The following is a 70,255-nucleotide window of genomic DNA, read 5'->3' on the forward strand; positions in this document are numbered from 1 at the left end:
CCTTCCAACTGGAGAGTCCCAGCTCATGTGGTCAGCTCTCAAGACCCACTTTATCAATCAGCTCCTCCTCTGCTAGGAGTGCCATCCATGCACTGCCCAGGGTGAGGGAAAACCCTTGCCAGGGGGCAATCGGTCTTCATGCTGTCAACATTAAAGGCTTTCTTTTGGGTTGCCGAGGAATTCTACCATCCCCGAAGCAGCAGAGCAGACACCAGTATGCCCAGCGCGGGGCTCAATCTCTCTGCTCCTCTGTGTTCCAGGACTCCAGGGGAGGGGTCTAATCTCTGCACCTACATCCAGAATGGATTTTTTTTCTCCACCTCCTGCCGTACGTCGCTTTATTTCATTTGCAAGAAAAGGATCTGGTTTAGCTGGAACTAAGTGGCGGCAGAAGGCCAGAAGAGGGGAGGCCTGCAACTTTCCCCAGTGCCGCTGGGATCCCAGTGGTTGCTGTAAGTTATGGCACAGGCAGTCCTGGGTCAGTTGCCGGATCGTTATGGTAAATAAATGTATATTCTTTGGAATCTGTCAGAGTGTGTTGCCTGCATCTCTCAACATTGTCTGGAGGAGACACATCAGTTTCCTAATAATAGTATTTAGCTTTGATATATTACCTTTTGGGGGCCTCAAAGGACTTGAGATCTCATTAATTCTTTGACTCTTTCGTTGTCATCACTAAGACTCCTGGGAATGCTTAGCAGTCATGGGATAAGAGGAGGGTCCTCTTAGGGATTAAAAATTGGCTAACAACAGGAAGCAGAGAGCAGGGATAAATGGCAGGGAATGCGCAGGGAGGTACCACAAGGATTGGTATTGGGCCGGCCTTCCTTAGATGTTGCCTGGCACTGGGATTGAGAGGTTTGCTGTTTTTGGATATGGAGGTTCCCTTTAGCCACTGTGGCTAGTAGCCACTGATGGACCTCCTCCACGAATCTCTGTAATCGTACACGCGCGCGTGTGTGTGTGTGTGGTGCCCTCAAGTCATAGCTGACTTATGGTCATCCCTGGTGCAGTTTTCATTATAAGAGACTATCAGAGGTAAGTTGCCTTTGCCTGCCCTTGCAGCCCTGGTCCTCGTTGGAGGTCTCCCATCCAATTACTAACCAAGGCCGACCCTGCTTAGCTTCTGGGATCTGCAGGCTCACCTGGGCTATCCAGATCAGGACATATTCCTACATATAGTGAAATAAATTAAATTAATCGAAGAAATGCCACGTAGCCATAAAGGGGATGTCAGAGTCTCAAATTGTTCTGAGAGATGAGAACATGAAAAAATATAAAAACAGTGTTGCTGGATGAGACCAAAAGATCGATGTCACCGCCATGGTCCACAAGGTGCCAGGTTTGTGTGGTATTCTCATGGCTGCTGCATCTGCCGATACAGCACAACAGGGATTCCACGTGGCCGATTTCCCCACAGGATCCCTGCCCCAGTCCACCAGCAGTGGCTGCGCTCGCAAACACACACACACAGAGACAAGGAATTTTTCAGGGTTTTATTAAACCTGGCAATTGAATATTTTTCTAACCATCTGTAAAGAGTCCAGTAGCACCTTTAAGACTAACCAACTTTACTATAGCATAAGGTGCTACTGGACTCTTTTCTGTTTTGCTACTACCGACTAACACGGCCAACTCCTCTAGATCTCTAACAATCTGTGTATCAGGTTGTCTTAGTTGCCAGTTTGCATTAAAAAAAAATAATCTCCAGTCTTGCATGAAAATGGCTAGAGACTTACTTTTCTGTTGGCCCATGTGCCTTGGCATCACTTCCAGGGGAAATCAGGAAGTGGCAAGACAGCACAGCGATGCTGTGATCCCGCTGTGTCCCCACCCCAGCTCTTGCCGGTCAACCCTAGAAGGGGGATGGGGAATGGCTGCTGGGGGGGCAGGGGAAATAGCTGTGATGTGGAGGGGACTGAGAATCCAGGCATCCCTAACCAGGGCCAGAACGTCTGGCACCTGCGGTGGCATGTGCGGTGGCATCACGGACTGCGTGATGACATCATCGCAGACGTCATCACGCGCCGCAGGGGGGCTGGGCAGCTCGCGGAGCGCTGAGCACAGAAACTGCAAGCTGCTGCTCGGAGCGGCGCGCGGAGGCTGCTCCGTGCGCCGCCCCAGCAACAGCTCACGGCTTCTGCGCCCGGCTGGGGCAGAGGAGTGTGCAGCGGAGCTGGCGTGGCTGGCTGCAGCTGCTACTGCAGCCAGCCAGCCAGCTCCGTGCCTCCACTGCCGCTGCCACGCACCCCAGGTGGGCGCACAAGCCACGAGCCGCTGCTGGGGCGGCACCCGGAGGCTGCGCCTGGCTGGGGTGTGTGGCGGCGGCGGCAGCGGCAGCACGGAGCTGGCTGGCTGGCTGCAGCAGTAGCTGCAGCCCAGTCATGCCAGCTTCGCTGTGCGTGCCTCTGGCCCCGACACCCCCTCCGGCGCCCCTCCAATGCCCGCGCTCCCGAGGCCACCGCCTACCTGGCCTCCATGGGCGCACCGGCCCTGTCCCTACCCTCAGGGCAGCCATCTAGGCTTTGCTGGAATCTTCCCAAAAACTTTGCAGCAAAGCAGATTTGGGAAGGATTGAAGAAAAACCCAGGAGGTGCTTCAATGCGCTGCATTGCTGTGGCAAAGCAGGGGGAGCCAGGCAATAGCATCAAACCCGGCGCAATTAAACAGTGTGGGAAAAGCCGTGACCCAGAATGAGTATGAATGTGAGAGCAAATCGGAAAAAATGATTTATTCTGGCAAAGAAGGCCGTAGTAATTCCGGCACGTCTATCCTTTCAGGCCAAGAGAGGCAGCAATCTTTCCTACAGCTCAAATTCACAGATGTAGGCCATCCGTGTATTGCAGAACGCATCATTCCACTGCTGAAAATCTGAAAGGCAACAGTGAGATGAGGTCAGAAATATTCCTGCCTTCCCATGCATTTCATTTTCAAGAAGTCTTCCTTTTTTTTAAAAAAAAAATGTTGCCTCTCTGAGGCAAAATGTAACCAAAACCTGCCCTCCAGGCACCTCTGCTATCACACGGGATAGATATGCTCTTTTGGGTTATGTCACACTTCAGTTTGCTCTGCGTGAATACATTTGCACATTCGATATCAGTTCCTCCTCAACTGTTAAAAATATCCCAGGCTGTTTACAACTGCCAAATTCCCAGTTTCCCCACCTCCTACATCCAATCATTGAAATGCAGATCTTGACACTTTCTCATACCTTAAAGAAATGCAAATTAGCAAGTCCGAGAGCCAAGCTACAAGTGAGGAATTACACTTGCCTGGCAGGTGAACAGACTCACCTGTATTCCTCCCTGTTTACTTGCTCTCCACTTGATCTGTTCACGTGCCGGGCAAGTGTAATTCCTCACTTGTAGCTTGGTTCTGTGGAGCCTGAAGTACTTTCTGTACAGTGTCCATCTCTGAGAGTTCTTGCTGTGAAAACAGAGCTGAATTGGAGCTCTGCCCTCCCAACTCGGTGGTTATTTTCACTTCCAATTCAATTCAATCCTTCTATCTGGGATGGTCGTCCTCTTCCACCGAGCGTGCAGCTTCGGGAGGGACACACATGGAGCGGTGAGGGAGGAAGGGGACACCCGCCTAGCCAGTCAGATCAGCCGAATCAACCCTGGCGATCAACGGGGTGACAGATGTCACAGCCAGATTGTCCTCAATTCAATTTATTCAATTTCTAGTCTGTCCTCCCTGCAAACGGGCTCAGGGCAGGTTACCAAGTATAAATACAATTAAAACCACATAAAATACAATTTAAATTTCCAGTTTGTAACTTGCAAATGCAATCACCCAAAGGGAGCTCCTGTGAAAATGGTGTGAGCGTCTGCTGAGCAAGACACAGCCTGCACGTGAACTGAGGACCACACATAAAATCCAGCATTTGAGCGACTCCAGGTAATTTGCAACGTGTATTTCCACTCCTAGTTGTCCTGCCAGCTCTTGCCAGGTTGTGGCTCAGTGGGGGTTCGTAAAGGCTCTTTTCATATGCTCTTGTGCACCTTTGTGCAGATGGAGGATAATGCCCAGTTTCTTTTCTATTAGAACTTATCTTTCGCATTGCACCTCCTTGCCTGAGTTCCAAAGCTGGGCAGATTTAGGGTCAAGCTACAAGTGATGAATGACGAATGGCAAGTGAACAGACTCACGTGTATTCCTCCCTGTTCACTTGCACTCCACTTGCGCTCCACTTGATCGTGATTAATTGGAGCGCAAATGAACAGGGTGGAATACACATAAGTCTGTTCACTTGCCGTTCGAGTGTCATTCATCACTTGTAGCTTGGCTCTTACTTGGAACTAGACACTTCTGGGAAAGACTGATACAATTAATACATTTCTGGACAGTATCAGCTATCCTTTGATAACGGTATTTGTAAAGTAGCAAGCATGAGTCAAAATGCCTTGCAAGAGCATCTCTATGCACTTCTGATTAGTAGCCCAGATTCTCTGAGTTGCTCCTCACCTTGATGGATTGATAGGTAGGCACAGAAACCACTTGCATCAACAGATTTGGGCGCTCCACCTTCCCATGCTTTGAACATGGATGTAGACGAATCTGCCCATCTCCATCGACCTTTCTGTTGAGAAAGAGAAGGGGGCAGGACCTTGGTTGGAGAAGAAAATGACGCCTTGCCAAAATTTGCTCATTTCAGTAACAAGGAAAGCAGATGGAGAAGAGTAAAGAACATAGAACCTTCAATATTTTCTGCAAATATTTCAGCTTCCGGGGATGGTGGGGAAGCATATCATATCTTTGGAGAACTTCTCTGTCAAAAAAAGAGTATATAATCTTTGGAAGGACCTGATTATCAGCATGTTAATGCCGATCCAAACTTTAAGTTCTATTGTTCCCCATTAATTCAAAGGCAGAAAAAACTCCAAAGTGTGTGTGTGTGCATGCACAAATAGCAAAAGACTGAGATCCAGGATCTGTGGGACTTGCTACCATTCCTCAGGGCATATAAAACGGAGATGTTCCGTCAGATCTTTGATTGAGATCCAGAGAATTGTCCCCTGCCTTCCCGCCACGTCCTGTGCTCCACTGGTGGCTGCCCTGGGCTTGTGCCACGGCTGTGTCCATGGGGTTTTTTTAGATAATTATTGTAGCCTGTATTGTTCCTAGCACCAGTTTTTTTGTATTGTATTTAGCTTTTAAATATTTGTGTTTTAGATATTTGTATTTGGTTTTAATATATAATGTTTTCCTTTGTTGTTACCCGCCCTGGGCCCATTCACGGGGAGAGCAGGGTATAAATTTGATAAAATAAATAAGTAAAATAAAAGTCCCCCCCCCCCGTGTGGATACAAAACTCTGCACAAAGGGTGCAGCATCACAGGCCAGGGAGGGGTAGATATATCATCCCCTTGTGAATCTCTAATGGCTGGGAGTGAGGTTACCCCCTGCCTGTTCATTGTGCTGTCCTCATGGCTGTCTAGGAGGCTTGGCTGGAGAGCCAACCCTGACTTGGGCCACTGCCAGGGGAAAGAGGGCACTCACCTTCAGTCGGTCTCGCAGTCCGATCCAGAATGACTCCACGTTGGGGTAACTATTGAGGATGTGTCTGGACAGCAGTTCTCCCTCATGATTTGAAAGAATGGATGCCAGGTGGCCGTGTTGGCCGTACTTCTGACACTCCATCTAAATCAGGCCAAAAAAATGCTTTTAACCATCCTGAATAGGAGCCAGAATAAAAGTAAAGGAGACACTGTGGTGAATCCTCCCCCATCTCTGTAAAATTGACCTCCACAGGGGTGCAACACATCTCTCCCCTAATGAGAACCCACAGGTTGCCCAACCCAGCAGACCAGAAGCCCAGCCCTGAGCCCAGATCCTCAGCGCGTAAAGGATAAGCCAGTCAAGCAGCCTTCTTGAGAAAGGCAGACCATGAATGCTGTGAAAGGAGATAAGAAGTGGAATGAGTGGACACCAATGAGCACGGGAGCCCTAGGGAAGAGATCCCTTTGCAACTGGTACTCAACTTCCAGACTCCAAGGTGTTGTCGTTACCTCGGCCGTTGTCCATTCTTGCTCATCAGAAAAAACTCCATAGCAGCGACTCAGGACCCTTAACCATCCGTTGGGGCAATTCAAAGCATCAGTGCCTGCCCAGGGAGTGGGAAAGATCGTCCTGTTACTGATTATTCATGCACAGATGAAGGGAGAGTAGAGGAGCAATAAAGTCAAGGAAGGGAAAGGTGGAGGAAGCAACCTGGAGTGGCAATGGGGATGTTGAGTTTGGGCGGCCAAATTGGACCCCCAAATTCACTTTTGAACCGTCTTCAGACAATTCTGTCATTTATCACCAAATTTCATGGCCTGCCAAGTACCAATAGGGTACCTTGTTCCCATACTACTGGAGGATTCAATAGTTAGAGGGTGGGTATAGGATTTTGATTTGGCCTACATACACACACATCTGTTTTGAGCTATTTACTGCTTAATTTGGGGGAGCAAATTTGGCACGGATTTGCCTAACTGATTCTAAGTCAGATGGGCCCAGGTGGCTACGGTGGGTGGATCCAACTCTCCTCCAAGTTGCCTTCTCTAGCCTAAGGAGTCTTAAGTGGTTGTTCCTCTAACAGAAGAGCCATTTACATTGTAGGACGGCTTCAAATTTGAGCCAAAAGGAAAGGTGGAGTATAAATATATTTATTGCTGCCCAGTGGAGTGGTAGGATGGGGATACAATCCACCCGAGTATCTGCAGAATTTGGAGTAAGAGTTCTAGCCTTCCTTGCCACTCTCCACATAATTATAGTTCATTCTTACTGATAATATCCAAGTACTGAAGACATGGCCTTTTCGGTTTTGGCTCCATAGCAGTGGAACTATCTCCCTACAGCAGTTTTCTGAACAGGACCGTTTCCAGACGGCTTACCTTCTGCCGCTCCATGCCGCAACGCCGCGGCTCGTGCTGTGGTGAACTCAAAATATCGCGTTTTCTCGTGCGAGTTTTGCACAATGTTGCGCAAAACTCGCTCGAGAAAACGCGCTATTTCGCGTTTTCTCCGGCACGAGCCACGACGTTGCGGCACGGAGCGGCAGAAGGTAAGCCGTCTGGAAACGGCCCAGCAAGCTTATTGAATGTTGGGAACAAGGAAATGATTTTATCAAAAAAAAATTCTCCGGGTGCTGTGTTGTTTTATTGATTGTTTTCCAGACCTATTTCTGCTGTCTGAATATATTCTTGTGGGCCCAACTAAATGCTTCTAGAACATTATATTGTTTATAGTGTTTTTAATCATTTTTTTCCTTTAAAAAATGCCAGTCTCTGGTTTTAGGCTGTATGGTTTTCCTTGGTACATTGTATTTTAATTATTTTAAATATCTTTGCCTCAGGAAAGAAAGGTACGAATGCAGAACTGAAAGACTTCAAAGGAATAAATATCCATTAATAGGTATCCCACTGGGTTTGCCCTTTGCTCTCCCGTGCTGGGTAAACTCCCATCCAAGGTCCCAGTCCCCCACTCTTGAGAATCAAAGAGTGGAAGGGGGAAAGGCCAGATAATGGCCTCATTACTGATGTTTAGGAATTTCTCCTTGTCTCTATGGTCTATACAGACCATAAAGGTGTCCAGTGGGGTGCCGCAGGGCTCGGTTTTGGGCCTGGTACTTTTCAATATTTTTATCAATGATCTGGATGAAGGGGTAAACGGGCTACTCTTTAAATTTGTTGATGATACCAAATTGGGAGGAGTGGCGAACACCGAAGAAGAGAGAATTAAAATTCAACAAGACCTGAATACTCTGTAGAAGAGGGTGGTTGTGAACAGGGTGCAATTCAACATAGCTAAGTGCACAGTATTACATTTGGGCCACAAAAATGGGAAGCACAAATACTGGATGGAGGATACACTTCTGGGAAGTAGTGTATGCAAAAGAGTAAGGGTGGACTGTAAACTAAATATGAGCAGTCAGTGTGATGTGGTGGCAAAAAAGGCTAATTCAATCTTGGGTTGTATCAAAGGGATCATAGCAGCGAAATCACAGGAGGTCATAGCCCCTCTCTATACTGCCTTGGTCAGGCTGCACCTGGAGTACTGTGTGCAGTTCTGGAGGCCTCACTTCAAAAAGGATGTGGACAAAATCGAGAAGGTGCAGAAGAGAGCGACGAGAATGATCAGGGGTCTGGAGACTGAGCCCTACAAGGAAAGGCTGAGGGTCTTGGGAATGTTTAGTTTGGAGAAGAGGAGATTGAGGGGGGACATGATTGCTCTCTTTAAGTATTTGAAAGGCTGTCATTTGGAGGAGGGCAAGGAGCTGTTCCAGTTGGCAGCAGAGGGTAAGACCCAAAGCAATGGGCTTAAATTACATGCAGAAAGGTACCGGCTTGATATTAGGAAGAACTTTTTCACGGTCAGAGTAGTTCAAAGGTGGGATCAGCTGCCTAGGGAGGTGGTGAGCTCCCCTTCCCTGGCCATTTTCAGGAAGAGGCTGGATGAATATTTGTCGGGGATGCTTTAGGCTCATCCTGCATTGGGCAGGGGGTTGGACGAGAAGGTCTGTATGGCCCCTTCCCACTCTGGGGTTCTGTGATTCTATACCATAGAGATTAGTGGAAATTCCTACAGCATCCTCCCAAAGTGATGTCACATCCTCTGTCATGTCTGCATGCCATTCATCCATGCCATTCATGTATTCTCTGCTCTCTGTATTGATCTGACCACTGTATTGATATCCTGTGTGCTTTCATGTCATGCTCATATACTGTAACCGTTATACTCATGCCATCCGTGGCCTGCCTAAAAACGAAAGTACTAATGCTGAAAGAAATTAGCCAGCCGTTATCTCTAAAAGAATGCTTGTTGACCTTGCAGCTGTACTGTAACTCTTCACAGGGGAAAGAGGGAGTTTGATTCCTTGTAATCTTCTGCCTTTCTCTGTCCAGACAAAGCTATTGTGTTCTCATGAGATTTTTTAGGATTTTCACGCCTAGTTGCTAACTGCTCAAGGGGAGGGGGGAATCATGCTCCTTATATCAAAGTGCCTATGCTTGTATCCCCATTCCTGCCAACTTACCCATCTATGGATGTACCCATGAACTTAATTGATCTCTAAATAAAAACCTTTTCATCCAATGCACTGGAGTGCTTGCTGTGAGGGGTCTGGGGATCTATCTGCCATGGACTGCCGTCCCTAGAACTGACATTCTCCCTAAACTCCACCCTCCTCAGGCACCACCCCTGAAATCTCCCAGAATTTGCCCAGGTAGTGCTGGCAAACGTATCTCCCACTCAACGTGTATTGGCCCACCCACCCCCCACCCCATAGAAAGCAGCTCTGCAACCGGTGGCAGTTGTTGTTCGGGGGTAGTTAAGGTGAAGCCAACGGAATTGCTTTTGGGTAGGGCCTGCTTATAGAGGGCTGTGTTGTTTTGGTGGCGCTTCCCTGACGTTACGCCAGTACTCCTCTGTTCTGAAAATGGATGAAATATTGTGTGTGGGTCTCCATGAGGCTCAGGTCCAATGTGGGCCTAGTGGAAAAGAGGGAGTCTACATGAGTCCAAAGATTTGAGGTCAGATATTGCTTGACAAGCCTGGAACCCCAGGGGCTGACCTTTCAGGAGCCCAGCAGCGAGGGACTCACCTTGCAAAAGGAAGTGATTGGCCAAGAGACCAAATAGGGGGAGGTAGGTGCATGCCCCCATCTGCATCTGAGAAAAAGAGAGAACAGAAGAACAAGGAAGGGTTGGCTGAAACACGGAACAGTTTCCCCATTCCGTATCCAAACCTCTCCATGCTGTTTGAGGTGGTACCTGTTTGCTTGGTTTTAAACAGGGAAGGAGACCACAAATTCCCTTTCTCAACACAATGTAGTTGTGACTCTGGGCAAACTTCTACAGAGAATTGTTAAAGGCTTTATGCACAATCTTTTACACATGAAGGTTCTCTCCACAGGCAAAGATGCTCCTTATCTAGGGGACAAAAAAGGACCAAGAAGGAAGAAGAAAGAGATTAATTTATAATTCACATGTGACTTTCCCGAACTGGCTGGTGGCCCACAGTTACCCAGTTTGTTTCCAGCACCCTGGGAACACGGGGAAGTGTTGTTCGTGTCAAGTGGACACTTGGAATGGCTGTAGAGTTTTCTGATTTCCTGGTGACCCCAACCCAAAGGAATAGGGAGGGTTTACACGTCTGTTCCTTCATTCTTGGTGGACTCAGCAGTGGGATAAGCACACACCAAGATCAGTGAAAAATATAAATTGGCAGTCTTTGAAATTTGCTGCATAGACGCACAGGCAGATCAATAGATTTACTTTTATTTTCAAACTGTAGAGGAGAGTGAGTTTAGGGTAGCTAATTAGAGGTGGGCATGGACCACTAAACGGGCTTAAATTTGACATGGTCCAGCCTGGTTCGTGGTTTGTGAACACGTAGTTTGTGGGATTCACGTTTTTCATGAACATTAGTCCGTTTGGGCTCATCTGTCGGTCCGTGGTCCATGAGTCCAGACATCCTGTCGCTGATCTATCAGTTCCCTAGGCAATGGAATGGACATCCACAGACCTTCTGCAGCTCTTGTAACACACCAATTGTAGCCCTCAAAACCTTGATAGGCAGCTCTGCCTGCCAACCAGAGAGCTCCCATTCTTCTCTATGTGAGCAAGGAGCAAGAATTAATTCCCTAGGTAATGGAGGGGAGGGACGTTCTGCAGCCCTGAGAACACACCAATCCTAGCCCTTAAAAATCCAATAGGCATCTCTGGCTGCCAACCAGAGAGCTCCCATTCTTCTCTATGCGAGTAAAGAGCAAGAATTAATTCCCTACGCAATATCTGGGAAGGTGTCTGTGTGGTGTTTGATTTTGCTTTGTGTGTGTTTCATTTTGCTTCATTGCAACTTTTTGGTGCTGCAAGCCAATGCAAGTCAATTGGCATTTGCAACTCCTAGAATCGACTGGAAATTTCCTGGGGGTGGCTGCTTTGGGGGTCTGTAACTTGGACCTCCGAAATGCAATCTTGCGCAAACTTGGAGGGTGGCTGGAGGAGAGCCTGCTGAAGTCTCGCCGCGAGGTTGGTATCTCTGAGTACACAGGGGGTGGTCCTAGGGTCCCTGAAAGTGACAGACTACGGACCGATGAACTGGTCCATTAATGGGGCAGGTCCGTGAAAAGTTCGTGGTCTGTGGTCCATGAAATGCAACGGACCACGTGCCGATGGTCTGTGGGGTTTTTCTGGTCTGTGCCCACCTCTATAGCTAATATAGACCCAGCGGAGCAGCTGAGATTCCTGAAACAGCCAGCGTTAATCAAGAAGTGCAAGAAAAGCAGATAGATCCTAATTTCTGTATCTGGACGAGTTAATGTCCCTCTTGATGAATTTCTGTATTCAGGCAGAAGTTAGCACAACCGCACAAAGTAAGCAGAAGCGAAGTGCCTAGGCCAGCAAGGAGAGTGTGAGAGAGAGTTGAGGTTTAGGGTGATTGTGAAATAACCTCTGTTATTTGTCCTAAGTACAGTTGTGTTTTTAATGTTCCAGATTTTGTTCACCAAAAATAATTTGATTGTAAGTAATGTATGCATTTACCATCTTTCTTCCCAGCAGGGACCCAAAGCAGCTCACATCATGCCTCCATTTTATCCTCAAATGGGTTAGGCTGAGAGTGTATGACTAGCCCAAGATCACCCCGCAAATTTCCGTGGCAGAGTGGGGATTTGAACCTGCGTCCCCCAGATCTTTGCCTGACACTATAACCGGATCACATAAACCTCTTTCTAATCATAATGAACTTACCAATATGTTGACAATAAAGTCCAGTTTCTGACACACCATTTATCTATCTGTTCTTCCTTCTCTTATGATATTGTAATTGTTATCTTAAAGTCTGGGGAACTATAACCGTAGGTAACATTTTCCAGACTTTAATCAACCAGTCTTCTATAGTAGGATATAATTGCTTCCATTTGTTCCAATTTGCCACCATCTCCCAATCATCCAAGTCAACTATGTAAAAAAACCTCAGTTGTATAAAGACATGTACCCCTGTTCCCAGAGAAATTTCCAAAATCTTATACAACTCTAGAAAACATGCTCCAAAGCTGTCCTCAACATGCCACCTCTCTGGTGCATATCATCATCATCATCATCATCATCATCATCATCATCATCATCATCATCATCATCATCATCATATAACAACAACATTTGATTTATATACTGCCCTTCAGGACAACTTAACGCCCACTCAGAGCAGTTTACAAAGTATGCCATTATTATCCCCACAACAAACAGTGAGAGAGCTCTGAGAGAGCTGTGACTCACCCAAGATCACCCAGCCGGCTCTAAGGGGAGGAGTGGGGACTCAAACCCGGCTCTCCAGATTAGAGTCCCGCGCTCTTAGCCACTACACCAAACTGGCTGTTTATGGATCTTTATTTATTTATGTTATTTATAGTCCACCTTTCTCACTCAGACTCAAGGTGCATTACACAGTGTGGGTCAGTATAGTCAGTTGCAAAGACAGTTCAACACACATGTAATAGACATGCAAATTAGCAAAGATTTAAAACCAGCAGAAATCCAGTACCGAGTTGAAGAAATGCTGAAACAGCATAAAGTAATTCTAAGATCGACATAGTAAACAACATAGGAGGATCTAATAATTAAAATCATACTTACCCCAAGTCTATAGTCACTCCTTATCCCTTTACTGATGCATCTCTTGGAGACAACCTTATATTACAGCCTTCCTATCTGAGTAAAAAAGCCCTCTTGCATAATTCGGTTTTGCATAGTTTGTGAAAAGCCAGGTGAGCCATTCCATAAGGTGGGGGGCCACCACAGAGAAGGCCCTTGTACAGGCATTTGTTGATTTTGCCCATGTGCAAGGTGGCACTGAAGCTCGCCAGAATAAAGTACCCACAGCAATGAAACTTCACAGGAGAGGAACCCGTTTCCCTTTAACTGCTTTGGGGGGGGGGGGGGAATAGCATATCTCAAATAATTTGCTGAGCAAAAGAAGCCAAACTGTGAAAGTTACATACATCTGCTTGTTTTTCCTTAGCTTGTTTGATGTGGCAGTAACTTTCCTTCCACGTACACAGGACGCTTTCCCTTTTTCAAGCTTTTATAGACTCCTGGGTGGGGAGTAGTCAGTGAAAATGCGATGCAGCCATCAAATACCCGATTACTCGTCACAAAAGCATACCTAGTTCTTTCTCCTTTGAGACCTACGATGGGTGAACAATGAATGATTCAACCTTTAGCAAGGAGCTGGGTTGTGGTGGGACGGGAAAGAAGAATATTCTGTTACGTCACTGTCAGAAGAGGTGGTGACAGCCATTGCTTAAATGCCAGAAAAGGACATATAGGGCCAAGCTAGAAGTGACGAATTACACTTGAATGGCAAGTGAACAGACTCACATGTATTCCTCACTTTTCACTTGCACTCCGCTTGCGCTCCACTATCGAGTGGAGCACAAGTGAACAAGGAGGAATACATGTGAGTCTGTTCACTTGCCATTCAAGTGTAATTCGTCACTTTTAGCTTGGCCCCCAGATCCATCAGTGGATAAATCACTCCAGTGATCACGAAAAATGGGACCTGCATATTATCAAGGATAATATAATTCTGTTATCGAGATGTTGGCAGGAAACCGCAGGAGAAGACTTTCCCTTTCATGTCCTTGTGGGCTTCCAGGGATAGTTCCTGAAGAAAGAGTGGACCTATGGGTCTGACCAGCCGTTCTATTATTATTTTCCTATGTTATTACTACTTCGTGAAGAGAATGTAGATGAGCAGACCTTGAAACCTCAAAGTACGGAGGGGACAGAAGAGACTTTCACAGGCCGAAGAATGACTGAAGAGTCTGCCACACACACATACTCCCACATACAAATAATTCAGTCAGCAATCCTAAATTCCCCTGTAGAAACCTCCAGCTAAAATGTAAATCCACACCTGTCCAATCCTTCATTACTGTGCAGCCAATGAATTTTTCCTAATTGGTACCCTATTCCTAATTCAACCCAGTGTCTGCCCAGTGGGCTGCCCAGAATAGCTCAAACTTCTGCTTAATCTGCTTCAAGATTCATCACACCCCTATTTCCCCCCCCCCCCAATATATTTTCAAAATATGCCTCGTTCAGATTTCTTCCTGTATTTTTGATTTCTGCGTTACCTGGTCTTGTTTCTGAAATGGAGCTGATGTATTTAGAATTCTCCTTATATAAATGCATCCGCGTCTCCTCTCCCCTTGGGCAACTGATGAAATTCTACAGAACAAACATTCCACCTTCTCCCTCGCTCCTCCTGCGCTTCACAGGGCTTGCTTTTTATTTCCTCACCGTTTGTGCACTGGTCTGTGCCCTTTATGCAGTTCCAACATGTTCCCTCAGAGCCCAGAAAGAACACAGGATGCTCGATAGAATCTTAGCCCTCTCCAAATACATGAAGAACACGTGTCGGGAGATGCAATGTTAGCTGGGAAAGGTAGCTTAAAAAGACAGAGCTGGTAGCAGGACAAAGGCTTTGTTATACACTGGAGCTGTTTGAAGGGGCTCCAGGTCCAAGCTCGGCTCTGGAAGGCAGCTCCAGCCCATTTCCATTCCTCGCTGCCTCCCTGGTTACAATCCCACACAGTTTTAGGTGAAATTGACAGAGCCTTCTGGGAGGCGAAGATAAAATTAACAAACCCTCTGAGGAGTGATCTCCGCCAGCTCTTTTTAAACTACGCTTTCAGGTGAACATTGTGTCTCCCTACACTTGACGAACATGTGCCGACTCGAGGCATCTCATGTACAGAGAGATACTATGACATTCCGAATGCAGGGAATAACAAACCTAAAGAATACACCCTTAAACTATATATTGGCTTTTTTTTTTGGTGGTAGTACTTACTGGTACTCTGAGGGGGGGTCTCTCCCAAGTCCTGCAGGAGAGATTGATAGAAATCAGTGCAACTTTATATATGAGTATTGGTACCTTTTTTTTTTACAGGAAAAGCACAATATTATGCATTTTTACCATTATGTCATATTGATGGCTTTCATTTTGGTTTATTGCTTCTTCAGTCCTGAACAACAGTAAATCACTACCCCTTTTGTGCTCATTTGGAAATTTTATGTCTTTGGGGAAGCTCTCCACGTTCCAGATGGCATAAGCATGCTGAAGATCTTTTGATTAGGCCACCGACTTGGCTGACTCACCAAAGAAATCTGCATGAAGTAGATAATTTGGTCTGAGAGTCATTGGTGAATTTGAGCATGTTCCTTTTTGCCAATCTGAAGTTCCAGCATCACCAGTCACTGTCTTTCTCACTCATTTTTTGCATGCTTAAGGTATCTTATGAAAACTATGCAGAATTAACCAGCAAGGCCATGTATAACTACTTCTCAGTAATATACAAAAGGGTTGCTGCAATAAATTTTTATTGTACTAGAATCAGTTTAAAAAAAGATTTAAAGAATTTAAGATGAGAATAAAGATCAGAGATTTGCATATATATTTCATTAGGGCAATTTCTTGGGATTGGATTTATTTTGATGAGATGCATTGGCACAAATGAAATTTTAACTAGAAGAAATGGAGAATAAGGATTTTGCATGACCCTGCTTATTGTAAGTGTATGTGTTGTGTGGGTGCTATGCTGTGCTGCTGTACAGCTATGCAAGTCTTCTTGAAAAATCTAAATACCAGTGGTAGTTCCGACTAAAATGTGAGCTTCCGTGGATGGTGTATGGCTAGATATCCAGTCCACACTTTTCAGTGGCAGCTGGCTGACGGGGATGGAAAAGAGTGGGAAACCTGGGGGGCCTGGGCAGCGCGGTGACACAATGATGTCCCTCCTTGTGCTCCGAGAAGTGACATGATCATGTTTACGGGTGAAGCCCTGCTATTTAGGCAAAACCCATAGATTTTTGCCGTGAAATAAAGTGGTTACAGCGGGCCCAGCAATGTGACAACATCACACCCCCATAATTTTCCCCAGCCCACTGCTGTTGCCAGGAGGGACCTAGCAACCCTTAAACACATAGATCACTATGGCTTAGGGTTGCCAGGCAACCCGCAGGAGGGCTGGGTGGGACATTGGTGACATTGCAGTAAAACCACAAAGTTTCCAGTGATTCCCAGAGCTACCCTTTGTCACTTCTGGGCTTTACCTGTAAGTGATGTCTGCAACATTGCTGGTTTTTTCCTCCTCTTGCCACCACTCCAAGCAGCAGCAGGCAACAGAGCTCGCCAGCAGGAGGACAGCAGGGTTTGAGTCCAGTGGCGCCTTAGAGACCAACAAGATTTTCAGAGGGTAAGCTTTTGAGAAACTTCCAGAAGGGAGCTCTGACTCTCGAAAGCTCACACTCCGAAAATCGAGTTGGTCTCCTTTGTTAATGTACATTGTTCAACTTGCCACAAGAAGTTAATGGCCTAATCAAAAATATGCCATGCAGTTTTGTGACCCCCTGGAACATGGAGAAATTTCCTCATGAAATAAAACAACTGAACAGTGAGCATAAGAACGGGATATGATCACGATATCGCAATCTATTGATTTTAATTTATTGAACTCATTCAGATATTTATCTCCATTAACCTCCCGTGGAGACACAAAGTGACTCACAATATCATTTTCTCCATTGTTTACTACTCTGTAAGGTCGATATGGTTGAGAGAGTGGGTCTGGACCAAGCAAACTTCCATGGCAGAGCTGAGATTCGCACTTGGGTCTCTGAGATCCTAGCCTGTATTTTTACATTCTCTTTGGTGCTCCTGTCTGGTGAAGTGGCTTGCTTGATGAGTTCGGGAAGGCCCCTATCCTTCTAGTGCTTCACAAAATTGGCAACGTGGAATTGTTCAGGAGGGCCTGTTTACCAAGAGAATTGGCTGTAGGAAAAAGGAAACTATTGAGTACAACAGAATTCTTCAAAAGGAGTGTGGGTTTTTTGTAAAAAGAATAAGATTATCGTTTTAATGTAAAAAATAGCCCCTCTGCCTTTTTATTATACTGCTTTGATTTCATTATTCTCTGATTTGTAATCCAATTTAATTGCACTGTTTTTGTTTGTATTATGCTAATTTTTACATCTTTTTTTTCTAATTCTGTAACCTGTCCTTGAGTCTCCATGAAAAACAAGAACTATAACCCAACATTATTTCCTGAACCTCATGCAAGTTCCAGGAGCCAGTAAGAGCCAGAAAAGTAGTTCAACGAAAGAGTTACTCCAACCAGTTCAGGCCAGGTTTGGGATTAACCCCTTTCGCAGGCATTTCAGCAGCATAAAGGAATGACAACATCCTCACCAGGACAAAACTAGTTTCAGGTGGGTAACCATATTGGTCTGTAATAGAAGAGCACGATTCGGCTGCAGCAGCACCTTAGAGACCAGCTAGATCTCCAGAGTGTGAGCTTTTGAGAGTCAGAGCTCCCTTCATCAGGAAACTAGTACCCAGCGAGAGAATGTTAGGACAGCAAAAAAGCCATTGTAATTGCACTCCTTTTGAGGAAGTAAAAACTATACTTCCTACCTCTTCTTAACATACCTTTGCATATCCAGGGAAGCATATTACTGTTGTTGTTGTTATTATTGTTGTTGTTAATAATAATGATGATGATAACAATAACCATCATCAACATCATCAACATCATCAACATCATCAACATCAACATCAACATCAACATCAACATCAACATCAACATCATCAACAACAACAACAACAACAACAACAACAACAACAACAATAACAATAACAATAACAATAACAATAACAATAACAATAACAATAACAATAACAATAACAATAACAATAACAATAACAGTAGTAGTAGTAGTAGTAGTAGTAGTAGTAGTAGTAGTAGTAGTAGTCTGCCCTCCCTGTGGATGGGCTCAGGGCGAATTACAACATACTGATAAAAACACACTGAAAAAATGGTACATTAAATAATGATAAAAGCCAGATTTAACAGCATAAAAACAAACTCTGCACTATGTTTCGACTCTGCCCTATGTCCCCGGTTCACTTCACCCTTCTCTGCCAACCACAAGGGAAGAGAGGGGCGGGGACATGAGTTGCTGCGAGATTGGCCACTGTTCCGGCATGGGGCAGATGACTCAATATAGCCCCCCACTAATAGGAGACAGGAAGGGAGGCCAATTGGTGGGTCTGAGTACTGGCCTCAACCAAATGCTTGGCGGAACATCTCTGTCTTACAGGCCAGCCGGAAGGACACAAGGTCTTAGCAGGCCCGAGTAGCCTCCGACAGAGAGTTCCACCAGGTTGGGGCCAGGACTGAAAACGCCCTGGCCCTGGTTGAGAATCACAAGTAATTTTGCATCCCGTCACAATACAACATCAGGGGTCTAAATGCCTGCCAGGGTACCCTTAACTCAGATGAGATCATGAAGCTGTATTCTTCTGCCTGCTTCTTAGAACACGCAGGTGGGGACATCGGGGTGGGGGCAGTCAAGGCTGACAACAGACACAGGTGGGGTATGTATAGTTAACTTGGTCTTCTTGGGCCCCTTCCAGGTATCCCTCCTCAGAATTCCAGACCCAGGCAGCAGACTTACTTTCGGAGCAAGGAGGCTTCTCACACTGTTCAAACTATTGTAATGCCAGTTTGGTGGAGTGGTTGAGAGCGCGGGACTCTAATATGGAGAATCTAATCTGTCGTGAGGATAATAATGACACACTTTGAAAACCACTTTGAATGGGTGTTCAGTCGACCTGAAGGGCGGTATGTAAATCAAATGTTTGTTGTTGTTGTTGTTGTTAGAAACATCCCTCTTGCCACTGGTAGACCTCTCAGCACACAGCCTGTGAGACAGTTGACCGCTCCATCCTTATTCTTCAGTTGGAAAATGGACTTTGCATTAAGGAAACAGCTGTTTAGCGGTTTGGGTCTTTTCTGTCTTACAAAACACAAAGAATTTCCACCAGAATCAACAGGCTGGAATTTATCCAGTGGCGTGCTGATTGGGAGGGAAGGTTCTTTGGAGAGACTGGATCCCCTTTTGGCGGCTGGAGTAGACTTGGTGTTTGCAAAGCAGGTTAAGAGCTGGTGGCAGGGGGCGGGGGGGGGCGGAGGGGTATTAATAAACCTGGCCTTGCTGTCTGAAAAGCAAGTTGGTGCAGGGCCAAGAGTTTTGCTGTTTTGCAGATGTTTTCCTTTTTCAGTCTCAGTTGATCTTGCCCAACTGATCCGTGTTTTTGAAATCTCACAGTGGATTTAGTGTAATAAGTTCTACACGGGCAGCTCTTGAAGACAACCTGGAAATTGCAACTGGTTCAAAATACAGCAGTCCAGTTATTGTCAAGGGATCACTGATGGACACACATTTCAACTCTTTGAAAACAGCTACATTGGGTGCCTTTTTGTCTCTGTGTTCTGTTTAAGGGCCTGCTTCTCACCTTGAAAGCCCTTCTTGGCCTAGGGGCCACGTGGCTAAAGGACAGTATTTTCCCATGTGTCCTTGTTTACCAGGTTCAGCCCTTGGGTTGCCACCTGCTAGTTGATCAGTGTAACCTGCCTGGCCTCAACTAGAGCAGTAGTTCCTACTCAGTGGAAGAGGCTTTGTGAGAAGCTGTGGGGGGGCACCATTTGTGGAAACTTTTAGGAGGCAGTGTAAGGCTGTTTTATTCACTCTGGCTTTGGACGGCAGACATAGTTTTAGGGAGCTTACTTGGGGTTTTAATGTACTTTGTATGTTTTAAAATATGGGGTTACAAGCCACCTTGTTCCACAAAGGAAAACATTTTACTAAATAAAATAAATATTAAGTAACTCTTCCGTTCTATTGGCTAACTGAAGGATCTAACCCTCGTTTTGAAAATGCTCCATTAGCTTGAATACTTTATTGGATTATTGGATTATAATTGGATTATAATTGTATTTTGACTGTATATAAGCAAGTTTATGTTTCTTATACTTTATTTTGTAAGCCTCCTTCAGCCCCTTTGGAGAAAAAGCTGCAAATAAATGTTTTAAATAAATAAGGTTTTCAAAGAAATTTCTTGCCTCACCTCTTAATTTATCTTCTATCCAGCTTTTTTGTTATACTAATGAAAAAGTGCAAAGATCCAATTTGCTGTTTTAATCAATGGCTTGTCCCACATCAAAACTTGACCCTGAGTCTCTCTAAATGAGACCTCTTACATGGGAACGCTCAAGTGTTAGGGGACACAATGCGAGCCGGGAAGTGTAGTTTAAAAAGGCAGAGCCAAAATCTGTCAATTTCACCTCTCTACAGAGCAGAAAAAGATTGCTGCTCAGAGGGTTTGTTAATTTCCTCTTCGCCTCCCTGAAGGCTTTGTCAATTTCGCCTCCCCTTCAGGGAGGTGAAGAGGAAGTTAACAAACCCTCTGAGGCTCCATGCAGGGCTGCCTTATACAAAATCAGACTGTTGGCCCATCAGAGTCAGTATTATCTACTCAGACTGGCAGTGCCTCTCCGAGGTTTTAGGTGGAGAGTTCTTTCAACACCTGCCACCTGATTGTTTTAACTGGAAATGTCAGGTTTGTACCGAGAAACCGTGTTATCCTATTTATTTGTTAATAAGGAAGCTGACATTCGGAGCCTAGCCCTCCGGAAGGAGGAACCACTTAATGACCTCAGAGGTTTCTCTTTGTGCACGTTGAGTTAAGGTGCCCGCAGTATGAGATTTGTAATGTTGATGGAGGCTTTTATCACCTGAGAATTTCATTTTGATGGGACGATTTTGCACACACAACATTTGGAAAGCAGACAGTAACTTTCATTTTTGTTTTACATTCTCATCTCATCACCTGCAGCCTTCAAGAGTCTGTATTTCAGCCAAAATAAGACATCAGGAAGCAGGAAGCCAGCTTGGTGCAGTGGTTGAGAGCGGCAGGAGTCTAATCTGGAGAGCCAGGTTCGATTCCCCGCTCCTCCACCTGAAGCCAGCTGGGGGACCTCGGGTCAGTCACTTAAGAGCAGCAGCACTCTAATCTGGAGAGCCGGGTTTGATTCCCCTCTCCTCCACCTGAAGCCAGCTGGAGGACCTCTGGTCAGTCACAGCTCTCTTAGAGCACTCTCAGCCTTGCCCACCTCACAGGGTGTTTTGTTGTGGGGATAATAATGACATACTTTGTAAACTGCTCTGAGTGGGTGTTAAGTCATCCTGAAGGGCAGTATAGAAATTGAATGTGGTGGTGGTGGTGGTGGTGATGGTGATGATGAAGAAGAAGAAGCCAGACTTTTGGTCTATCAGGTCATTATTCTGACTAGAAACCTTTCATATCACCTCCAACATCATCTTTTTAAAACCGGAGAGGGTGGTGGAGATTAAACCTGGGACCATGCAGAAAAGATGCTCTGCCATGGAGCCCTTGCCTTTCCACCTCTGATGATTGTATCAGGTTGATAGCTGTGTTGGTCTGCAGTTGAACAGCAGGATTCGGGCTCAGTGGTGCCTTATTTATTTATTTATTTAATTCGATTTATACTCTGCCCTCCCCGCAAATGGGCTCAGGGTGACTTAAAACAGAAAATGTACAATTAAAACATCATAAAAATATAAAACCAATTTGACAGCTAAAATCTTAGAGACCAACAAGATTTTCAGAGCATAAGATTTCGAGAGTCAGCGCTCCCTTTGTCAGATTCAAGGCATTAAAGGCTCAAGGGATCTCCATTCCTACCTGAATCTGATGAAGGGAGTTTTGGCCCTTGAAAGCTTATACCCCCCAAATCTTGTTGGCCTTTAAGGAACTGCTGCTGGTGATGATAACAGTCTGCTTATATACCACTCTTCTAGACAAATGAGTGCCTACTCAGAGCGGTGGACATAATATTATTATTATCCCCACACTCACCGACGGCCACCAGCGGAGCTCATGGCACTAGTGAGTGCCGAACCAGCAGAGTGCTGATTTGCAGCCCATCCACTTAACCACTATGCTACAGCAGCTGTTGTGCTACTAGACTCCATCCTTGCATCTCTATAATGCTTGAATACCCAAGACAAAACTCAGAAATACTCGTAAACAAATACGATGTTTATTCAGGAAAAGAGAACGAAGCGTCAGGCACAGTTTGCATCATAACCCACGATGATCAAGCGTCCTTGCTACAGCTTGGCTTTGCAGAGGGATGGCATTTTTATTTTACAATCTGCATCATTCCACAACTTAAACTCTGAAAGAAAGCAGCAAAACGGTGTCAGATGTTCTGGTCCTCCCATGCTTTTATATCTTAACTGGAAACAAAGCCCATTGCGCAAATAAATACAACAGGCTCTAGAAAGCTGGGGCTGGGGGGGGGGGCTGGCGGTGGGGGGTGGTGGTGGGAAGGGCTGGCTGGCAGGCAAAGGGGGTCTGGGAAAGGGTAGCAGGCAGGCAGGGGGTCTGGGAAGGGTGGGCTGGCAGGCAGGGGGGTCTGGGAAGGGCTGGCTGGCAGGCAGGGTGGTCTAGGGAGGGCTGGCAGGTGGAGGAGCAAGGGAGGGTTGGGCAGGGCTGAGAACCAGGAGGGGTCTGGGGAGGGATGGCAGGTGGGGAGCAAGGGGAGGTTGGGGAGGGCTGAGAGGCAGGAGGGGTCTGGGGAGGATTGGCAGGTAGGGGAGGCAAGGGGGTCTGGGGAAGGCTGAGGGCCAAGCTACAAGTGATGAATCACACTTGAACAGCAAGTGGATTGAGTGGAGAGCAAGTGGAGGGCAAGTGAACAGGGAGGGATACACTTGCTGTTCCAGTGTCATTCGTCACTTGTAGTTTGGCCCTGAGAGGTAGAAGGAGTCTGGGGAGGGCAAAATTGCGCAAAACTCCCGGATAACAGCGTGTTCCCGGCGCGATTTCGCACGAGAAGATGCTGTCTTCCGGGTCTTTTGCACTATGTTCCGCAGGCAGGTAAGACATGTGGAAACGGCCGAGCTCTCGGCAAAAGATCTAACGTGAATCAAAACATCTTGACAGGTGCAGCACTTGCGCACCCACATGCTCTCCAGGTGGGCACTTCAATTCATGCACTCAAGGACTGAGTTTCTTCTCACCATCTTTTTTCGATACGTGAACACAGAATTCTCCCCCTCCAAAATTGTTGGGTTCACCATCACTCCAGGCTTGATAGAAGAAAGGAGACCAATCAGACCATGCCCAATTCCGGGTCTATTAAAAATGAGAGGAGGGGAGAGAGAGGGTTAGGTGATGGAGTAAGCCCTTCCCCAGACTTGATCATCCCACCAACCTGGAGAGCAAGAGGAGAACAATTCCTGCAGGTAACACTTATTTGTTGAACAATGGTGTTCCGTGTGCTGGAGCTTAATCTGCAAAAGCAACTGAGGAAAGTCGAGGGGAGGGGAGGGGAGGGGAGGTATCATAGAAGTGGAATAATTGTAGATATTTCCCCATTTGAAGTACAGGCCAACTGACGGTTGTTTCTCTGCTACCTTCTTGTAAGCCTTCACTGACTTGGTAGTTCCCACGGAAAACACGGATTTGCCTGATGTTACGCTTGTACAAAGAGTGAGATATAAGTACATACAGCTTAGTGGTTAAGACTGGGGAAACTGGAGCTGGAATCCACACTCTGAGCCAAGCTACAAGTGACGCCTGACACAGGTTGGACACTTGTCAGCTTCCCTCAAGTTTTGATGGGAAATGTAGGCATCCTGGTCTTGCAGCTCGGCTCTCTGACTGCTGTTCATTGGACTTTTCAACTGTCACTTGTCCAACATTCCGCCAAGCTGCCTACATTTCCCATCAAAACTTGAGGGAAGCTGGCAAGTACCCAACCTGTGTCAGGCGTCACTTGTAGCTTGGCTCTCAGTCACAATAGTCACTGCACCAATCACTCTTTCTTTCTCTCTTCGCTTAGGCTACCAAACAAGGTTGTTGTGATGATATAATGGAGGGGGAGGGAAATCATGTACCCCACTCAAACAGGGCTACATCAGTGCTTAGTTCTCATGGTCCCTTTTTACATGCCCAGGGTAAGGCTGATTGCAACGTTGGGGTCAGGGAGCAATTTTCTCCAGGCCAGTTCAGCTAGGGATCTTGATGGCGTTTTGACATCTTCTGGGCATGGAGCGGGGGTCACTGGGTGTGTGTGATGGGGGGGAGGTAGTTGTGAATTTCCTGCATTGTGCAGGGGGGTTGGACTAGATGACCCTAGAGATCCCTATGATCCTATCTCTGTTCTGAAGCTGAACCAGAATAGAACCATTTTGAAGACTCAGTTCTAACAAAACATGGTGTAGAACTGGAGTGGGCCTTGGAAGGGCAACTCCACCAGACATCTCTGTTCCAGGTGCACCACTTCCAGCTTACCACGAATCAGATTTTGAGGCCTTTGTGTTTCCTGGGGTATGCAGAAGCCTCACCGGGTTCTGACTTTTCCTGTCTTCACTTGGCGGTCTTCAAGAAGCAGAGGCTGCACAGTCATCTGTCAGAAATACTCTAGGTTTGAACTTCCTGCAACAGACAGGGGCTCGGAGTAGATGTCCAACCCGTTCCCTTCAAATTCTATGATTCGTGATTATTTTATCGTAACCTTTGCAATGTTCCCCCATGGGTCACTAACGACTCAGCGCTTGCACAGGGGACTACCTTTACCTTTTCTTAGGAAACAGGAATAGAACTTCTCTAGCCATATTCCTAATACTTAACGGTAAGCTTTGTTCGTGAACACAAGCCTTATATTCTCTGCAACTTCTCAGCTACTCAAGATAACAAGTCTTTTACTGCCCTCTTGAAAATTTACAAGGATGATTTCATTGGTTAAAATGTTTCTGTGCTTGAGCCTCATTTCATTTTCTCTTCAACTCAGTTTCTGTCTCAGAGCCAAGCTACAAGTGACGCCTGACACAGGTTGGACACTTGTCAGCTTCCCTCAAGTTTTGATGGGAAATGGAGGCATCCTGGTCTTGCAGCTTGGCTCTCCATTACAGCTGCAAGACCAGGATGCCTACATTTCCCATCAAAACTTGAGGGAAGCTGACAAGTGTCCAACCTGTGTAAGGCATCACTTGTAGCTTGGCTCTCATTCTTCAGTCAAACAACTGGAAAACTGGGGGAAAGGAAAGTGGGCAAAACCAGAACAAAGACCCTGGTATTACCACCTGGGTTTTGCACCTAATAGCTAAGGAGCTTGTGTGTTGTGTCTGCACCACCAATTCCACCTGAGGGTTGAGTGCAATTTGTTGATCCAACGTCTCTCGGGGCACAGCAGCTTTTTGAAACCTGAGCATTGCCTGGAGATGTCTGGCTTTACCCCACATGAACACACGCAAGTATCTTATACTGAACCAGACAATTGCTCCATCAAAGTCAGTATTGTGTACTCAAACTGGTCACAGTTCTCCAGAGTTTCGGGGTTTCTTTCATATGACCTACCACCTGATACTTTTAGCTGGAGATGCTGGAGATTAAACCTGAGACTTTCTACCTGCCAAGAAGAAATTCTGCCTCTGAACCATCTAAAAGGATCCGAGACACCATCCTATATAATTCATACAATGCGGATTTGGACTTTTTGGGTAACAAAGTTAAGATACTGAAGGACGTTCCATTTTTAGTTCGGAAAAGACGTTTTAAGTATCAAAAGCTCGCAGCTCTTCTGAGGGAACGTGGAATAAAGTACAAATGGTTATTTCCGGAAGGAATCTGGTTTAGTTACAAAGATCAAACCTATAAGATACTATCAGAAGATCAACTAAGGGATTTTGAGGATAAAAATTCGGAATTTCAGTGTACCAAGCAAGAAGAAAGGGAGAAGTCTGAGGAGCGGGGGGAGGAAACGAGCACTGCGGCGGCAGTTGCTCAGAGAGAATTGCATCCGGGACCCAGGAGGGGGAGGAAAACTCAATTTGAATTCGATTGTAATTTGTATCCTGTATGATCAACCACTCCATCATTACTCTATTAAGCTATTTCTTTACTATGGCAGTATGAAGGGAAAGCATTGAAGTGTAGTGTTTAGTGTTTAGTGTTTAGTGTTTGTAGGTTACCCTCCCCTTTTTTTCCACCCTCCCTTTTTCTTTCTTCTCCCCTCTTTTCTTTCCCTTGTGTTACTGTAATCTTTTGTAGTTACTGTTATTGTATGTTAGGTATTGAAAAATAAAAAAATTTCAAAAAAAAAAGAAATTCTGCCTCTGAACCACAGTCACTTCCCACTGGATGTGAGACGGCAGGAGTGATCTCGGACACCATAACATGACCATTTACAAAAATTCCATTTTCCTATGCCAAAAAACCGTGCAATTTTAGTGCCGTTTTGTAGGATGCAGGGCTTTTTTTCAGTGGGAACACAGTGGAACGGAGTTCCGGCACCTCTTAAAAATGTTCACATGGCCGGTGGCCCCGCCCCCTGATCTCCAGACAGCGGGGAGTTTAGATGGCCCTCCGCGCCGCCATGCGGGGCCACCGGCCATGTGAACATTTTCGCCGAGGGCAATTTAAACTTTAAAAAACTCCGCCCTTGTTCCAGCTGACCCAAAGTAATGTCATTGTGCGGTCTTAAGTTCCACCGCTGAGTTCCACCACCTCTTTTTCCCAGAAAAAAGCCCTAGTAGGATGTATTAAAACGTACTGAAATAAGACTTGCCAAAGAATATACTGAGCTTCCTGCCTTTCCGTCGCCCAACTCCCCCCTTGTCGACAGCAACATTTCCAGGGCCTTCCCAACCATGTCTCATCACCAGATCTTTCAGTTACATCACCTTCTTCTGGATTGCAACTGGGCTCTGTCACCAGGAAAGATAAGCGTCTGCGACTGAGTACTCACTTTTCGGGGATCATTTAGCCCAATCCACAGTCTTTCCACAGTAGGGAAATTATTTTTTAAGTAGTTAGACACTGCGGCATGCTCTGGTTCTGAAAGCATGGATGCAAGATGGCCACCATGACCGAGAACCTGACACTCAACCTGAATGAGAGAAAGAACAAGGAATTCTGTGCAGCAACAAAACATGCAAACTTTAACAAGGAAAGTCCTGCAAGTTGCTCCTGTGCTGGACTGTACTTGTATCTAGACATGTAGACTTTGGCTGATTCCGCACACGTTGGATAATGCACTTTCAATGCAATGTATTGTCAAAGGCTTTCACGGCCGGAGAACGATGGTTGTTGTGGGTTTTCCGGGCTGTATTGCTGTGGTGTGACACTGTGACACTGAGAGATCTCTGTCTTTTGGTGCTACACCTCTGAAGATGCCAGCCACAGCTGCTGGCGAAACGTCAGGAACTACAATGCCAAGACCACGGCAATACAGCCCGGAAAACCCACAACAACCATCACTTTCAATGCACTTTATCAATCGTTTGAGGTGGATTTTTTGTTCCGCACATGAAAAAATCCATTCCAAATGATCTATAAAGAGGATTGGAAGTGCATTATCCAACGTGTGCAGAATCACTCTTTCTGGCTTCCGAGTAGCTGCATCAATTCCACTGTGATGGTGCCAAGGGGTGCCTGAACTCCTCTGGGCTTGGATTGCCTCGCAGTCACCAAGTGCAAAAATGCCACTCTTTGATCATTGATTGGATCAACTGATTGGATCAGCTCCGTTCACTGGAGCTGGGTGGAGTGGCCACACAGTCACCCTTATGCTTGTCATTTCGGGATATAGATAAAAATAAGCATGCGTGTTGCCTCTTACAGCCAGTGGCATTGCTCCAACACAGAGAATTCTTTTCTCTGCAACCAAATTTAAATCTATCATGAATGTCTTCCAAAATGAATTAGTTTCAATACATTCGACCTTTGGCTGTTCCCATTCATGGTTTCTGAGTATAGCCGCTGGCATAGTTTTCCTGCATGCACACTTTTGCAAAGGGGTTTTAATTGCCCGTTAAACCAGGAATGGATCCAAAAGAACAGGGGACGGTGTCTTCTCTGCCAGTAGCATGAGGCTGTGGACTTTCGCATGAGTAGACCTCTTTCGGGCTATCAACCCTAGGGTTTGCCACTTGTTCATTCAAGGGGTCATTTCACAGAAAAAGAGCTGGAGGAACTCAGCATAACTCATTAGCATATGCCACGCCACTTGACATCACTGGAAATATGTCATTAGCATAACTGATTTGCGCATGCCACACCCCCTGACATCACCTATCCTGGCTGTTTTGGACCCAATCCTGGCCATTCAGGTCCAAAATTGCTCCCAAAATGGCAAAAGGGGGCTGAAAATGGCCAAAAAGGGGCCCCAAATGGTCAGGATCAGGCCGCTGCTGAGTGGGAGAGTGATCCACCACCCGTCAGAGGCCTGATCTGGGCCATTTCGGCCTCAGTCCAGGCTAGGGTTGCCAGGCCCCCTCGATCTCCCAGCGGGAGACTGGGGCCTGGCTCTTACCTTGGAGGAGCTTGTGTGTGCGCGCTCTCCTGCAAGCATGATGACATCACTTCTGGGAGTGACATCATCAATCAGCCCCCGTTTGGGCGCTGATCGGGCCTGTTGTGGGCCCCTGCAGAGCGCAGGAACGCTCCCACGCCCCACAGGGGCCCACAACGGGCCCAATCCGTGTCAAAACGGGCCCAATCCGCACCCATTTTGGCACAGATCGGGTCCGTTTTGACGTGAATTGGGCCCATTTTGGATCCCTGTGGAGCGTGGGAGCATTCCTGCGCTCCTCAGGGGCCCACAGCGGGCCCAATCCGTGCCAAAACGGACCCGATCCATGCCAAAACGGGTGCGGAATCGGACCGTTTTGGCGCAGATTGGGCCCGTTATGGGCCCCTGCGGAGCGCAGGAACGCTCCTGAGTTTTACAGGGGCCCCAATCCTTTGCACTGCAGTGCCAGCCCAAAACGATTGAATCAAATGGTCCATTCAAATACACTGAAGAACTGGGGGGGGGGGGGGCGCAGCACCACAGGGGGGCGCACATGGAATGCGCCAGGTAAGCGGGGGCGGGGGTGGGAGGGTGGGGGCTAGGAGCTCCCCCGCCCCCACCGGGGGTCTGGCAGCCCTATTCCAGGCCAAGACGGGCCCCAAATGGCGGAGAGTCAGGTGGGCGGGGCCACCTGACATGTGACCTCTTTGGGGAACTACCAGAACTGCATTCCTGTGCATTCCCCCTCGAAATGAGCCCTGGTTCATTCTGTTCCCAGGGACAGCACTCTGGGAGCTGTCATTTTAGATCTCGGGGGTTCAGAGTGCAGTCCTAAACTAGTCTACTGCAAAATGCCCCATTTGATTCAATAAGGCTTACTCCCAGGAAAGAGGATTGCAGCTCATTCTACTTTCAGGGACTGTAAATTTTTCGACCCAGTCCTCCTTTTATTTGCACACTTGCAGTTCTTCAGTGTATTTGAATGGACCATTTGATTCAATCGTTTTGGGCCGGCCGGCACTGCAGTGCAAAGGATCGTGGGGGTTGTAGTAGATCCCCATATGACAAGGAAGAGGTCAAGAAAAAGCGTGGGAACGATTCTAATATGGTTTCTGCAAGTAGAATGAGGGCGCAATCCTTATTCCTGGGACTAAGCTCATTGAATAAGATGGCACTTGAGTAGACCTGCTTAGGGGTGCACTGGGCAGCTAAAACAACCCTAGAAAAAGAAACACTCATTCCAAATTTGGGGGGACGGGGGCGAGACTACAGTCCTAATCTCCTCTACTCAGGAGTAAGTTCCAGTTTATTCAGTGAGTCTTACTCCTGCTGGAGTAAGGATCGCAGCTCGTTATACTTTCAGGCCCTGTATTTGACACATTCTCCTGCTTTGTGTTATCTGTTCCTCATGAGGCCTTTTAGCCCACGGACTGCAGAATCAACTGTGTGTTATGCCTCAAGGAAGAGCTGTTCCAGATTCAGAGAGCCCAAACTGCATCAGAAAACCAACAGCTGCAACAGAAGGTCCCTTTTTTGTGCATTTAACTATTTATCAGCATCCGTATATCTAGTTCTCATCTTGACCAAATCTGTGGATACCTAAATCCAGACACTGAAGGCATGAGCAGGTAAGACAGATCTTTCTACAAACCTGAAAAAGTCCCAAATTTGCAGAAAAATCTGCAATCTAAAAAAAAAAAAACATTGGGGGTTTTAAAAACCCCAAATAACAGCAACCGTGCCTGTAGCTTTAAGAAATGAATGCTCTCTTGGTGGTCATTGTGTCGGTTGCTAGGAAACCACACCAATATTGCAAGCCTTCAAACCTTTGTTTCTGTCAGTAAAAGGCAAGGAGAGAGGGCAGGGCCCTTTAGGGGTGTTTTGGCCTTTGAAAGAGGATTCATCAGGGTCAAGTCCACCAGCAGCCACTGGGTGACTTGTTACCACATGAAAGGCATGAAAGGTGTAGTGGTTAGAGTTTCAAACTAGAATCTGGGAGACCCAGGTTCAACTCACCCTCTGCTGTGGAAGCTCACTGGGTGACTTTGGGCCACTTGCGCATTCTCAGCCTAACTCACCTCACAGGGTAAAACAGATGCGACAAGGAGGACGTAAGGCGCTTTAGGTCCCCAGAAAGATGACATAAATAAATAATAAATGTAGTTGAAGGAGGGGGGAATATACTGTAGATCGGCGTGTGAGTGGGAAGGAGAGGAGAAAGAACAGAAAGGGGGAGATATAGGGGCTGCCAGGAGGAGGGAAAGAGAAAATAGTGTGGGGAGGGGGCTACGGCGACAGTGACAAGTTCCTTGCTATTCCTTGCAAGTTCCCCCTATGTAACTGTGCCCAGCTATTGGGCCATAGTTTCCCCAGGTAGACGCTACCATGGGTAGAGAAGGAGGGAAAGCTGAAGACAGGTGGGCAGAGCAAAGTAGTTGGCTGGTGGGTGAATCAATGGATCCTTTTTGAAAGGATGCTTCCATCGAGCTGCAACACAACGAGAGTTGCCCAAAGTAGCTGGCCAGGCGTCCAACATGGAATCCAGCTCCTGACTTAAGAAAGGGTGAGCCATTCAAGCGACTGCTGGTAGTCGTGGGTAGAGGACTGCTTAAGACCAGCTTTCCTCAGTGCCAAGCCCCAAGCGGCCTCTCTTACCTCTGAATCCATCCACGTCCGCTCAGTGGCAACCACTCCATAGCAGAACTGCTGAAAGGCCAGCCATGAAGGAGGGCAGTTGACAGCATTAGTGCCTGTCCAGGAAGGAGGGAATGGCAGACAGAGACAGAGGAACAAGGGGAAAGAGCCTCTGTTAGTGGGAACAGATTTTCAGAACCCCACCCAGAGATTTGCATTTCATATTCATGGTTCTGCTGGGTAGCCATGTTAGTCTTCAGTTGAAGAGCAAGACTTTAGTCCAGGGGCACCTTACAGACCAACAAGATTTCCTGGGTATACGTTTTTGGGAGCCAAAGTCCCTTCGTCAGATATGTTAGTGTCTGATGAAGGGAGATTTGACTCTTGAAATTTTATTATTGTGGAAATCTTGTTGATCTTTATTGTGGAAATCTTGTTGATCTTTAAGATGCTACTGGTCTCAGATCTTGCTCTATGGTTGTCCTGGGAGCTATGAAACCCTGACCTTGAACAGACACGGTGATCTTAGCGTTTATATTGAAATCTCCAAAGATAATTATTGTTGGGAGTCCTTGACCCCAGGTCCAGGGAACCTGCTGGCAAGGTAGGTAGAAGGAAACCAATAGGATGCCTAACCTTATCCCTGGGATCCAACACAAGGTACATACAATCAAGGCTGGCGTCTACCTGCAGTGAGTATCTGGGGGTGGAGAGTGCCCTCAAGTCATAGCTGACTTATGGCAACACCTGGTGGGGTTTTCAGGGCGAGAGGCTAACAGAGGTGGCTTGCCATTGCCTGTCTCTGCAACCCTGGTCTTCGTTGGAGGTCTCCCATCCAATTACTAACCAAGGCCGACCCTGCTTAGCTTCTAAGATCTTACGAGAACAGGCTCACCTGGGCTATCCGGGTCAGGGTGCAGTGGGTATCTACTGATGGAGGAAAACGTACAAAGAATTGCTACCGACCCACCTACTCACTTCCTCTATGAAAGTACAAATTCAAATATCTTAATACATAATTAACAATTCAATACCATAGAAATGCATAACAATGAATTTGCTTTATCAACTCCCTCTTGATACAGCATAACAGTGGAAGCCAACATAATTCCAGTAACACCCGCAAGACCGACAAGAATGGAACGACCTGGTCAGGAAAGCTTCCACTCGCCTAGCATGATGCACAACTGTACAAAACTGAATTACTCATGAAGGCTTTTTTACTCAATAGGGCTGTGCTATAATGAAGTAGTTCAGAGAGATGTTTTGGTAAGGGACAGGGACTGCAGGCTATACTACTGGGTACTGTCTGTGGATGTTGAAATGATCTTACTGGGTAGTTTCCATGTGATTTAATAACTCATGTCAAATGATTTTCGTTTTCCCCCCACAGTTTTATCTCTGTGTTCCTGAATTTGAATTGGATGCTTCTTTTCGAATTTCTGCCACACATACGCCATCTCTCCCCCCCCCAAAAAACACTCCTTCCACCATATGAGCTTCTTGCCCCTCCCACTTCCTCAGACTTAGACAGTCCAATACATAGGATAAGTCGGCCACCAGCCCACACCATGGGACACCACCACTCAACTCCCATATGAAACCAAGGACGACAGCCAGGTCCTAGGGACAACTAGAGTCTTACACTGGGGCATCCGTCCGTCACTCACCTGGGAAAATGACGTAGACAGCCAGAAGGCTAAAAAGATGTTGGTAGGTTAATGCCGCCATCTGCACCTGTGAAAAAAGAGCAGAAGAATATAAACGGTCAGCTGCGGCACAGGAAAATTTCCCATTCTGCATACAAAGGCATCGGCGCATCCGAGAGGGCCACCAGATCGCTTTTCTTTAAGCCGGAAAGCAGCCGGCACAATCTCTGAACAACACACTGGTAGTAATGGCATAGAGCGAATAAGGTAATCCTATGACAGTTGAACCCCATAGGTATAATCTGGTTGTTTATATGTTACTTGATTTCTACATACATCACTGTATGCAATGGGGTGCATGAAGCAATGCTTAAGTATTAATGACAAATTCAAACTTCTTCTTAGGTTGGCTCTTAGAAGAAGAACAGTGTGAAGCCACCGGTGGGCGAGATGATGGGATCACCGAGCTTCCTGTGCCAAGCGGCAAGAAAGCAGTGGTGTGACTCCTGAGAGATAACATTGCCGTGAGCCTGGGTTGCCCTGAGACCTCTCAGGGGATTAGCAGAATCAAAGAGTCCCACTGTGAAGGTCACTCACCAGTCTGGCCTGTCCGTCTGCCTCCGGCTCGTTGTAACCGACAGCCGCTTCTGTCTCTCAAATGAACAATGGTCGTCCTTCTGGAGTATTTATATGCCCCAGCATTTATACACTAGAGCATTAAACCAAACATTATCACTCAACCTAAAAGCACAGCATGTGAAGACAACCACGACTGAACAGCTACCAGGAAGCAGAAAGCATGAGGGATGCCCGTTGCGTTGTTTCCGATGGTCTTATCTTCATGATTTTGTCGTAATAACTAGCTTAGATTGCCATGAAGAAAAATTAGAAAAAAAATATATAAATGCACAGTTATTACTAAAAATATAAACACCTCATGTATGAAGGTGGTGATGGAGAGTGCCCCAAAGTCATAGCTAACATATGGCAACCCCTGTTGGGGTTTTCATGGCAAGAGACTAAGAGAGGTGGTTGGCCATTGCCTGCCTCTGCAACCCCTGGTGTTTGTTGGAGGTCTCCCATCCAATTACTAACCAAGGCTGACCCTGCTTAGCTTCTGAGATCTGATGAGACCAGGCTCACCTGGGCTATCCAGGCCAGGGCACATATGCATGTTTTTATTTATGTCATTTATAGTCCACCTTTCTCACTGAAGGTGGATTACACAGTGTGAGATTCATATAGTCAAAATCAAGGACGTTTCAATAAAAAATGCCATAGAGACTATAAATATGAATTTGCAAAGACACAACGTCAGCAGAAATCCAATACAGAGTTGAAATGCTGAAACAGAGCATAAACAATTCTACGATTGACAATAAATGACATAGATCCACCCAGTAGGATCATATTTAAAGCAACAGATAGCACTCTTTGAATCCAGAGAGAAACAAAATAGAATTGTGTTGCACCTTAAAGACCGAATGAGCAGTGCGTTCATTTTCAAGGAACAGTTTTGGTTTTGCAGAGGATGGGGGGGGGGTGCGTGAGAGTTTGTCATCAAGTCACAGCTGACTTGTGGCAACCCCTCATGGGGTTTTTAAGGCAAGAGACATTTAGAGGTGGTTCGCCGCTGCCATTCTCTGTACAGGAGGATTTGAGTCCAGTGACACCTTAGAGGCCAACAAGATTTTCAGAATATGAGCTTTCAAGAGATACTGAAGAAGGGAGCTCTGACTCTCCAAAGCTCATACCTTGAAAATCTTGTTGGTCTTTAAGGTGCCACCAGACTCAAATCTGACCCTGGTCTCGGTGGTCTCCCATCCAAGCACAAACCAGGGCTGACCCTGTTTAGCTCCTGAGAGCTGATGAGCTCCGGCTAGCCCGGGCCGTCTATGGTCTAGACTTCACTTAATCAGACACATTGAATTGATTCTTGGTCATAGCAGCGGTGGGGGCGGGGGAGTGAGCAGTGTGTTTAAAAGGCCATAAAAGGGGTAAGTCTCACTCAAAACAGACTTTTTTCCTGTTAGATTAGGGCCATTTTCACACCACTAACCTGCTCTTACTTTCCCCTCTCCCCCTCCCCTCTCCCCCTGTTTCCAATGTATGTCTCTGGGCAGCTGATCATATAAATAAATAAACAGTGAACAAATCCATCAGCCAGCCAGCAGTTGGAAATAAACGCTGCATTTTTTGGAAGTCTTATAATTTGGTGTTCATGGTATCAGAGCTATTCCATGCCTGCTTGCTTTTGCTCAGCCTTGTGGGAGATGTAGTTCCCCCTGCACAGCACTTAATTACCTGTCTCAACCCACCCAAGATCCTGGGTAGATTCATCTTGCCTACTGCGCAAACGCAAAAGCCCCCCTGGCAAAGCAAGGGAATGAAACTCCATCGCCACAGCTGCAGAATTCTTTGTTAGCCTGTCAAGGTGGGTGGCAGATGGGCAAACAGGTCATAAGTTCACATCATGAGTGCTAGTAGCTGCTGAACATGCTATGCTCAAATTTGGTTGGTTGTCAAAGACACAATGATAGTCCGGGCAAATATTTTGGTATGACATCGCCATGCAGTTCTTACGTTTTTAATGCAAGATGAAGACAATGTAGGTATGAAGAACCTGCCATAGAGAGCACGTAGGTTGGAGTTTTACATGTACAAGGGGGCCTATTGAATATTATTTTTTCCCCTCACCCCCATGCAATGCATCTGAAGAGAGTATGGCTGTTTCCACACATCCTTAAAGAGATGGACCACTCACCGAACACTGGTGGCTCTCCCCCTTGACTCCAGACATCTCCGTTTTCAAAAATGGTTGCAGGCTGTTTGGCTTCTGTTTTCTCTGCGCCTTTTCTGGGAACGCACTTTCCACGGTCCCAGAAAAGGCACCGAAAAAACAGAAGCCAAATAGCCCATAACCGTTTTGCAAATGGAGACGCCGCCAGCATTCCACGAGTGGGCCATTCCTATAAGGGCATGTGGAAATGGCCTAAACCAACACTTAAACTTCCTGATATATCCCAATCCAACTTTAACTGGAAACCTCCAACTTGAGAAGAGATCCCAAAGCTTCCTGAGCAAACTCTTCGGCGCACAGTAGCCCTTGAAAGGAGCGTGTTCTTCCTAATCTTTATGGCATTTCTTTGATGCCCATTTTCTTCCTTTGGGCACTATCGTTATTGCGAATGCCCTTCTCCGATGTCTGGAACTAAACACAGGAGAGACAGATAGAAATCTTAAGTATCCCTCCATAAAATGGATGCACAGCATTGGGAATGTAAGGAACAATGCCCCTGGTTAATCAGCATATACTCCCTTCCTCATTCGTACCATTGACATATTTATCCGAATCACTTCCTTGCTCATTGAAGTTATTTTAGGTGGGTAACCATGTTGGTCTGCAGTAGAACAGCTGGATTTGATTCCAGTGGCGCTTTAGAGACCAACAAGATTTTCAGAGTATTTCTAGAGTTGGATCTCCCCTCTTCAGACACTGAAGATGGTGTCTGAAGTGGAGAATTATTCTTCTGGGTTGTTTGGAGTGGTGGGGGTGTCATGAAGGCTCTTGTGCCTGGAAAGATCAAGAGCTGTTAGTTGTCGAAGCCTGGCCACGTTTCGTAGAATCACTAGAAACAAAGCCCATTGTGCAAATAAATACAACGGGCTCTAGAAACCTGGGGCTGGGGAGGGCTGGGGGGGGGGATCTGGGAAGGGCTGGCAGGTGGAGGGGCAAGTGGGGTCGGGAGAGCTGAGAGGCGGGATGAGTCTGGGGAGGATTGCCAGGTGGAGGGGCAAGGGGGTCTGGGGAGGGCTGGCAGGTGGAGGGGCAAGGGGGGTCTGGGGAGGGCTGAGAGGCAGGGGGGTCTGAGGAGAGCTGGCAGGTAGGGTGGCAAGGGGGGTCTGGGGAGAGTTGAGAGACTGGAGGGGTCTGGGGAGGATTGGCAGGTGGAGGGGCAAGGGGGGGTCCGGGGAGGGCTGAGAGGCAGGGGGGATCTGAGGAGTGGCAAGGGGGGTCTGGGGAGGGCTGAGGGGCAGGAGGGGTCTGGGGAGGATTGGCAGGTGGAGGGGAAACTGAAGTTCCTCTCCCCCACCCCTTTTCCTTCTGTTCCTTCCCCTCGCTGCCTGAAGAGACAGAGAGGCTGAGAGGCAGGGGGGATCTGAAGAGACAGAGAGGCTGAGAGGCAGGGGGGATCTGAGGAGTGGCAAGGGGGGTCTGGGGAGGATTGGCAGGTGGAGGGGAAAGGGGGGTCTGGGGAGGATTGGCAGGTGGAAGGGAAAGGGGGGTCCAGGGAGGGCTGAGAGGCAGGGGGGTCTGGGGAGGATTGGCAGGTGGAGGGAAAAGGGGGGTCCGGGGAGGGCTGAGACGCAGGGAGGCAATGCACCTGTAGCCCTGTGAGCCCCACTGGAGCCGGGGTGCACCGCACCCTGGCTCTACCGAGAGTGGCGCGGTGCGGCTCCAGCAGGGCTCCAAGGGTGGCAGGCGCTTTGCCTCTGACCCACCCCCACCCCACCCCACCCCGGTTCCACTGGAGCTTACAGGCACGTTGCTCTTCCTGCGCCGCCCTCCTTCTCCAGCTGGGCTACGTAGCCTGTCGGCAGAGGGCTTGCAGGCTCACCTGGCCATCTGCCACCAGCAGTGCCCTCTGGAGGCAGCATTCCACAGTGCACTTCCATCCTGGTGTGCCCGCGCAAGTGCACCAAGAGAAATGTGCGTCGTTGGAAACCTGCTAAGACAATTATGTTATAGGATAGGGTTGGAAGGGACCTCTACAGTAATTTAGTCCAACCCCCTGCACTATGCAGGAAATTCACAAGGACCTTCTCACTCCCCCAGTGACCCCTGCTCCATGCCCAGAAGATGGCAAAACACCATCAGGATCCCTAGCCAAACTGGCTTGGAAAAAATTGCTTCCTGATCCCAAAGTGGTGATCGGCATTGCCCTGGGCATGTAAGAAGGGGCCACGAGAAGTAAGCCCTGATGTAACTGTTCCTGCCCTCCCCCTCAAGATCTGCCCAGGTTCACAGAATCAGCATTGCTGTCAGATGGCCATCCGGCCTCTGCTTCAAAACCTCCAAAGAAGGAGAGCCCACCACCTCCCGAGGAAGCCGGTTCCACTCAGAGCCTTGCTACAAGTGACATTTTACACGTGAAGGATAAAGGATTATTTTCGCAAGTCTTTCTGGGAACTGAAGTTCCTCTCCCCCACCCCTTTTCCTTCTGTTCCTTCCCCTCGCTGCCTGAAGAGACAGAGAGAACCTACGGCAACATCAGCTTTTGCAAATCGTCTTGCTGGGGGGCGGGTGGGGGGGGGAATGCTCCGGAGAAAGCTGAGAAAGTTGCAGCTGCCTGCCCCAAAGATCATTGAGAGCAGGCTTGTGACTGGAGGAACGATCTGCAAAAGTTGTTGTTGCCGCAGGCTTTCTCTGTCTCTTCAGGCAGCGAGGGGAAGGAACAGAAGGAAAAGGGGTGGGGGAGAGGAACTTCAGTTCCCAGAAAGACTTGCGAAAATGATCCTTTATCCTTCACGTGTAAAATGTCACTTGTAGCAAGGCTCTGAGGGACTGCTCTGACTGTCATGCATTTCTTCCTAATGTTTTGCCTTTTACTGTGTACAGTAAGGGGAAGGAGAGATCTCTGGCAGAGCTATTTGCCCCTCAAAAATGGACTTTTGAATGGCAGAGTGGAGAAGCAAATGTCCAGAGCATGCTTCATTGACACAGAGTTCCAGTCCTTGGACGCAGATGATTTCTGCTTGCCATAGGAACATAATGGCCTAATCAAAAACATCCCATGTTTTTTGGGATGGTGAGGGGAGGGGGGTGTAGAGCATGGAAAATTTTCCTTTGCAGATTAGATTGACACCTTAAAACAGGAAGTAGCTCCTGCTCCCCTGGTATGTCATGAGTTCCAGCCACCCCCCTCTGCTTCTAAGATCCTGGCCTAACATTCTTCCCCTCCCACTGGCTCCCTTTCCACTTCTGCGGGGCTGGATCTTCCTTCATCCCTGGTAGGTTTCAGAGGAAACCATTCTGTGTATACCTTTGTCTCATGCCTCATGCATCATACACACCCACTCTCAATTGCTCCGTGTAGCCTGAAGACTCAAGGAACCAAAGTAGCCCTTTCTTCACACAAGCCACAGAAAGAGACAGAGGAGGTGTCTGAAACAGGGACAACGACAGGGGTAAGGGCAATTTCCACTGCTAACTTTCCTTGCCAGGGTCACTGGGTGTGCGTGGGGGGGAAGGTGGTTGTGAATTTCCTGCATTGTGCAGGGGGTTGGACTAGATGACCCTAGAGATCCCTTCCAACCCTAGGATTCTATGGTTCTCCATCCACCCCTCGGTGAGCATTCAGTAACAGCTGGTTCCACCTGTAGAGTTCACGTGGTGGTCAGGGTGGGAGAGCGCTGGAATTAATATTTCTCATCAAGTTATGGAATTTCTCAGAGAATGTATTTATTATCCAAAGTATTTTAAATTCTAAGCCAGTGAACCTCAAGCCTGCAAAGGGGAAAACACAAAGGTCAATATATATAATAATAACTGTTTGCTTATATACCTCCTTTCTAGGCAGATTAGTGCCCTACTTAGAACAGTGAACAAAGTCAGTGTTATTATTATCTTCACAATATAGCTGGGCAGTTGGGGCTAAGAGAAACGGCTTGCCCTAGGCCACCTTCCAAGCTCATAGCAGTAGAGGGAATCAAACCAGCAGAGTGCTGATTCACCGCCCAGCTACTTACCCAAGGGCCCCTTCTGAGCTCATGGCAGAAGTGGGATTCGAACCAGCAGAGTGCTGATTCACAGTCCAACCACTTAAGCACTATGCTACAGCAGCTCTTATAATAACGGCACTTGCTACTCTTCTAGACTGATTATTGCCCACTCAGGATGGTGAACAAAGTCAGTGTTATTATTATCATCCCCACAATCCAGCAGGGGAGCTGGGGTGAGAAGAGTGGCTTGCCCCAAGGCCGCCTGCAGAGCTCATGGCAGGAGTGGAATTCGAATCAGCAGAGTGCTGATACACAACCCAACCACTTAACCACTAAGCTATAGTAGCATGCGATCTATCATAGGTGAGCACACACACCCTACACATGCACGCGTGCACACACACATCTGTTTTATTTCAAAACAAATTCTTCTTGTTCATTCACACAAGTCAGTGCGCTCTAGTGGTTAGACTATCAGACTGGGGCAAGGGAGACCCGGATTTGAATCCCTACTGAACTGTGCAGCTCATTGGGTGACCTTGGGACGGTCACTCTCTCTGCCAGTCTAACTTCCCTTACAGGATTGTTGGGAGATAAAAACCAGGGTGTGCACGACAGGTTTGCTGCCATGAGTGCCTGGGAGGATGGGCAAGATAAAAACAAGATCGAACCTCAGCCCATGTTTATAACATCGGTCCTTGTGATCAGTTTTTTAAAGTGGGAAACACATTTTGGGTTCAGAGGAGTTCGCCGTGTTCGTCTGTAGTTGTAAAATAGTAAAGAGTCCAGTAGCACCTGTAAGACTAACCAAGTTTATTGTAGCAAGAACTTTCGAGAACCACAGCTCTCTTTGTCAGATGCATCGTCAGCTTTCGAGAATCACAGCCATCTGACGAACAGAGCTGTGGCTCTCGAAAGCTGATGATGCATCTGATGAAGACAGCTGTGGTTCTCGAAAGCTCATGCTACAATAAAGTTGGTTAGTCTTACAGGTGCTACCAGACTCTTTAACATTTTGAGTTTCCATCCAATTTGGACACTCCCTGTCAGATGTAATGCACATGAGTGGACAATTTTCACAAGCCAGAGTACGGTGCATGTTTGCTGCCCCTACCCACCCACCCTGGCTCAGCATTTGGCCTTCCTGCCCCATCATGATTGGCCTCAGGCAGTTTCTGAACAGAGGGGCTACAGTAGAACAGCAGGGTTTGAGTCCAGCGGCACCAACCAGATTTCCAGGAAAATCAGTTTTGGGGAGTTGGAGCTCCCGTCTTCAGACTGAAGAAGGTGTCTGAAGAAGGGAGCTCTCATCTCCAAGGGCTTCTGGATGACATGTTGTTTGTTTCCACTCTGACTTTCTCCAACAAAAGACTCATCATTTTGACTCTTTCCAGTCTGCCACTTGAGGTCTGGTCCATGAGCTGCCACTGAGTTCTCCCGTGCAATTTAACTTCTATATAAAACAGGGACGCTGGGAAAAATTGTCATGAATACTTGCCTGTTTAAAGCCAAGCAAATGTTCAGCCCCTTCGGTTGCCACAATGCGGCTGGATATAACACAGGAAGCTTGTACCAAAGGGAGCATCCGTGCCACTTCCAATTGCTCCCGTATTTTGTTCTCTCTCCACAGGGGCAGATGTTGTCAGTCTCCTATTTCCGAATCCTCCTTTGGGGCCTCCTGGTCATGCATAACTTTCTGCCAGGTCAGTCCATGCTGTGCACCTAACAAAGCTGAGGCCCCGTGGGATGGGTTGGCCCTCGGTGGTGAGGGAGAAACTTCCATACTTCCTCTGCATTGCTTCCATGCATAGTTTCATGGGTTATATTATTTTCTTGACTCTGAGAGAGAGGTGAAAATGCCAGCTATTTCCTTTTGAATAAACAGAACCATGTTGGATGTGAGCCAGCTGTGGACAGGCTGCCTTTATGGCACCTTCAAACAGTAATTTCCATTTCCATTATAGTTTAAACCACTATTTCCTCAAAGTGGATCTGCTTTGTAGAGCATCACTAACTAGAGATGAATGATGAGTGAACTGAGGTCAACAAATCAAGCTATTCTTACACGCCCAAGGTAACGCCAATCGCCACCTTGGGGTCAGGAATAGAGATGGGCACGAACCGAAATACAAACCAAAATTAAGCACGAACCAGGCCGGTTTGTGGTTCATGAACCACGGTTCACCAGATCCCATTTCTGACGAACTGCCACGAACTTTAGGCTGGTTCATTTGGTTCATTTTTTGGTTCGTCACTGCAGACAGGCTGGTGCCTATCAATTGGTTTCCTAGGCAACAGGGGATGGACTTTCTGCAGACCTTCTGCTGACCCGGAAGTGACCTTCTGCTGACCCGGAAGTGATGGTTTTCTGACCTGGTTGTGATGTTTTCATGAACCAAACAAACTGGTTTGTGAACCAGGGGCAGGTTTGTGAAAGTTCGTGGTTCGTGAAATTTGACGAACCATGAACCACATGGTTCGGTTTTTTTCCGGTTCATGCCCATCTCTAGTCATGAAGCAATTTTCCCCAGGCCAGTTTGGCTAGGGAGCCTGACGGTGTTTTGCCATCTTCTGGGCATAGAGCAGAGGTCACTGTGTGTGTGGGGAGGGGTAGTTGTGAATTTCCTGCATAGTGCAGGTGGTTGGACTAGATGACCCTGGCGGTCCCTTCCAACCCTATGATTCTATGATGCTATTTCTGACAATTTGAGACAATAGTTTGCTCCAAGCCCAGTGCAGATCCTATTGTGCCCACCTTCCCGGACTTGAGCCTCCTTGGCATTCTAGATCCACTTCCTCCATCTCATGAACTTGTGAACACAGCTCGTAGACTCCATAGTCCTTGTCTAGCTTGAGGGATTTCCCCCAAGGCAACACACAGCCTGCCCTTATAATCTAATAGCCGTGGATGGCCCCACGGGGGGAAAAATCACACAGGTAAAAAAGTTGCAGCAATATCACATATTCCTGCAAACTCAAGAGGACCCTCAAATGTGTAGAAAAATCTGAACTGCTTAAAAAACAAAATTAGGCAATAACTCGCCTGCTCCGAAGCTTTATTTGCTGTGCATAGACAATGCAAAATCAATCACCAACGGAGTTGTCACAATAGCAGTCCCAAAGGCCAGATATAAATCTGGTGGCAACATCAATGTCAAGCAGGTAAAAAGGGGAAGGGGCTTGCCTCACCCCTGCCTGAGCCTTTTTCTCCACAAGACAACTATTTCTCCCCTTTCCTCTGTCAACAGCGGGCACAGCATCCTGCCCCAAAGGCTGGCTGTCCTACTTCAGCAACTGCTATGGACTTTTTCCAGAACAGATGACCAGGGAAGAGGCAAAGGTGAGAAGCCATTGCCACAACCAAGCTGCCTAGTTGTTGTTCAGATTGTATATGCAAGTGGCTGTTTCTTCCTGCAGGAAAGAAATGGTCTAAATCAGGGGCCCAGCTGCCCCTGGTACGAGGTTGCCAGGACCCTCCGGTCGCGCAAAGCGCGTGAGCACTTCCAGCACCAACGTGATGATGTCACTTCCTGGAAGTGACATCACCGTGTCTGGCAGTGGGCATGCTCTCATGCTTTGCATGGGGTCAGTTCAACCAGCTGGGGGCCAAAACTGACCCCCTGCAAAGCATGTGAGCATGCCCACTGCCAGACACGGTGATGTCACTTCAGGAAATGATGTCGTTACACCTGCCGGGTGCTTGCGTGCTTGCTCAGGAGGTTCCTTGCTACCCAGACCTGTCCCCCTTGCCTTCCCCCCCCCACCAGCCAGGGAAACAGTGGCGGGGGGCAGAGGCTAGGAGCGGGGGATCCCCTGCCTCCACCGGGGGACTGGCAGCTTTAGCTCGGGTTTGATGCTATTATTAAACAAAAGGAGCAAAGGTGGGCGTTTTTGAGAAATGTAGAATATGTAACAGTAATTTCATAATGAAAACGTTCTTCTTGGTTCATGAGGTTGTATGTCTGGAATGGAATTGTACGGGGAGGGCTCTTTTACAAGTTTGTACTGGGCCCAACAGAACCAGTACTTTAGTGCTGGGCCAAGGATGGAGTCCCGGATGGAGGGGTGGGGGCAGGGAAAGCCTGCAAGGCCAGCTGGCCCAGGCAGCAGGGGGTGGAGAATGTGGAGTCCTACTCCAACCCTCACAGCTGCAGGCCGAGGAGGAGGTGGCTGGGGCTGCTCCTTCCCCATAGCTGGAAAGAAGCAGTAAGCTGTGAAACGCTAACTATAAACACATTGCATGTCCCAAATAATAAAACAATAGAGAGAGGGGGCCAGAGCAAAAGAGCAGGGTGCACCCCCATCAGAGGAGTAGGACCAAGGGAGCAGAGCCCCCTTTCCTCCACAGCGGAGACTAAAGGATGTAGGGTTGCCAACCTCCTGGTGTGGCCTGGAGATCTCCCAGAATTACAACTGATCTCCAGGCCACAGATATCAGCTTCCCGGGAGAAAATGGCTGCATTGCAAGATGCCTTCTATGGCATTATACCCTGCTGAGGTTCCTTTCCTCCTTAAACTCCACCCTCTCCAGGCTCCACCCCACCAAATCTCCAGGAATTTCCCAAACCCTGGGCAACCCTAGGTCAGAGGGAGGTGCCAGCTGCCAAGCTCAGCTCCTTCCTTCTCCGCTCCAGCACCCCTCTGGCAACGCCAAGTTGCATTTCTACAGCTGCAGTTTAGCACCGCCCCATCCTTCCACAGGCGCATACCCCTTTCTCTAGACTAAAACTGTTTGCTCTCTGTCTCTCACAGGAGGAATGTCAGAGCATTGGCCAGGGGGGCCATCTTGCATCCATCCTAAGTGACCAAGAGCTGGCCATGGTGACCAGATACATCACCACTCAGTTTAAAGGCGTAGGAAATGTCTGGATTGGGCTTAAGGACCGCTGGAGAGTGAGTGCCAAGCTCCTGCCCCTGTAGGTTTCAGGAGGAGAAGGAAGCAATGGAGGTAGCAAAAGAAAACATGTGAGAAGAAGATGCAGGAAGGGGGGAGAGGAAGAAGGCAGAACAGGCCTGCCAGGTGGGTCCAAATCATTCATTTTACTGGCCCGGCAGCCCTGTCCAATCTTTTGGTCAGTCCCAGTCCTTCTGGGAATGCTTCCGTCTTTCCAGCATGGCTCCTCCCAATTTTTGTGGTTTTAAAAAAGCCACCAAGGCCCCAGAATCTCCTCAATCTGGTGGAGTCCCAGGCTGTGGCCACTGCTCCTGCCCCTGGATTTGTCAAGCTATGCAGAGACAATCCCGTGCCCTATATGGCTTTGCTGCTCTTGAGTGGTGTGCAATTGACACACACACAAATTCTCTCTGGCCACGTGCCTGCGCTTACCGTTCAGCAGTAAAACATGCAGCGGCGGTGCTGAAATGGAGGGCCTCCACAGTAAATTAGCATCAGGCTATTGCTGTATATATAACGGCGCATTGGGACCAAGGGCGCTTCCTCATGTGCGCTGAGTCCGCCAGCTTGACTCTGAAAATTCGATGGATCTGGGCCACTCACCGGGCTTCCTTCTGCTGCTAAAACAGGAAGGCTGCAGTTGCTTGAGGAGGGGGCAATTAGGGTTCTTTTTCTGTCCCAGTAATAATAGCCCTGTGCCTTTTGCTATCTCTGCAGATCAGAAGGTGGAAATGGGATGATGGCTCAAAGACCACAGACCTTCACTGGACCTCGGGGGTACCCAGTATCTTTACAGGGTCAAAGTACTGTGCCTATATGATAGAACTGGAAGGTGAGCAATGTTAAACAAGCTATGCCTAAGAACTGCAGCTCTGGGGTGGATCAAGGCACGAGGACTCCTGTAATAAAGGCCCTGACCTGGATAGCCCAGGAGCACCTGATCTTGTCAGAAGCTACGCAGGGTCGGCCTTGGTTAGGAATTGGATGGGAGACCTCCAACAAAGACCAGGGTTGCTATGCAGAGGTAGGCAATAGCAAACCACCTCTGTTAGTCTCTTGCCATGAAAACTCTGCTAGGGGTCGCCATAAGTCAATGATGACTTTGAGGGGTAGTGTGGTGCAGTGGTCAGACTGCTGGAGTAGGAGATTCGGTTTCAAATCCCTGCTCTGCCAGGAAGCTCAGCGGTGACCCTGGACCAGTCATATACTCGCAGCCTTACCTACCTGGCAAGATGAAATGAGGAGGAAACTGTATATATCACTCCTAGCCTCATAGAGGAAAGGCAGGATAAGATCAGACAGATAGACCAATCCATTTCACCTGGTGTGAGATGGTGGGGGTGGTGACTGGCTGCCAGTTAGCAGCTCAGTGGGTAACATCTATTTTCCACACCTGCCCACCTGCCGTTCTGCAGCCTACATTGATGGGGCAACAGGTTTTCTGTGCCTTGTTAGTACTGGGAGGGACCAACCGGTCCTCTCACCCAACTTCTCACCAAGCAGCTGCAACTCAGAGCCAAGCTACAAGTGACGCCTGACACAGGTTGGACACTTGTCAGCTTCCCTCAAGTTTTGATGGGAAATGTAGGCGTCCTGATCTCGCAGCTGTAATGGAGAGCCAAGCTGTAAGACCAGAATGCCTACATTTCCCAACAAAACTTGAGGGAAGCTGACAAGAGTCCAACCTGTGTCAGGCGTCACTTGTAGCTTGGCTTTTAGAGGAAGGAAGCAGCTGGTAAAAGCTAAGGCTACACCATCTCTTTCGTTCTCAGGCCAGTGGGAAGGCCTGTCCCAGAAGCTTGTATGGGCATCAGAGTATGTCCCGTTTCGGCCCTATCATGACAGCAGGCTTCCTGAGCTGGTGGGCGTTGTTGCCTTCTCCTTCAGCTCATGCTAGAGAGTTGTAGACAGATCAGCTCCATGACTTTGTGAAGACACGCCACCTGAAACTTGCTCATCAAGATCCGACGCCAACAAAGCCCCGTTTGCAAAAGACTGGTGTAACAACAACACCTTTATCAAACAAGATGTGCTAGAATACAGCCCAAAATGGAAGGAGATTTTGGATTCTGTCAAATGTGTATTGGAACCTGAGACTTACTGGGGGCCGCGGGTGGGTCTGGTAGATTCTGGATTGCTCCTGTGTGAATAAAGCACTTCAGATATTGTAGGGTTGCCATCCTGGAGAATTAGGGGTGGAGCCTGGGGAGGGAGGCACCTGGGGATGAGAGAGATCTCAGCAGGGTATAATGCCAGAGCCCACCCTCCAAAGCAGCCATCTTCTCCAGGGGAAGCGACCTCTGTGGTCTGGAGTCTCTTGCAATTCCTGGAGATCTTCAGTCACCACCTGGAGGTTGGCAACCCTATGTTGCAACAATGCCAGGAAAATAATAGGAACTGGCTTATGTAGCTCAAGTCTGAACACCAGATGAACTTCCATTTGTATTCCTTACCCTCCCAAGGATATCACGTACAGCTCGTTTTTCCTTAGGCTCCAAGCAGGTTTGCACACGGCCACCGAAATTTTATTTATTTTTATTTAAAACGTTTTTATGCTGCCTTTCCACCCAAAGAGGTTCTCCAAAGTGGCAAACACTTGAACATTAAAACATTCGAACATATATAACATAATTCAATAAAAACATATAAACACATCAACACAAGGGCTAGGGGTACTTCCCTGTTCCTAGAATTTTATCCATGACAATACGCATTCCTTCTCCAAAGATGGGCTGATAAAGTATTGCTTGTCTGGAAGGACGAGAGGGTGCTCTGTCTCCCAGGGAACCATATACGGATCTTGGCCACCTTCAAAATTGAAACAGGGAGGCTCTCATGCTTTAAAGAACAGAAGGTTTGTGTGGACACTATCTTGTGATACTGTTTCTCCGTTGTCTTCTAGATTACAAGACCTGGAGAGATGCAGACTGTTCGGAAGAGTATGCCTTCCTATGCAAGATGAAGTCATAAGCAGAGGTTTCTTTTGTGTCCATACATCTCCAGGGCCTCCGTTTGATCAAAGGATGGCTTTCTTCCAAGAGCCTGAGGGCCAAGCTACAAGTGACGAACGACACTTGAACGGCAAGTGAACAGACTCACGTGTATTCCTCCCTGTTCACTTGCACTCCACTTGATGTGATCAGGTGGAGTGCAAGTGGAGTACAAGTGAACAGAGAGGAATACACGAGAGTCTGTTCACTAGCCGTTCACTAGCCGTTCAAGTGTCATTCGTCACTTGTAGCTTTGCTCTCAGAGCCAAACTACAAGTTACGCCTGACACAGGTTGGACACTTGTCAGCTTCCCTCAAGTTTTGGCGGGAAATGTAGGCAGCTTGGTGGAATGTTGGACAAGTGACAGTTGAAAAGTCCATTGGACAGCAGTCGGAGAGTCAAGCTGCAAGACCAGGACGCCTACATTTCCCATCAAAACTTGAGGGAAGCTGACTAGTGTCCAACCTGTGTCAGGCGTCACTTGTAGCTTGGCTGTCACGTGTATTCCTCCCTGTTCACTTGCGCTCCACTTGCACTCCACCTAATCACAACGTGATCAAGTGGAGTGCAAGTGAACAGGGAGGAATACACGTGAGTCTGTTCACTTGCCATTCAAGGGTCATTCATCACTTCTAGTTTGGCCCTAAGTCTTTCCATCTATGACAATCCGGCATACATCTGTGTATGGCAGTTTTTACACATCGACTTCTGTTGAGTTGTTGCAGCAAGAAATTCACTTTCAACCCTACAATGTGGCAACTTAGCCTGGGACAGTTTTGGCTGCAGATTATCCCATAAATAAAGCCTCCATATTTGAACAAGATGGATTTTTCAAATGCTTTATGTTTTATTTTCAGACAGAGGTTCCCTAGCTCAGTTACTGTTGAAAACAACGCTGGATACCCAACCAGCATTGTTGAGACTCTCCACACAGGTGTCAAACAGCAGCTATAACCGCTAAACGGCCAACAAAGTGCCCTGTTCCCAGACACATTTTCCAGGTATATTCATTATGTCCCTTACAGGAATTTTAGGGACAGGAACTCATCTGGGGGATATCAGTGCGGAGAAAACGGGGACTTTGCAAGTGTCTGACTTGACTGAGGGAGAAACAGTAGAAAAAGGAGAAATGAAAGACTGAATATAACCAACAGGTTTTCAAGTTGCAAAACGGACAAGGTTTGGCAAGACTTACAGTGCAATCCTAAACAGAGTTACTCCAATCTAAGCCTATTGAAATCAATGGGCTTAGACTGGAGTAACTCTGTTAAGAATTGCACTGTTAGCACCATGTAGGCATTCCATGACACTCGTTTTTTTATTTTGGTGACCCCCCCCCCACAAGGGCAAGTGCCTAAAGAGCCAAACAATAGTCAGAAAGCTACATGCCAGCAATGCCGATAGATTTGGGGAGCAAGTATGTCTCTCTGATGACCATCCCAGGAAGAAACCCCCCCAAACTCCTGAAATGCGGGAATTGATACTGCGTGCTCCATCACTGTACATAACCATGCCCTGTCCATCAGAAGGAATCCCAGACCTATTTGCCAGCACAAGTATGCTTTATGGGGCTACCTTTGTTTGACCCCCCCAGCCAAAAAAACACATTGAAAACCCCAGAATACATTGCTGATTGCTGACCAAGCATGATGTTTCAAAGACTTAGAGTAGAGGGGCCAGGCTGCCCCCAACAGCAGGAGGCCTCTCAGCACCCAGCCTTGTTACTGAGGCACCAGCAGGAGGAAATCAGGAGGAAGATGCATGCACTGGTGTGATGTCATGTCCGGTAAAATCCTGGCAACTAAAGACATCGTTTCTGACAAAAAACAGAAGTGACATAAGGATAGTCTAGCATTTCACAAAAACTCTATGGTAAAACCATCGTGTTTTTGTAAATCCTAGAAGCTAAAGACATCACTTCTGGTTTTTAACAGAATTGATGTTAAGAGTATTGGTTTCCCTCCAGTTCCTCCTGGGGGTGGCCAGCTGTGGCCTGGCAATCCTGACTTAGAGACATATCTGCAACTCTGACAAGATGACCAGAGATTCAGGGAGGGGGAAGGTTGTGGGGGGAAGGAATCCGAATGTATTTAGCTTCATCATTCCCTAGGGGGGAACCTTTCCAGGGGACTGTAGGGGCCATTTTCAAGCAAACAACACCAAAATTGCACTAGAGATACTGTTGCCTGTCCACTAAAGACACCCCCTCCCCATTTCAAGTGAATTGGACCCTGAGGTCCAATTTTATGGGTCCCTGAACAAGATACTCCTGGCTACTCTTAATTATTTTCTATTGGAGGGGGAATCCATTCCAAGGCTTGAAGCCTCTTAGCCAAGGAAACAAACAAGAGCAACTTAGCAGAGGCCAAAAGCCCCCGATGCAAAAACAACTAGACACAGACAAACTACAGAACCATTGTCAAACCAGAAAACCTCAGCAGAACCAGTTGAAGTAAGGAAGAGTTTTACAAGCCCAGCAGAACCATTGTCAGTCACAGAAACCCAGCAGAACCCAGGGCAAACTGGGGTCGAATCCACATTCACCCATTACCCGCATGTTTATCGGATATCTTCCGTTTGCCTCCAATCCGCGATTTTTCCCTCTTCGTTCACATTCCTGCTTCCAATCCGTCTTTCTCGCGCGTACCTCCGGTCACACGACCGCTCGAAAACCGCTTTTTGGGGCGAGACCTTTTTTTCCCGCCCATTTTTTAAAAAAATTTTTGAGCGCACTTTTCCGTTATTTCGATCTTGCCTTATAAAGAAACATCATTGAAGATAATGATGCCTCTCTTTCCCCCACTGACAGCACTGATGGCTCTCTCCCGTTTTGATTTTGGAAATTTGGAAGCATGTGGGAAGCTTTCGTGGGCATTTCCTATGCAGGACAGTTCAGTGCCTGAATTTTACTGAAGTTTCACTTCCTTGGAGTGTCATTATTTCAATATTTCGTAATTTCGATATTACAGTAATATAAAATTAAAAAAATAAAAAACAGATAAAAAGGAAGTTTCGCGAGTCCGTTCTGAGGATGGATTCACCCCAAAATGATTTTTCAAACTACCAGATTTGATTCAGAAACAGCATAATCAATAACTCCAATGCTATGAAGTCAAAAACAGTCTTTTGCAGACTACGGAGCACTTGCAATTTGAATCAGCCAATAGGAACTCTCGGAACGGCCGGAGAGACAGGAAGGGGGGGGTTAAAAAAACCATGTAAATTGCACATTGGCCCATTCATGGCCACCGTGAAACTCCCGTTGAAAACCTGTGACCACATATTCGGGAGAAATGCGAATGAAATGCGTCTGTTTAATGAGGTAATGTGACCGGCACTCGGGATTGCGTGGGGAATGCGGGGAACATGCGACTTAGAATGCGTAATGTGGATTTGACCTGGGTGGAATCCACATCCACCCATTACCCGCATGTTTATCGGATATCTTCCGTTTGCCTCCAATCCGCGATTTTCCCCTCTTCGTTCACATTCCTGCTTCCAATCCGTCTTTCTCGCGCGTACCTCCGGTCACACGACCGCTCGAAAACCGCTTTTTGGGGCGGGACCTTTTTTCCCCGCCCATTTTTTAAAAAAATTTTTGAGTGCACTTTTCCGTTATTTCGATCTTGCCTTATAAAGAAACATCATTGAAGATAATGATGCCTCTCTTTCCCCCACTGACAGCACTGATGGCTCTCTCCCGTTTCGATTTTGGAAATTTGGAAGCATGTGGGAAGCTTTCGTGGGCATTTCCTATGCAGGACAGTTCAGTGCCTGAATTTTACTGAAGTTTCACTTCCTTGGAGTGTCATTATTTCAATATTTCGTAATTTCGATATTACAGTAATATAAAATTAAAAAAATAAAAAACAGATAAAAAGGAAGTTTTGCGAGTCCGTTCTGAGGATGGATTCACCCCAAAATGATTTTTCAAACTACCAGATTTGATTCAGAAACAGCATAATCAATAAATCCAATGCTATGAAGTCAAAAACAGTCTTTGCAGACTACGGAGCACTTGCAATTTGAATCAGCCAATAGGAACTCTCGGAACGGCCGGAGAGACAGGAAGGGGGGGGGTTAAAAAAACCATGTAAATTGCACATTGGCCCATTCATGGCCACCGTGAAACTCCCGTTGAAAACCTGTGACCACATATTCGGGAGAAATGCGAATGAAATGCGTCTGTTTAATGAGGTAATGTGACCAGCACTCGGGATTGCGTGGGGAATGCGGGGAACATGCGACTTAGAATGCGTAATGTGGATTTGACCCTGTTCAGGTTGGTCTGCACTGTAGGCCACCGGGATCTGAGCCCGGTGGCACCTTAGAGGCCAACAAGATTTTAAGGGCATAGACTTCCAAGGGTCAAAACTCCCTTTTTCAGATACATGGAGGAGTAGAGAATCTCCCTGAGCCTTTATATCCCAGTCAGGAGGTGGGAGAGGTGACAGAAGGGAGCCAGGATGGAAAGGTACAATGCAGACTGATTACAGCAGACATTAGTAGTAATAAGGTAAAAGCAAAGAGCAAGGATGTAGTGAGATAAGAATCCCAAGTCTCTGTTCAGCCCAGGGGTTTCATTGTTCTTTATGCACAGAAAGGCTTTTTACACACAGAAAAGAGCTCTGGCAGCATCTCTGTGCGGCATGAGGTGTTGACAGGGGAGGGTGAGGGGGGGGTCTCTTCCCACCTGCAAAGCAACAAAGGATCATGTTGTGCAAACGAAGGCGACATTTAGAAATAAATTATTTTAAAATGGAGAAAGCCACAGTGACGGCCGAGACATTGGACCAAGCGGGCCATTCCGCTGCCTTCTGCTGGTGTTCTCTCTTAGGATTTTTCCAGTTGCCAACCATGACTATAGAAGTCCTGCAAAAGTAAAGTGGAGGAGCATCTGGAGGAACTGAGTATTTGCCCCAAAGACTGCAGGCTTTTTGAGCTGTCTCTGATTGACATTGTTAACCCTGAGTTGAATGCTGTGGAGACTGTCTCCCAACTTTGTTTGACTCCTTCCCTTTTTCTTTCAATTTTTGGGTGGGTAGTGTGTGTGTGCGTGTGTGCGTATGTGTGTGTGTGCACACACATGCAATTTTGCATTTCTCTGGTCAAAATAAGCACAAAACATTTTGGCTGTGGTTGATGCACACAAGATTAATGATAGTCAAACACTAACCATCATGGTATGCAAATTAGAAGGGATATGGCCAGAATATTTTTTTAAAAAAATAACTGAGGACCCCCAGGCAATTACAGGCAAGCAGGCACTGGATGTACCTACCAGTCTGTTCTTGGCAGACCCAGACATGCTAGCGGATCTGCAATTGAGTGCCTAATGGTGAGAATAAGAGAACAGATGCCCCCATTTGGCATAGAACATTGAACATCAAATGTAATTGGATATCACACCTCGTCACATGCAAGAACTGCACATGGGAACTTTTCTGCCCTCTTGAAGGGGCCTCAGCAACAAAAAAGTAAGAAGCAGAATTTCTTTTCCAAATATGACTTGCTAGCACAATAATAGCATTCGATTTATATACTGCCCTTCAGGACAACTTAACTCCCACTCAGAGCGGGTTACAAAATGTGTTATTATTATTCCCACAACAATCCCCCTGTGAGGTGGGTGGGGCTGAGAGAGCTCTGAGAGAGCTGTGACCAGCCCAAGGTCCCCCAGCCGGCTTCAAGTGGAGGAGTGGGGAATCAAACCCGGCTCTCCATGTTAGAGTCCTGCCGCTCTTAACCACTACAACCAAACTGGCTCTCACAAGCCAATGGTGCTACTCTCCTGCCTGTACGCCAGTCTGCTGCTAACGGTTTGCCTGCACTTTAAAACTGTCCATAGCTTTTCATGAACCACGCAATAAGTGACTTTACTGTAGTCTATAATACATGCTGGTTTTCTTCTGAAATTCTCTGGTATGCCCCTGTAACCACCATAGATTTGCTATATGATCTGTAGTGCCTCTTGTCAGGTTTTCTCCAGGGCGCTGCTGCGTTGGGTGCCTGGGTACCTGGCTTTGGTACTGGGATGCCGCTAGGGACCATGCAGGGTCCCGCTTTGTGGAAGGAGGGGAGGTATACATCACCCATGCACCCTCTCAAGCCACCAGCTAGCCCACTCGACCTAGCCCTGCTCCTGTTTCCACCTTCCTACTTCGCCTCCTTCTTTCCTTGCTCACTCATTTTCTCCATCCAACCTCCACCACCTCCTACTCCACTCCTCCTACACAACCCACCCTGCCCTGTGGATGGACTTCCCTTTTATTCTTTCAGCCTTTTCCTGTTCCACCTGTCAACCACACCCTCCTCCTGCCCTCTAACCACGGCTCTGGCTGGCCCAAGCAGCTGCATCTGTGCTCGCATGCCTGGAAGCACTGGGCCGGCCCACCTGTTGCTCGTTGGCTGGCTGCCAAGCCTCTCTGGCTGAGCTGACTGCTCGAGGCAGGCACAGCTGTGTCTCTTTGGCTGGCTGCCAAGCTTCTGTCCCTCCCTTCTGTGTAAGTAGGTTCTGGCCCTGGGTGCCTGCTGGGGCAGCTGGGCAACTGTCTCCTGGCTGTCTTCCGTCCCCTCCTCCTGGAAAGTCTGGGGGCTGCACCTCAGACCCCAGACACCTCTTTCTTTTCTAAATCCAGCTTGAACCTCTAGCCTTTCTTTTATCAGATTGTCTCATCATAGGGTTTTCAAGGTAAGAGATGATCAGAAGTGGTTTATCATTACCGCCTTCTGCTCAGCACTAACCAGGTTTAGCTTAAGTGTCACTGCCATTGTCCATGAAAGATTCTCTACCAGGGTCACCCTCCACTACTGCTGCTGCCCAGTAGGTATCTTTCAAGGATTCTTCCACTCCCATCATATTGGAACTATCAATTTTTCTTCTGCTGATGTGCCAATTAATTCATGAAAGGAGAGAAGGTCTCTATGTCTGGGAAAGTACTTTTTTTAAGCAGTGGGATGTTTTAGAGAGACAGAGGAGTCAGCCATGTTAGTCTGTCGTTGCAAAATAGTAGACTTCAGTAGCACCTTTAAGACTAACCAACTTTATTGTAGCGTAAGCTTTTGAGAGCCACAGCTCTCTTCGTCAGATGCAGATGCCTCTGATGAAGAGAGCTGTGGTTCTTGAAAGCTTACACTACAATAAAGTTGGTTAGTCTTAAAGGCGCTACTGGACTCTTTGCTATTTAGAGAAACAGGTGACATATTGCCAGGTCCAGGCTGGGAAATTTCTAAAGATTTGGGGGGGGGTGGATCCTGGAGAGGGCAGAGTTTGGGGAGGGGAGAGGCCTCAGTGGGGTATAATGCCAGAGAGTTGACCCTTCAGAGCAGCCATTTTCTCCACGGGAATTGGTCTCTGTTGCCTGGAGATCAGTTGTAATACCAGGAGATCTCCAGCTACCACCTGGAGGCTGGCAACCCTACATCAGAGGTTCAGTGGTGAAGGCCTGTTGCTTGGGGCCAAGCCAGGAGTCAACGCAACAAGGACCTGTGGCCCATGAGTTGCTTAGGACAGTGTTCTAGAAAAAGAGTTTGAGGACACTTTGAAAAGGCATGCAATTGCAACCCTTGGGATTCATGCTTGGTAGACAAAGGAGACGGGGAACGTGAAAAGTTGCAAGAGAATTTATTGGTTTGACGCAGAGCAAATAAAAAGACACACTTTGGAGATAAGTGTGTGGAGGAAGCTGGAAAGAGAGGGGGTTCCTAGCTTTGACCCACTGCTCAAGGCTTGGTTCAGCATCATTCCCACGCCAAAGTTTCCCTTGCGTTGTCCATTCAACATTCTCCCTTCCTAGAGAGGATATTTGCACACATAGGCCATCTCCCGTGAACAAGGTGCGTCGTTCAGTTTGTTAAATCCTGCAAGGCAACAAGGGAACGCTCAGACAAGTGACTGTTTTCCATGCTTCCTGTGTCTCAGCAAGAGAAATACCTTTCCCGACTCGAGTGCTACAGTTCATAAAGGGAAACGTGCCGTGATGGCCAACTTACCCTGGATAACTTCACCCTCTCTAATTAAAAAACCCCAAGAGGTTTTTGGGCACGTGGTAGGAATGTTCAACCCCTTTCTTAACTAAGAAGGTTACGACTGAGAACAGACCAGAAATTGCAACATAAATTATAAAAGTGAAAGTGAAATGTCTCAAATTTGGTGCTATGCTTTGCTCCTACTGCTGTTCCAGGGGAAATTTCTTACACGTGTCGCCACTTACCCCATGGATTTTAGGGAGGGAAGGACAAACTGAGTGCCGCTGGATTTTATAAACAACTTGGTTTTATTATGCTACCTGTTTTATATTGTGATGTAATCTGCTCTGAGCCTGCTCTGCAGAGAGAGCGGAATATAATCATAATAGATAAAACCTACCCCCCCCCCACCCCGCCATGCACACCACCCCCAAGCCAGGCGACACACAGGGCAGGGCCTACTCCTGCAGCTGTTATTCCTTCCCCCGTAGGAAGATTAAATTTTGTTCCTTTGGAAGGGGGGAGGCTGAGAAGGGGCTTGCAGGGAGTACTAGGCAGCCCTTACGATTCTCAGCATTGCCTCGGCAAATGCCGGACAGTGCTGGGGAGGGCGGAGTTTGGGAAGGATGTGATGTCACTTCTGGGTAGGGTTTAGGGTTCTCAGGTTACCCTCCCAGCGGGAATGTGCGTTGCTGTCCAAAGCAGTAAAAGAAACCCCGGCAAAAGGGTGTAATAATAAATATAAGAAAACCAAACAAAACCATTGAAGCAAAATTAAATACAGAAGTGAGATAATGAGATCATGCACATCCTTATATTTTATTCCTGTTTCACAGCTAACTAACCTTCGTGCTGTAGCACAGTGGTTAAGTGGTTGGGCTATGAATCAGCACTCTGCTGGTTCGACTCCCACTCCTGCCGTGAGCTCAGCAGGTGGTCTTGGGGAAGGCCCTCCTCTCAGCCCAGTTCCCCAGCTGTACTGTGGGCATAATAATAACACTGACTGTGTTCGGTGCTCTGAGTGGAGCACTGACCTGTGTCGTCACATCACAATCTGTCTAGAAGAGCAGTGTATAAGGGCAGTTATTGTTATTATTGCTGCTCAGTGTTTCTAACTCTTACCATAGCTCAGCTGAAAAACTGTCCAGGCCTAGGGGCTCCTGGTCCATATGCAGCATACCAGCCTGCTAGGTGCTTACAGAATCTCCCATTTTCATGATCTCGTTGTTGTTATTTCAGATGTTTCCAGAGTAAGACATGGATGCCCAAAGCTACCTCAAACTCAGCTGGGTGCCTCAAGTAGTTTTCCCATGGGCCAGAAAAAAAAAACAGGCTGGCGTGGCCTCTAGGCCAATTTCCAGAATTCTAAGAGCAAAACCATAATTCTGTGAATTCTTTTAAACATAGCTAGAGCTTTCTTTTTTTAAAGAAAGAGTAACCTGTCCTGTAGCATATTCACTGTAACTCATACATGTGTGAAAACACATCCATCCACAGCCCAGGTTTGCATTTGCACTGAAGAGAGAATACTGGCCTACCTCACAGGGTTCTCATCAGAGCACAGCAAGAGAATGTAGGAGAACTGCTTCAACCACCTAGAAGGTGCTACATAAATACTAACATTTTCATTATGGTCTTTATTCCTCTGAAGCACAGTGCTTCTGTCACTTAGAGCTTTCTTTTTGCACTGGGGCTGTTATTTCTACTGCAACCTGAGCTGTGGTCTATTATTCATTCATTCATTCATTTATTTTATTCGACTTATACCCTGCCCTTCCCTCAAGTAGGCTCAGGGCGGCTTCCAACAAAATATACCGTTAAAATACAATAAAACATTATTGCAAATAGCATAAAATCCAGTATTAAACCACATTAATCCAATTAGCATAAAAATCCGGGCACCACCAAACTAATCAGGCTACTGCAGAGTCACCAAAGGGGGGGGGGACAAAATGCTGGCCACAGTCAAAGGCCCAGCAGAACATCTCCATCTTGCAGGCCCAGCGGAACTGTAAAAAGTCCCTCAGGGCCCGGATCTCCCTTGGGAGAGCGTTCCACCAGGCCGGGGCCAGGGCAGAAAAGGCCCTGCCCTAGTTGAAGCCAGCCAAATGTCCCCTGGGCCGGGGACCACCAAAAGCTGCTTATCCGCAGAGCGCAAAGCCCTGCAGGGGGCATAATGGAAGAGGCAGTCCCACAGGTATGCAGGCCCCAGTCTGTGGAGGGCTTTAAATACTAAAACCAGTACCTAGAACTGGATCTGGAACTCAACCAGAAGCCAGTGCAGCAGGCATAACACAGGGCAGATGTGAGCCCTAAACGGTGTACCCGTAAGGACGCGTGCTGCTGCATTCTGGACCAACTGTAATTTTGGGGTCAAGCCTACAGGCAGCCCAGTGTAGAGCGAGTTGCAGTAGTCCAATCTAGAGGTGACTGTTGCATGGATTACCAAAGTTAGGTCTAGTTGATGGGCTGGGGCTCAGCGGCAGAGCATCTGCTTGGCATGCAGAAGGCCCCAGGTTGAATCCCCAGCACCTCCAGCTAAAAGGAGTAGTAGGTGATGTGAAAGACCTCCGCCTGAGACCCTTCAGAGCCACTTCCAGTCTGGAATAGGGGTGTGCGATTCCGGTCTCAGATTTGGGGGAAATGCCCAAATCGGACCCGATTTGCAAAGATTCAGGATTTCTGAATCGGCCCCAGCATGCCAGGTCCGTTTTGGAAACCACGAATCAAAGATTCCCGAAGCAATTTGTATCGCTTCGGGAAGCTTCGGGTCAAGTGGTTAAAATGCCCCTTTCTGTGCTGCTGTGCAGTGGCAAGGAAAGGGGCATTCTAACCCCTGAATCAGCTGCTTGGCGGCTAGTTCCCCGCCAAGCAGCCGAGTTTAGCTGGTGGGGTTAAATGCCCCTTTCTGTGCCGCTGCGCAGTGGCAAGGAAGGGCATTCTAACCCCTGAATCAGCTGTCTGGTGGGGAGTTCCCCACCAGTAAGCTGAAGCCGGTGAGATTTAAATTACTCCCCCCCCCGCTTATTTCTCCTGATGGGAGTGGGAGGAGGGAACCCCATCCTCCCCCTCCCATCAGGTGAAATAAGCAGCTGGACGGGGAAGTTTGTTGGTGTGCTCTGAATCTTTACAGAGCACACTGAAGCGGGTAAAATAAGCGATTCCAGAAGTGGCTTGCCGCTTTGGAAATCCCTTTTTTGCGAATTTTTTTTGCTGCACACCTCTAGTCTTGGACAGACAAGACTGACCTTGATGGACCGAGGGTCTGATTTGGTATGAGGCAGCTCCATATGTTCATATGGGTGAATTATGCGGCCTTTGATCCTAAGCTTGGGCCAATGGCTTTCCATGCCCTCTCAGTGGCTGTCGCCCTATCAGAATCCCAGACCACGGATTCCCAACCTGCAAGCTGCCAGTGCTGATGTGGCCAGTGCATTGCCAGCCAGGGAGCTTCTTTTCTGCCCTAATACTTACCAGTAAGGTAAGAGGTAAAACCATCTGGGAGTGCCCATTCCTGGGACCCCCGCCCACCTCTCAGCCTACCTGGGCCTAAGTTCAGGCTCACTGGCCTCCTCCTTACCATTATGGGGAATCAAATGACCACAGTACTCATCGCCACCAGCATTGTTGGGCTCTTCTCTATCCCAAGGTAAGTATGAGGTCATGGATAGATCCACCCATTGCCAGTTTCCTGTCTGTAGAGACAAAGAAAGGGGAGATTCTTTGCAATCATTTCCAAGAGATATTAAAATGTCCCAGGGGTAGGGATGCCAGTCCCCCATTGGGGGAGGGGGGTTCCCTGCTCCCACCCTCCACCCCCACCCCACTTACCTGGCTGCTGGGGGGAGACCATGCCTCATGAAATGCGCTCCTGGGTGGCATGATGCACTCCCACGCACCGCAGTAGCCCAATTTGGCCAGAATCAGCCTGCTGTGGAGCGCAAGAGCACTCCTGCACTCCCCAGTGGCCAGATTTGGGCCGATTTGGCCCCCTGGGGAGTGCAGGGGCACTCTCAGGCTGGCATGTGACCCATGCGATGATGTCACTTCCCAGAAGTGACATCGTCACACAGGCCAGAAGCTGACACACTGGGGGAAGCCATAAGTTAAGCGCTGGGCCTCCAATTTCCCAGTTCAGGAGTTGGGGGACCTGGCAAGTCTACCCACAGGGGTAAAAAGCTGTTTTTTCCAATCACTTCATGAGACTTGGATGCTGCCCAGAAGGCCATAGGAGGATGAGCGTTTCTCCTCGGTTCTGATACCAACAGTTTAGCAGACAGGTGCAAATCTCTTCTTTGGCCAAAGTTTCTTGCAGATTTCTTTAAACGGCTCTTCCCAGTGTGTTATTTCAGGCTTCTTGATAGCACATCTCTGAATAAAATTGCTCTCGATTCTGCTTTCCCCCTCCACCCCAGACGGCAGCTGAGATGGAAACCTTTGTGGAATGTCCCCACAACCCACTGCACTGCAGTAAATTCCGCACCCATTCCGAACACAACCAACCACCCAGGTTGCGTTACTATAGTACACATCAAGCAGGGCTGCCTTTGTAGACTGTCCAGAAACGTCAGTTCGTTCAAAATGCAGCAGCCAGATTGCTATAAGGGATTTGGATACAGTGATGAAAAAGGTGCACTGAGTGCCTTTCCATTGTTGGGCAGAAATTCAAAGTGCCAGTGTAACCCTTGTCCACTTGAAGGAGATAAAGAGTTGGGGTATTACTTGTGTGTGTGATGTGCCGTCAAGTCGCCTCCGACCTATGGCGACCCTGTGAATGAAAGACCTCCAAAACATTCTGTCTTTAACTGACTTGCTCAGATCTGGCAAACTGGAAGACGTGGCTTCTTTTATTGAGTCCAGCCATCTCATTTTAGGTCTTCCTCTTTTCCTGCTGCCTTCCACTTTTCCTAGCATTATTGACATTTCCAGAGAATCTTGTCTTCTCAGGATGGGACCAAAGTATGATAGCTGTAGTCTTGTCATTTTAGCTTCTAGGGAGAAATCAGGCTTGATTTGATCTTTTACTGTCCATGGTATCCGCAAAACTCTCCTCCAGCACCACATTCCAAATGAATCCATTTTCTTCCTTTCAGCTTTCTTCACTGTCCAACTTTCACATCCGTACATAGTAATGGGGAATACCATAGTTTGGATTTTCTTGATCTTGGTTCCCAGAGAGACATCTTTATCTTTAAGGATCTTCTCTTGCTTCCTCACAGCTACTCTTCCAAGTTTCAATCTTCTTCTGATTTCTTCACTGCAGTCTCCTTATTGGTTGATGATTGAGCCAAGGAATAGAAAATCTTGAACAACTTCAATTTCCTCATTGTCAGCTTTAAAATTGTGTAATTCCTTGGTAGTCATTACTTTTGTCTTCTTGATGTTCAGTTGTAATCCTGCTTTGGCGCTTTCTCCTTTAACCTTCATCAGTAGCTGTTTCAAGTCTTCACTATTTTCTGCCAGTAACGTGGCGTCATCTGCATATCTCAAATTGTTAATGTTCTTCCCACCAATTTTCACTCTACATTTTTCTAGATCTAATCCAGCTTTCCTTATGATATGCTCTGCATAGAGGTTGGACAGGTAGGGAGATAATATGCCTCCTTGTCTGACACCCTTGCCATTTGGAAACCATTCTTTTTCCCCATGTTCTGTCCTGACAGTAGCCTCTTGTCCAGAGTACAGGTTGCGCATCAAAACAATCAGATGTTGTGGCACCCCCATTTCTTTTAAGACCCTCCATAGCTTTTCATGATCCACACAGTCAAAAGCTTTGCTGTAATCTATAAAACACAGGCTGATTTTCTTCTGAAATTCCCTGGTATGTTCCATTAGCCATCATAAATTTGCAATGTGATCTCTTTTCTGAATCCAGCTTGAACATCTGGCATTTCTTGTTCCATATATGGTAAGAGGCTTTGCTGTAGAATTTTGAGCATCACTTTGTTTGCATGGGAAATTAACGCGATTATCCAATAGTTGCTGCACTCCTTGGCACCCCCTTTTTTGGGGATTGGAATGTAGACTGAGCGTTTCCAGTCGGTGGGCCATTGTTTTGTTTTCCATATTTGTTGGCATATTCTTGTTAAGATTCTGATGGACTCCATTTCTGTGGCTTGAAATAGTTTTATTAGTATTCCATCTGCTCCAGGTGCTTTGTTTCTCCCAATTGCTTTGAGTGCAGCTTTTACTTCTCTTTCTAGGATTTCTGGTTCTTCATCAAAAGGTTCTTCATCAAAAGTATCTGTCATCCTTCCATCTCTTTTGTATAGTTCTTCAGTGTATTGTTTCCATCTTTCCTTTATTTTGTCCTGATCAGATACTGTATTTCCATGTTGATCTTTCAGCATCCCAAGCCATGGCTTGAATTTCTCTTTGATTTCTCAGATCTTTTGGAACAAGTCTCTTGTTCTTCCTTATGAGGAAAAAAAGGCACAATTTTCCTTGAGAGACTGCAGGGCCTGAAACTGCAGGGAGAAGCCCTCTCGCCTCAGAAGCACTCCTTTCTATGAACTCTCTATTAATGTTTTAGACTCCTGTGAAGAACAGAAGACATCCCAGCGCACAGCACAGCTATAAGTTGCTGCATTTCAAGGGACTGGCTAGAAGATGTCAGAATGACTGAGACCTGGGTCTGCTTGAGCAAAACAAGCCCGTTTTGTTACACAATTGTTGCATATGCTCTATTATTGTATTGTTCCAAATAAGATGTTTTCTGTTTCCAAGTTTGTTCATTGTTATTTTTATAAATGCAAGTGTCACAAGGTGGAATCACACTGTCATAGACATGAACTCTCCCAGTTCTCAAATTAGATATATCTACTTATTTCATGTTGTTCCTTGAACAAAAACAGGTTACACCTGTACCTTTAAGGCCTAAACACCAGGGACTGGCTTCTCCTGTACCATCCAGCTTGCCAGTTAGGGTCCTCATCTCAAGCACTGCTCCTGGTGCCCCACTCACGGAAGTGAACAGTTGATAAATAGAAATAAGGCCTTCCTCCCCTCTGAAGAGCCAGTTTGGTGTAGTGGTTAAGAGCGGCAGGACTCTAATCTAGAGAGCCAGGTTTGATTCCCCTCTCCTCCTCTTGAAGCCAGCTAGGTGACCTTGGATCAGTCACAGCTCTTTCAGAGCTCTCTCAGCCCCACCCACCTCACAGGGTGATTGTCCTGAGGATAATAACAACACACCTTGTAAACTGCTCTGAGTGGGCATTAAGTTGTCCTGAAGGCCAGTATATAAATCAAATGTTGTTACTGTTGTTAAGTTTGCCTGGTACCTATACATCATTAGTTTTTAAGTGACAGCTCAAAATGTGTTTGTTTATGCAGTTCATTTCAGATGTTCTTCTGCTTACTTTTATTGAACTGATGATCTGTGGTTTTGATTTTTAAGAAGATACGTTTGGAGATAAATTTTGGAGATACTAAATTTTGGAGATATTAAAACTAAAAGTATAATGTTTGTTAAAATATGATAGGTGTTGTAGAGAAAAATGGAAAATGAAACGTATTATTTTTTTTATTTTCAATTTTCAATTTTTGTTCTTTTTCTCTCTTTGTATTTTTTTTCTTTACTTTTTTCTTCTTTTTCTCTGCCCTTTTACTGGGCTCTTAATCTTATTGATAAAATAAAAATTTAAACTAAAAAAAAAAGGACACTCAACACACACACACACACACACACACACACACCATGCTGGGAAGCTCTCCCAACTACTACTTGAGCATCTGGCTGGGTGAAGGGAGAGGGTTTACCTTGTGGTGAAATGTTGTAGGCTCGAGATCCCCCCTCCAGTCCTAGTTTAGCAGAGCAGTAAGTTTTCTTTTGCTCATATACTCAGCTATTGAAGCAAGCCTGAGCTGGGTGCAGCCATTCAGGGCCAGAAAACGTGGCAAGTTATATATAAGTAAATGATCTACAAAGAGCGGCCTGCCATGTGGAATGATGCATGCGCTCACTCTTCTCCATCACATAAACAGCAGGATTGGAGTCCAGAAGCACCTTAGAGGCCAACAAAATTTCCAGAGTGTAAGCTTTCAAGGGTCAGAGCTCCCTTCTTCAGACATGACCTAAAGGCTCAGGGCTCTCGACTCTCAAAAACTTACACTCTGAAAATCTTGTTGGTCTCTAAGGCGCCACAAGCTAGAAGTGACGGATTACACTTGAATGTAATCCACAAGTGATGGATTTCCTCCCTGTTCACTTGCCATTCAAGTATAATTTGTCACTTTTAGCTTGGCCCATAGACTCAAATCCTGCTGTTCTACTGCTGACCAACACGGCTACCAACCTAACACTGTCCTCGTGGAAAGCATTCAGCCACATGGAGCGGAAATTTATCAACCTCACAAAGCGGTATCTGACGAAAGGAGCGCTGACTCTCGAAAGCTCACGGTGCCACGGGACACAAATCCTGCTGTTCTACTGCAGACAAACATGGCTACTCTCCCAAACTGTCACATAAACAAGGCTTTGATGCTTACGTGTCTAGGGTCATAAAGGCCAGTCCAGACAGGATCTTCATTTCCGTGCACAGAGGAGAGGTATTTGGCTATCTCTTTTAGCTCTTTCTGATTAACGAAGGTGACAAGATGGGCATTCCTTTTTTTGCCCTGGCAGTCAACCTGAGTGAGATGAAGAAGGAAAGATAGGAAGAAAGGGGGGGGGGGTTATCTAGTGCTGGTACTGGCAAATCAGACTGAGTTTATCGCACTTGCAATAAAAATCCTACTCCCAACATTCTGTCCATCCTAAAATCCACCGTCTTATTGGCAAATTAAATCCGTACACTTCTGGGTTTTATTGGAAGTGACATCATGTAGCACGCATTTTTTTTGGTGCAGTGGTAGGCAATGGGAGTGGGGGGGGGGCGGGGAATTCATGCTACAGAAGGTGTTTTAATGAGCTGTAAGACTACAAAAAAGCCATGATGCAGTGTGACTTCAGGGATGAATGTATGAGAAACCACATCTGTAGTCTAAATGATAATAAGAAAGCAGGGAAGAACAGGGAAAGTAGAAATCCAGCCAAGAGGATCTGCTGTGAGAATCTGTTACTTGGGGCAGAGGAAACGGAATTTCTTCTATGAAGCTTCCAGAGGGCTGCAGACCACCAGTTCCTTTTGGGACAACCCGCTTCAATCTCTGGCTGTACTGTTCTGCAGCCATGTTACAAACTCACTTAACCAGCACTGAGTGGGAGTGAGTTAGCACCCTTGTCTCTGACCCAAAGTTGACACATTAAGGTGATTTTTTTCAAAGTTTTAAAAATAGTTTCAATATTTTTCCAGAGGCAGTACATCTTTGGACTGCGCTGAAAGCTTTATTTGGTTTAACTTGCATTGATTATGAGAAGCCTGAAATGGCCAGTTTGGCCCATCTATGGGCTATATCCAGGGGTTTTTTTCTGGGAAAAGAGGTGGTGGAACTCAGTGGTGGAACTTAAGAACACATAATGACATCACTTTGGGTACCAGCTGGAACAAGGGGGAGTTTTTTAAAGTTTAAATTGCCCTCGGTGAAAATGGTTACATGGCCGGTGGCCTCGCCCCCCCTGATCTCCAGACAGAGGAGAGTTTAGATTGCCCTCCGTGCTGCTCGGCGATGTGGAGGGCAATCTAAACTCCCCTCTGTCTGGAGATCAGGGGTTGAGGCCACCAGCCATGTGACCATTTTTAAGAGGAGCCGGAACTCCATTCCACCGTGTTCCTGCTGAAAAAAAGCCCTGGCTATATCACAGAAGAAGGAAGGTGAAGCTAGACCAAGCCTAGTTTGCCTTATGCTTCCGTCCTTTCCAAAGGGAAATCGGCCATGGCCAGGCAGTACTTTGCCAGCCTCCAAGTGCAGCCTGGAAATCTCCTATTACAGCTGATCACCAGACTATGGGATCAGTTCCCCTGGAGAAAATGGCTGCTTTGGAGGGTGGAGAGTATGGCATTATTCCCTGTTGAGGTTCCTCTCCTGCTCAAACTCTGTCCTCCCCAAGCATCATCCCCAGATCTTCAGGCATTTCCCAATCCAGAGTTGGCAACCCTTTCAGGAAGAGTGGGAGGAAGATTGACAGTTAGAGGTGGGCAAGAAGTGGGAAAATACCAAACAGTGCAGTTCGTGGTTCTTCGCATTTCATGAACCATGAACTTTCACGAACTTGCCCCAGTTCGTGAACCGGTTCGTTTGGTTCGTGAAAACATCACTTCCAGTGCAGCAGAAGGTCACTTCTGGGGCTGCAGAAATCCCATCCTCCCCTGTTGCCTAGGAAACTGATAGATCAGTGCCAGGCTGTCTGCAGTGATGAACCAAAAACGAACCAAACGAACTGGTCTAAAGTTCGTGGCGGTTCATCAGAAACGGGCTCTGATGAACCGCCGGTTCGAATTCGTGAATGAATTTTGGGTTCATTTTTTGGTTTGTAACCACCTCTATTGCCACCTCTTCAACTGGCCCCTGCTCTTTTGTGTTTAACTACAGATTCCCAGAGAAAGTTTTGTCTTTTAACTCTTGCAGGCCAAGATGTTGCTAAGGATGGTGGAACAGGCCAGGCCAGTGTGCCATTTTGGAAGGGGTGAAGTACTGCCCAGTGCTCCCCTATTCAAGCTTCTTGCACACCCTTAGAATGACTCGGCCAAAGTTTTAGCTCTCTGAAGTGGTCAAATCAGTTCACGTAATTCTGCTCCGCCAAATGTTCTCTCAAGAAGACTTGTTAACCCTATGTGGATTTCTTGATGCAAATGAAAAGAGGTTCTCTAGACTGCAGACAGAAACATAGGATGGACAATTTCAGTTCTACAATGAATGGAAATGATGCCAGGTGGAATGTCTCCACTCCAAAAGTACACGATACAGGTTTGGAAAACTAAGCCCTTTGGAATGAAAAAGTTTTTTTTAAAAAAAGATGGCCTTTTCTTCAAACAACAACTGGTAATCTTTGTTTGTGGGTTGTTCTTGTACAGTCACCATTGAATTCTCTGAAGGATTGCAGTCCTTGGGAAACAGAAACATAGATCCACAAGGAACCCCAAAGGTCATCTAGTCCGACCCTCTGCATGATACAGAAAATTCACAGCTACCTCCCCCCCGCCAACCTCCCACAATGGCCTCCTGCTTTATGCCCAGAAAATTCACAGTTGTTGTTGTTGGACTAGACAGTAAACAACTGTCCTTGATCCTGGTAAAGTCAGTAGAAATAAGTGCAGTGTGACTGTCATGATTAAAATCCGATTGCTTTCATCGGGTTGACTTTCAGTGACGTGACTCTTTAGGTGAGTCAGAACTAGTGTGTACCATAGCCTCCTGTGCTCTTATGCAGGTTGTGTGTGTGTGTGTGTGTGTGTGTGTGTGTGTGTGTTTTGGAGCGTGGACACACTCCAAAAAGGAGGCTTTACCTCTGCAGCTGACCAAGTCAGGGGTTCATTGAGAATTCCGTAGCAGTTGTCATTGTAGAACATCCAGCCATTGGGGCATGATTTCTGACAGTTACCTGTAATTAAATTAACATTCTTTAATGGGGGGGGATGGAGCCCCGTGGCGCAGAGTGGTAAGCGGCAGTACTGCAGGCCAAGCTCTGCTCATGACCTGAGTTTGATCCCGGCAGAAGCCAGGTTCAGGTAGCCGGCTCAAGGTTGACTCAGCCTTCCATCCTTCCGAGGTCGGTAAAATGAGTCCCCAGTTTCCTGGGGGTAAAGTGAAGGCAACGGCAAACCACCCCATAAAAAGTCTGCCAAGAAAATGTCGTGGTGCGACGTCCCCCCATGGGTCAGTAATGACTCGGTGCTTGCACAGGGGACTACTTTTTACCTAATGGGGTGGGATTCACCCTGGGCATGGTGAATCAAGGCCAGTCCTGTCCGCCAGACCTCACGCCTCCTTGTGCAAGGCCGCATCCTGGGCTCTGTCTCTTGGTCACGCTCAAGTGAGACAGGATGCTGGGGGCTGGCTTTTCTAAGCATGTGAAGATTTCCCCAAATTAATTAATGTGAGGCAAATCATGATGACCTCTTGTACACGAGATGAAAAGACATTACCCTGATATCCGTTGCAAACATTTCTGAGTCCAAGACGCTCTTTTGTCACCTCTGCGGAGACCAGCAAAGATTCACACCTCTGGAAAAGACTAACAAACAGGAGGCCGAACTGGGAGATCCTCAATGTTGGTCCCATTGGACCCTGAAGGAAGAGAACAACATCATGTATTGTCGAAGGCTTTCACGGCCGGAGAACGATGGTGGTTGTGGGTTTTCCGGGCTGTATTGCCGTGGTCTTGGCATTGTAGTTCCTGACGTTTCACCAGCAGCTGTGGCTGGCATCTTCAGAGGTGTAGCACCAAAAGACAGAGATCTCTCAGTGTCACAGTCTCTGTCTTGTTGGCAGGTCATTTATATCTACTCAGGAAGGTGGGTTTGGGCTGAGTCATCCTGTAAGATCTCTGTCTTTTGGTGCTACACCTCCGAAGATGCCAGCCACAGCTGCTGGCGAAACGTCAGGAACTACAATGCCAAGACCACAGCAATACAGCCCGGAAAACCCACAACAACCATAGAACAACATCACATTTTACTAATTTTAATTTTTATTTCATTTCATTTGTACCCCATCTTTGTCCCAACGGGGAACCAAAGAAGCTTACCTCATTCTCCTCCCGTCCATTTTTTCCCTTCTAACCGCACTGCAGAGTAGATTAGGCTGAGCGAGTGTGACTGCCGCAAGGCAGACTAGGGAATCGAACTTGGGTCACCCAAATCCTAATCCACCACTCTAGCCACTACACAATACTGCCTCTCTCAAAAAGAAGAGATGGTAGGTAGGCGCACAACATAAATACTGCGCATGGAACAGACTTCCTATCCCATGTCAAATGTGCTTCAACAGCCAACCAAGGGCTCTGGCTGCTCACCTCCGTTCATACAGAGTAGTTCAAAGGTGGAATCAGCTGCCCAGGGAGGTGGTGAGCTCCCCTTCCCTGGCAGTTTTCAAGAAGCGGCTGGATGAATACTTGTCAGGGATGCTTTAGGCTCATCCTGCACTGGGCAGGGGGTTGGACGAGGAGGCCTGTATGGTCCCTTCCAACTCTGGGATTCTATGATTCTGACAAGCTGTAATCAGTTAATTGGTTGGCTGATCATGTAAAGCAGCGATTCTCAAATTTTTTGAAGTGCTTCTGAAATTACTATACTTTTCATCACCCATTTGCATCTAAACTAAGCACTGTTTTTCCCCCTCCCTGACATGTACAGAACTCACACAGAACATAACAGTGAATAGGGTTGCTAAGCGCCCACTTTCGATGAGAGAAGGAGAAATTGGGGAGTGGAAGAAGAAGAGGAAGGCCTGGTGTACAGGTTTCACACCAACGCACTGGCCCCACTTCTGGTTTAAACCAGAAATGACATGGATGCTGGCATTTCTCAAAGACTATGGTAAAACCATAGAGTTTTTAGAAATGCCAGAGCATTCCCAGCAAAGTATTGACATCACTTCCAGGAACATAGGGAGTGATGGTGACCTGAGGACATTGCCGGTGATGTTGTGACATTGACAGTACGCACGCGTGCATGCACACACGCATGGAAACATGCACACACACACTCACACAGGGTAAGTCAGTAGCTGGTTACCTGGGAGGACCGAGCAACTCTAACACTGAACAAGTTTCTTTTTGTAATTTTCATGTTTTGCATTTTTCATGTTCATTTTTGTATTCTTGTACTTTACTGTCTGTTGTGAGTCATTCGGGGCCTCCATTTAGGGAGACTGGAGAGATATAAATGAATAAGCGATACAAAAAACAACCTTAGGCTATTTTGCCTGATAGAGTGGCAAACCCAGGTTTGTTGTTGAGCTGCCTCTTGCGGTCCATCTCCCTTTCTCTTGTCCTTGCAGACCGCTTGCAAGTGAGTCATCAGGCCCACTTTTGGTCCCGACCCACAGTTGGAGAGCCCCTGCTTGTTTCCCTGATGGCACTTGCCAAAACCAAAGACTCTGGCCCCCTGCAGAGCTGGTGAACGACACTCTAGGATATCTCTCTTTCTAATTCGTTTGCCAACATGGTTGATATTTCAGGATGAAAGGCTGAGGAAATACTATTATAATTGAAGCCGACAATCATATATTCCCCCAAGCTCCATCCCCTGCCTGGTCCTCTCTCTGGCTTCCCATTCCTCCCTTCCCCACAGCATCTGTTAGCAAGATGGCCACCCTGCATGTCTTCCTCTACTGTATCTAGAAGAGTTAGCCATGTTAGTCTGTAGTCGCAAAATAGCAAAGAGTCCAGTAGCACCATTAAGACTAACCAATTTTATAGTAGCATAAGCTTTCAAGAACCACAGCTCTCTTCGTCAGATGCATCGTCAGCTTTCGAGAACCACAGCTCTCTTTGTCAGATGCAGTTGGTTAGTCTTAAAGGTGCTACTGGACTCTTTCCTCTAATGTAGCCTCACTTCCCCTTCATCTGATCCCTTCCTGGCGCCGAGTCCATCTCCCCCACCAATCCAGTGCCTTCCCCGCCGTGTTCCTATGTGCCTCCCTCCTCCTCAAAAAACTCTTCCTAGACTCATCCTGCCCCTAAAGCTAACATTCCATCTCCCTTCTAGCTTCCACCTCTGCGCACCGGCTGGGACGTGCCTTTCCATCTTTACTGCCACTCTCCCAGCTGGTCTTGGCCTCCGGTCGCTCTCCTGACATTCATTCCCCGCATGTTACTGAAATGCCCTCGCTGGCATTGGTTGCAAAATGCTTGCCCCCAAATATCAAGATCTCTTTTCTGCAGCTTTTTGGTCCCCTGCATTCACTTTGCTGCGTCGAAATGGTCAGCCACCTTCTACCTCCGTGCATTCTGTCCTGCCCCTTGAAGCCAGCAGGCCTGGTTCCTGCCAGCTTCTGCCGTCTTCTTGTTTCTGACCTCCTTCTCCCCTCCCTCCTTGGAATTGCCCCTTTGGCCCTTCATAACCTCTGCTTCTTAAATGGCAGTGCCCCAAACTCATTCGAACCCCAAACAGAAATCTTACCCTTGCCGCATAGAGAGCTGTTTCTCTTGGAAGTGCTGCTCCAACGGTCCTGAAGTCTGCAATGATCTGTATGTGATGGATGGAAAGAGATACCAGTCACAGTTCCCTTACTCACAGGCAGTACACACAGATCTGATTTTTGCTCAAAAGCTGCTGGAGGGAAACCAAATGGCCC

The 70,255-nt window shown here is 47.2% G+C and overlaps 4 protein-coding genes across 4 annotated transcripts in view; 1 reads left to right on the top strand and 3 right to left on the bottom strand.

The window, feature by feature from the left end:
- Positions 1-2,803: 2,803 nt before the first annotated feature.
- Positions 2,804-6,896, bottom strand: LOC129335766 (regenerating islet-derived protein 4-like). Its single transcript, XM_054988556.1, has 4 exons — positions 6,882-6,896; positions 5,503-5,643; positions 4,468-4,582; positions 2,804-2,871 (listed from the first exon to the last, which is right to left on the bottom strand). Exons 1-4 carry the CDS (start codon positions 6,894-6,896, stop codon positions 2,804-2,806), a joined length of 339 nt encoding a protein of 112 aa, XP_054844531.1.
- A 15,132-nt stretch (positions 6,897-22,028) lies between these two features.
- Positions 22,029-32,584, bottom strand: LOC129335767 (C-type lectin lectoxin-Enh2-like). Its single transcript, XM_054988558.1, has 4 exons — positions 32,524-32,584; positions 30,875-30,969; positions 22,944-23,058; positions 22,029-22,096 (listed from the first exon to the last, which is right to left on the bottom strand). Exons 1-4 carry the CDS (start codon positions 32,582-32,584, stop codon positions 22,029-22,031), a joined length of 339 nt encoding a protein of 112 aa, XP_054844533.1.
- A 6,816-nt stretch (positions 32,585-39,400) lies between these two features.
- On the top strand, positions 39,401-47,089 carry LOC129335768 (C-type lectin LmsL-like). Its single transcript, XM_054988559.1, has 6 exons — positions 39,401-39,412; positions 40,856-40,928; positions 42,474-42,565; positions 43,978-44,118; positions 44,837-44,951; positions 47,022-47,089. The coding sequence occupies exons 1-6, from the start codon at positions 39,401-39,403 to the stop codon at positions 47,087-47,089; spliced, it is 501 nt and encodes a 166-aa protein (XP_054844534.1).
- A 7,664-nt stretch (positions 47,090-54,753) lies between these two features.
- The window catches only part of LOC129336097 (C-type lectin LmsL-like), a 16,252-nt gene continuing 750 nt past the window's right edge, over positions 54,754-70,255 (bottom strand). Inside the window, exons 2-7 of the mRNA XM_054989095.1 lie at positions 70,081-70,146; positions 67,102-67,243; positions 66,463-66,557; positions 63,566-63,706; positions 58,659-58,773; positions 54,754-54,970 (exon numbers count right to left, since the gene is read on the bottom strand). Of these exons, the coding sequence (XP_054845070.1) occupies positions 54,903-54,970; positions 58,659-58,773; positions 63,566-63,706; positions 66,463-66,557; positions 67,102-67,237 (555 nt within the window). The 5' untranslated portion in view covers positions 67,238-67,243; positions 70,081-70,146 and the 3' untranslated portion in view covers positions 54,754-54,902. The remainder of the gene's footprint in view (positions 54,971-58,658; positions 58,774-63,565; positions 63,707-66,462; positions 66,558-67,101; positions 67,244-70,080; positions 70,147-70,255) is intronic.

Source organism: Eublepharis macularius, chromosome 9 (genome assembly GCF_028583425.1).
Source record: "Eublepharis macularius isolate TG4126 chromosome 9, MPM_Emac_v1.0, whole genome shotgun sequence".
Taxonomy (NCBI): Eukaryota; Metazoa; Chordata; class Lepidosauria; order Squamata; family Eublepharidae; genus Eublepharis; species Eublepharis macularius.

Coding starts and splice junctions, on each gene's coding strand:
- LOC129335766 (XM_054988556.1), bottom strand. Junction 4,583..5,502: donor GACTGCGAGACCGACTGAAG/GTGAGTGCCCTC, acceptor CTTTCTCAACAG/AAAGGTCGATGGAGATGGGC. Junction 2,872..4,467: donor CTACCTATCAATCCATCAAG/GTGAGGAGCAAC, acceptor GTTGCCTTTCAG/ATTTTCAGCAGTGGAATGAT.
- LOC129335767 (XM_054988558.1), bottom strand. CDS start 32,584: ATGGCGGCATTAACCTACCAACATCTTTTTAGCCTTCTGGCTGTCTAC. Junction 30,970..32,523: donor TGTCTACGTCATTTTCCCAG/GTGAGTGACGGA, acceptor CTTCCTGGACAG/GCACTAATGCTGTCAACTGC. Junction 22,097..22,943: donor TCACGTATCGAAAAAAGATG/GTGAGAAGAAAC, acceptor GCTTTCTTTCAG/AGTTTAAGTTGTGGAATGAT.
- LOC129335768 (XM_054988559.1), top strand. Junction 40,929..42,473: donor CATGCATAACTTTCTGCCAG/GTCAGTCCATGC, acceptor CTCTGTCAACAG/CGGGCACAGCATCCTGCCCC. Junction 44,952..47,021: donor CTATATGATAGAACTGGAAG/GTGAGCAATGTT, acceptor GTTGTCTTCTAG/ATTACAAGACCTGGAGAGAT.